Genomic DNA, 70,422 nt, shown 5'->3' with positions numbered 1-70,422 from the left:
AGTGCTGAAACGGAATAGGAGTCCCAGCCTGGCAGTCTGCAAGAAAGGACGTCTTCACCGAGGAGAGGCTGTGCTGTTCCTTCCCAGCAAGATGCGGGACGTTGTAGAGTTTCTTGTTCTTCCCTGAATGCACTTTACAGACTGTAGCCGAACAGTGGGCTAAGCGCCGAGAGACCTGCAACAGTAACCTTCTAACCTGTCGTTGGGACTTGGCTGGATCTTTGTGCTCCAAGGCTTAGTAGAAAAGCTCACCTCTTCTTCAAAACCAGAGAGCGGCAGGTCTCCTTCTCTGCGGTCCTACATGATATGCTGTCTCACGAGCTCAAAGCAAAGAAATCTTTGGCAACCGTTGCTTCTGGACAAGGCCCGTAACCCAAGCGGCTGATTAATGTTGTGCCTTACGTCCCAGTAATGTAACACTAGGGTTCCATTAGCAGACCTGGTGTCTCACTGTCCAGAAGTGCCACACTGACCCCCGAAAAGAGGCTATAAGCTTTTTCAAGCCGTGTGGAGCTCAGCGTCTCCCAGAGTCTCCGGATTTCCTGTAATGTATCGTAGCACACGGCAGGGTTGTTCTGGGGATGTGACCGTGTGCTGCCTCTTGGAAAGTTACTTTTTGGAGGGGGTCAGAGGCATTTCATCCTAGCCCTGTCAGTGTAGCATTAGTGCTTCTCGGCTCACGGCCCACTGAACGTGGTTCCATGCACTTGTAAAGGCAGTCTTTGTGTCGCTACCATCACATGGCAATCAATCGATGGGGTGTCAACGGGACTGGAAGGCACCAAATCTCAGGAGGCCTCACCACGCACGGGTCTCCAGAGGAATTGTTGCCTCTTGCTTCTTAGCATCAGAAAGGAGTTCTGGGCACCGCGTTGGTTCCTGGAGCGTAAGATACACTCGAGGTGTGGCTGCAGTTCCGTATACCGGGGCGGACGTCTGTTCAACTGCTTCTCCTACAGGCAGTTTCCAGCCTGCTCAGAGGGCATTGTGCTCCAAAAGAGTGGGGATGAAGGCCGTCCACACCACAGCAATGGCCTCTTTACCCTGAGTGAAGACGGAAGCGTTTGCTACACTCCAGTAACACTCGGTTTTCTGCAGAACGTTCAGGCAGGTGTGGCTATTGTCCGCACAATTTGGACAGGCGCTGAAAGGCAGGTGACACCTGCACACCTACTTTTCCTAGCTGTGCATGGAGGCAGCGGTGAGCGCTCTGCCCCACGGAGAAACGCTGAGCAGGGAGGGATTTCAGACTCCACGAAGAGGCCTGCTTTTCGTGCGGTAAGTGTGCGTGTTTCTCAGGAGCACGTTCTCTAGCTCTGATTTCTCCTCTTTTGGCGGTGCTTGGTGCCCGTCGATAGACTCTACACCCTTGAAAGCAAGAGCCTTTCACGGGGCCTTGGGAAATGGGATAGTCATAGACGGAGCAGGAGGCCACTGTTTCCTCCCATCAAGCTACAACTCCTTTGTGTTTCATAGGAGGCAAGAGGTAATGAATGGGGCTACGTGGAGTATATTCTCTAGGAGATGTGTCCGGCCTTGAGGGAAGGGGTTATTTCAGTCCTATGCCAAACTCGGGCTTCTGAAGAGGAATGGGAGCTCGAGCCAGGCAGGCTGCAAGAAAAGATTTCTTTACGAAGAGGAAATGTGCCCTTCCTGAACAACATGGTGCGGCAGGCTGCAGATTTTATGGTACTTCACTGAATGCACCGAGGAGACGGTAGCTGAGCAGGGGGCTGATGGCAGAGAGACCGTCAAGAGTACAGTTCTAAGTTATCATCGGGAGCTGACTGGATCTTTTTGTTCAAAGGCTCAAAGGCAGAGGAGTGAACCTCTCAAAACACGGGGAAAGGCTGGTCTCCTTCTCTGCGTTTCTGCATGATATGCTGTCTCACGAGCTCCTGGGAAAGAACTCTCTGGCAACTGTCGCTTCTGGCCAAGGCCATCCAGCTAAGCGGCTGGAAGCGGTTGTGCATCAAGTCCCCGAAACGTAACACTAGGTTTCCATGAGGAAACGTGGTGTCTCACGCTCCAGAAGTGCCACGCCGAGCCCTGAAGGGTCTAGAAGCTTTCTCAAGCCGCGTACAGCTCAGAGTCTCCCAGCGTCCGCAGGTTTCCTTTCATGTATTCTAGCACACAGCAGTAATGTTCCTCGGGACATGAAGCTGTGCTGGCTCTGGGCAGGTTATGTGTCGGCGGGGGGGGACAGAGGCAAATTCACTCTAACCCTGTCAAGGCAGCATCTGTGTTTTCTTCTCTCATGTCGCACTGAACGTGCGTGGTTCCATGAAGCTGAAATGCTCTCATTGTGTCGCTAACATAACGTGGCAATCAATCCCAGTGGTTTCGACGGGATTCGAGGGTCCACATCCTCAAGAGGCCTCGTCCCGCACGAGCCTCCTAGAAGAAATGTTGCGTCTTGTTGCTCACCATCAAGAGGAGTTCTGTGCACCGTGTTGGTGCCTGGAGCGTAGGAAAGGTACACTCGATGTGCGGATGTAGCACGTATACCAGGGCAGGCGTCTGTTCAAATGCTTCTCCGATAGGAACTATCCTGCCTGCCCAGAGAGCACTGCGCTCCCAGCGAGTGCCAGTGAAGGCCGTTCACACCACAGCAATGGCCTCTTCCCCCTCAGAGAACTGGCAAGCGTTTGCTACACTCCAGTCAAACTCGGTGCTCGGCAGGACGTTCGGGCAGGCTGTGGCTATTGTCCACTCAAGCTGAACAGGCGCTGAAAGGCGGGCGAGACTTGAAAACATTCCTTTCCTACCTCTCCTTTGAAGGCAGCGCTTAGCCCTGTGTTCCAGGGCCCTAAATCTGAGCTGGGGAGGCCTTCGGTCTCCACGAAGAGGCATGCTTTGGGGTCAGTATATGTACGAGAGTCTCAGGAGCAAGTTCTGCTTCTCTTCTTTCGCCTCCTTTAGCTGTGTTTGGCAGCCCTTGGTATGCCCTAGGCTCCCGAAAGCGAGAGATTTTCACGGGGCCTTTGGCACGGGATACTTATCCCTTAAGGACACTACGGCCACTGCCTCCTACCATCCAGCCACAGCTCTTCTGTGTTTCATAGGGGGCGAGATATAACGAATGGGCACACGGGGGTTATAGTCCTTAAGAGATGTGTAGGGCGTTGAGGGAAGGGGTCATTTCCGTGCTAGGCCAAACTCGGAGTGCTGAAACGGAATAGGAGTCCCAGCCTGGCAGTCTGCAAGAAAGGACGTCTTCACCGAGGAGAGGCTGTGTTGTTCCTTCCCAGCAAGATGCGGGACGTTGTAGAGTTTCTTGTTCTTCCCTGAATGCACTTTACAGACTGTAGCCGAACAGTGGGCTAAGCGCCGAGAGACCTGCAACAGTAACCTTCTAACCTGTCGTTGGGACTTGGCTGGATCTTTGTGCTCCAAGGCTTAGTAGAAAAGCTCACCTCTTCTTCAAAACCAGAGAGCGGCAGGTCTCCTTCTCTGCGGTCCTACATGATATGCTGTCTCACGAGCTCAAAGCAAAGAAATCTTTGGCAACCGTTGCTTCTGGACAAGGCCCGTAACCCAAGCGGCTGATTAATGTTGTGCCTTACGTCCCAGTAATGTAACACTAGGGTTCCATTAGCAGACCTGGTGTCTCACTGTCCAGAAGTGCCACACTGACCCCCGAAAAGAGGCTATAAGCTTTTTCAAGCCGTGTGGAGCTCAGCGTCTCCCAGAGTCTCCGGATTTCCTGTAATGTATCCTAGCACACGGCAGGGTTGTTCTGGGGATGTGACCGTGTGCTGCCTCTTGGAAAGTTACTTTTTGGAGGGGGTCAGAGGCATTTCATCCTAGCCCTGTCAGTGTAGCATTAGTGCTTCTCGGCTCACGGCCCACTGAACGTGGTTCCATGCACTTGTAAAGGCAGTCTTTGTGTCGCTACCATCACATGGCAATCAATCGATGGGGTGTCAACGGGACTGGAAGGCACCAAATCTCAGGAGGCCTCACCACGCACGGGTCTCCAGAGGAATTGTTGCCTCTTGCTTCTTAGCATCAGAAAGGAGTTCTGGGCACCGCGTTGGTTCCTGGAGCGTAAGATACACTCGAGGTGTGGCTGCAGTTCCGTATACCGGGGCGGACGTCTGTTCAACTGCTTCTCCTACAGGCAGTTTCCAGCCTGCTCAGAGGGCATTGTGCTCCAAAAGAGTGGGGATGAAGGCCGTCCACACCACAGCAATGGCCTCTTTACCCTGAGTGAAGACGGAAGCGTTTGCTACACTCCAGTAACACTCGGTTTTCTGCAGAACGTTCAGGCAGGTGTGGCTATTGTCCGCACAATTTGGACAGGCGCTGAAAGGCAGGTGACACCTGCACACCTACTTTTCCTAGCTGTGCATGGAGGCAGCGGTGAGCGCTCTGCCCCACGGAGAAACGCTGAGCAGGGAGGGATTTCAGACTCCACGAAGAGGCCTGCTTTTCGTGCGGTAAGTGTGCGTGTTTCTCAGGAGCACGTTCTCTAGCTCTGATTTCTCCTCTTTTGGCGGTGCTTGGTGCCCGTCGATAGACTCTACACCCTTGAAAGCAAGAGCCTTTCACGGGGCCTTGGGAAACGGGATAGTCATAGACGGAGCAGGAGGCCACTGTTTCCTCCCATCAAGCTACAACTCCTTTGTGTTTCATAGGAGGCAAGAGGTAATGAATGGGCCTACGTGGAGTATATTCTCTAGGAGATGTGTCCGGCCTTGAGGGAAGGGGTCATTTCAGTGCTATGCCAAACTCGGGCTTCTGAAGAGGAATAGGAGCTCGAGCCAGGCAGGCTGCAAGAAAAGATTTCTTTACGAAGAGGAAATGTGCCCTTCCTGAACAACATGGTGCGGCAGGCTGCAGATTTTATGGTACTTCACTGAATGCACCGAGGAGACGGTAGCTGAGCAGGGGGCTGATGGCAGAGAGACCGTCAAGAGTACAGTTCTAAGTTATCATCGGGAGCTGACTGGATCTTTGTGTTCAAAGGCTCAAAGGCAGAGGAGCGAACCTCTGAAATCACGGGGAAAGGCTGGTCTCCTTCTCTGCGTTTCTGCATGATATGCTGTCTCACGAGCTCCTGGGAAAGAACTCTCTGGCAACTGTCGCTTCTGGACAAGGCCATCCAGCTAAGCGGCTGGAGGCGGTTGTGCATCAAGTCCCCAAAACGTAACACTAGGTTTCCATGAGGAAACGTGGTGTCTCACGCTCCAGAAGTGCCACGCTGAGCCATGAAGGGTCTAGAAGCTTTCTCAAGCCGCGTACAGCTCAGAGTCTCCCAGCGTCTGCAGGTTTCCTTTCATGTATTCTAGCACACAGCAGTAATGTTCCTCGGGACGTGAAGCTGTGCTGGCTCTGGGCAGGTTATGTGTCGGCGGGGGGGGACAGAGGCAAATTCACTCTAACCCTGTCAAGGCAGCATCTGTGTTTTCTTCTCTCATGTCGCACTGAACGTGCGTGGTTCCATGAAGCTGAAATGCTCTCATTGTGTCGCTAACATAACGTGGCAATCAATCCCAGTGGTTTCGACGGGATTCGAGGGTCCACATCCTCAAGAGGCCTCGTCCCGCACGAGCCTCCTAGAAGAAATGTTGCGTCTTGTTGCTCACCATCAAGAGGAGTTCTGTGCACCGTGTTGGTGCCTGGAGCGTAGGAAAGGTACACTCGATGTGCGGATGTAGCACGTATACCAGGGCAGGCGTCTGTTCAAATGCTTCTCCGATAGGAACTATCCTGCCTGCCCAGAGAGCACTGCGCTCCCAGCGAGTGCCAGTGAAGGCCGTTCACACCACAGCAATGGCCTCTTCCCCCTCAGAGAACTGGCAAGCGTTTGCTACACTCCAGTCAAACTCGGTGCTCGGCAGGACGTTCGGGCAGGCTGTGGCTATTGTCCACTCAAGCTGAACAGGCGCTGAAAGGCGGGCGAGACTTGAAAACATTCCTCTCCTACCTCGCCTTTGAAGGCAGCGCTTAGCCCTGTGTTCCAGGGCCCTAAATCTGAGCTGGGGAGGCCTTCGGTCTCCACGAAGAGGCATGCTTTGGGGTCAGTATATGTACGAGAGTCTCAGGAGCAAGTTCTGCTTCTCTTCTTTCGCCTCCTTTAGCTGTATTTGGCAGCCCTTGGTATGCCCTAGGCTCCCGAAAGCGAGAGATTATCACGGGGCCTTTGGCACGGGATACTTATCCCTTAAGGACACTACGGCCACTGCCTCCTACCATCCAGCCACAGCTCTTCTGTGTTTCATAGGGGGCGAGATATAACGAATGGGCACACGGGGGTTATAGTCCTTAAGAGATGTGTAGGGCGTTGAGGGAAGGGGTCATTTCCGTGCTAGGCCAAACTCGGAGTGCTGAAACGGAATAGGAGTCCCAGCCTGGCAGTCTGCAAGAAAGGACGTCTTCACCGAGGAGAGGCTGTGTTGTTCCTTCCCAGCAAGATGCGGGACGTTGTAGAGTTTCTTGTTCTTCCCTGAATGTACTTTACAGACTGTAGCCGAACAGTGGGCTAAGCGCCGAGAGACCTGCAACAGTAACCTTCTAACCTGTCGTTGGGACTTGGCTGGATCTTTGTGCTCCAAGGCTTAGTAGAAAAGCTCACCTCTTCTTCAAAACCAGAGAGCGGCAGGTCTCCTTCTCTGCGGTCCTACATGATATGCTGTCTCACGAGCTCAAAGCAAAGAAATCTTTGGCAACCGTTGCTTCTGGACAAGGCCCGTAACCCAAGCGGCTGATTAATGTTGTGCCTTACGTCCCAGTAATGTAACACCAGGGTTCCATTAGGAGACCTGGTGTCTCACTGTCCAGAAGTGCCACACTGACCCCAGAAAAGAGGCTATAAGCTTTTTCAAGCCGTGTGGAGCTAGGCGTCTCCCAGAGTCTCCGGATTTCCTGTAATGTATCCTAGCACACGGCAGGGTTGTTCTGGGGATGTGACCATGTGCTGCCTCTTGGAAAGTTACTTTTTGGAGGGGGTCAGAGGCATTTCATCCTAGCCCTGTCAGTGTAGCATTACTGCTTCTCGGCTCACGGCCCACTGAACGTGGTTCCATGCACTTGTAAAGGCAGTCTTTGTGTCGCTACCATCACATGGCAATCAATCGATGGGGTGTCAACGGGACTGGAAGGCACCAAATCTCAGGAGGCCTCACCACACACGGGTCTCCAGAGGCATTGTTGCCTCTTGCTTCTTAGCATCAGAAAGGAGTTCTGGGCACCGCGTTGGTTCCTGGAGCGTAAGATACACTCGAGGTGTGGCTGCAGTTCCGTATACCGGGGCAGACGTCTCTTCAACTGCTTCTCCTACAGGCAGTTTCCAGCCTGCTCAGAGGGCATTGTGCTCCAAAAGAGTGGGGATGAAGGCCGTCCACACCACAGCAATGGCCTCTTTACCCTGAGTGAAGACGGAAGCGTTTGCTACACTCCAGTAACACTCGGTTTTCTGCAGAACGTTCAGGCAGGTGTGGCTATTGTCCGCACAATTTGGACAGGCGCTGAAAGGCAGGTGACACCTGCACACCTACTTTTCCTAGCTGTGCATGGAGGCAGCGGTGAGCGCTCTGCCCCACGGAGAAACGCTGAGCAGGGAGGGATTTCAGACTCCACGAAGAGGCCTGCTTTTCGTGCGGTAAGTGTGCGTGTTTCTCAGGAGCACGTTCTCTAGCTCTGATTTCTCCTCTTTTGGCGGTGCTTGCTGCCCGTCGATAGACTCTACACCCTTGAAAGCAAGAGCCTTTCACGGGGCCTTGGGAAACGGGATAGTCATAGACGGAGCAGGAGGCCACTGTTTCCTCCCATCAAGCTACAACTCCTTTGTGTTTCATAGGAGGCAAGAGGTAATGAATGGGGCTACGTGGAGTATATTCTCTAGGAGATGTGTCCGGCCTTGAGGGAAGGGGTCATTTCAGTGCTATGCCAAACTCGGGCTTCTGAAAAGGAATAGGAGCTCGAGCCAGGCAGGCTGCAAGAAAAGATTTCTTTACGAAGAGGAAATGTGCCCTTCCTGAACAACATGGTGCGGCAGGCTGCAGATTTTATGGTACTTCACTGAATGCACCGAGGAGACGGTAGCTGAGCAGGGGGCTGATGGCAGAGAGACCGTCAAGAGTACAGTTCTAAGTTATCATCGGGAGCTGACTGGATCTTTGTGTTCAAAGGCTCAAAGGCAGAGGAGCGAACCTCTGAAATCACGGGGAAAGGCTGGTCTCCTTCTCTGCGTTTCTGCATGATATGCTGTCTCACGAGCTCCTGGGAAAGAACTCTCTGGCAACTGTCGCTTCTGGACAAGGCCATCCAGCTAAGCGGCTGGAGGCGGTTGTGCATCAAGTCCCCGAAACGTAACACTAGGTTTCCATGAGGAAACGTGGTGTCTCACGCTCCAGAAGTGCCACGCTGAGCCCTGAAGGGTCTAGAAGCTTTCTCAAGCCGCGTACAGCTCAGAGTCTCCCAGCGTCTGCAGGTTTCCTTTCATGTATTCTAGCACACAGCAGTAATGTTCCTCGGGACGTGAAGCTGTGCTGGCTCTGGGCAGGTTATGTGTCGGCGGGGGGGGACAGAGGCAAATTCACTCTAACCCTGTCAAGGCAGCATCTGTGTTTTCTTCTCTCATGTCGCACTGAACGTGCGTGGTTCCATGAAGCTGAAATGCTCTCATTGTGTCGCTAACATAACGTGGCAATCAATCCCAGTGGTTTCGACGGGATTCGAGGGTCCACATCCTCAAGAGGCCTCGTCCCGCACGAGCCTCCTAGAAGAAATGTTGCGTCTTGTTGCTCACCATCAAGAGGAGTTCTGTGCACCGTGTTGGTGCCTGGAGCGTAGGAAAGGTACACTCGATGTGCGGATGTAGCACGTATACCAGGGCAGGCGTCTGTTCAAATGCTTCTCCGATAGGAACTATCCTGCCTGCCCAGAGAGCACTGCGCTCCCAGCAAGTGCCAGTGAAGGCCGTTCACACCACAGCAATGGCCTCTTCCCCCTCAGAGAACTGGCAAGCGTTTGCTACACTCCAGTCAAACTCGGTGCTCGGCAGGACGTTCCGGCAGGCTGTGGCTATTGTCCACTCAAGCTGAACAGGCGCTGAAAGGCGGGCGAGACTTGAAAACATTCCTCTCCTACCTCTCCTTTGAAGGCAGCGCTTAGCCCTGTGTTCCAGGGCCCTAAATCTGAGCTGGGGAGGCCTTCGGTCTCCACGAAGAGGCATGCTTTGGGGTCAGTATATGTACGAGAGTCTCAGGAGCAAGTTCTGCTTCTCTTCTTTCGCCTCCTTTAGCTGTATTTGGCAGCCCTTGGTATGCCCTAGGCTCCCGAAAGCGAGAGATTTTCACGGGGCCTTTGGCACGGGATACTTATCCCTTAAGGACACTACGGCCACTGCCTCCTACCATCCAGCCACAGCTCTTCTGTGTTTCATAGGGGGCGAGATATAACGAATGGGCACACGGGGGTTATAGTCCTTAAGAGATGTGTAGGGCGTTGAGGGAAGGGGTCATTTCCGTGCTAGGACAAACTCGGAGTGCTGAAACGGAATAGGAGTCCCAGCCTGGCAGTCTGCAAGAAAGGACGTCTTCACCGAGGAGAGGCTGTGTTGTTCCTTCCCAGCAAGATGCGGGACGTTGTAGAGTTTCTTGTTCTTCCCTGAATGCACTTTACAGACTGTAGCCGAACAGTGGGCTAAGCGCCGAGAGACCTGCAACAGTAACCTCCTAACCTGTCGTTGGGACTTGGCTGGATCTTTGTGCTCCAAGGCTTAGTAGAAAAGCTCACCTCTTCTTCAAAACCAGAGAGCGGCAGGTCTCCTTCTCTGCGGTCCTACATGATATGCTGTCTCACGAGCTCAAAGCAAAGAAATCTTTGGCAACCGTTGCTTCTGGACAAGGCCCGTAACCCAAGCGGCTGATTAATGTTGTGCCTTACGTCCCAGTAATGTAACACCAGGGTTCCATTAGGAGACCTGGTGTCTCACTGTCCAGAAGTGCCACACTGACCCCCGAAAAGAGGCTATAAGCTTTTTCAAGCCGTGTGGAGCTCAGCGTCTCCCAGAGTCTCCGGATTTCCTGTAATGTATCCTAGCACACGGCAGGGTTGTTCTGGGGATGTGACCGTGTGCTGCCTCTTGGAAAGTTACTTTTTGGAGGGGGTCAGAGGCATTTCATCCTAGCCCTGTCAGTGCAGCATTACTGCTTCTCGGCTCACGGCCCACTGAACGTGGTTCCATGCACTTGTAAAGGCAGTCTTTGTGTCGCTACCATCACATGGCAATCAATCGATGGGGTGTCAACGGGACTGGAAGGCACCAAATCTCAGGAGGCCTCACCACACACGGGTCTCCAGAGGAATTGTTGCCTCTTGCTTCTTAGCATCAGAAAGGAGTTCTGGGCACCGCGTTGGTTCCTGGAGCGTAAGATACACTCGAGGTGTGGCTGCAGTTCCGTATACCGGGGCAGACGTCTCTTCAACTGCTTCTCCTACAGGCAGTTTCCAGCCTGCTCAGAGGGCATTGTGCTCCAAAAGAGTGGGGATGAAGGCCGTCCACACCACAGCAATGGCCTCTTTACCCTGAGTGAAGACGGAAGCGTTTGCTACACTCCAGTAACACTCGGTTTTCTGCAGAACGTTCAGGCAGGTGTGGCTATTGTCCGCACAATTTGGACAGGCGCTGTAAGGCAGGTGACACCTGCACACCTACTTTTCCTAGCTGTGCATGGAGGCAGCGGTGAGCGCTCTGCCCCACGGAGAAACGCTGAGCAGGGAGGGATTTCAGACTCCACGAAGAGGCCTGCTTTTCGTGCGGTAAGTGTGCGTGTTTCTCAGGAGCACGTTCTCTAGCTCTGATTTCTCCTCTTTTGGCGGTGCTTGCTGCCCGTCGATAGACTCTACACCCTTGAAAGCAAGAGCCTTTCACGGGGCCTTGGGAAACGGGATAGTCATAGACGGAGCAGGAGGCCACTGTTTCCTCCCATCAAGCTACAACTCCTTTGTATTTCATAGGAGGCAAGAGGTAATGAATGGGGCTACGTGGAGTATATTCTCTAGGAGATGTGTCCGGCCTTGAGGGAAGGGGTTATTTCAGTCCTATGCCAAACTCGGGCTTCTGAAGAGGAATGGGAGCTCGAGCCAGGCAGGCTGCAAGAAAAGATTTCTTTACGAAGAGGAAATGTGCCCTTCCTGAACAACATGGTGCGGCAGGCTGCAGATTTTATGGTACTTCACTGAATGCACCGAGGAGACGGTAGCTGAGCAGGGGGCTGATGGCAGAGAGACCGTCAAGAGTACAGTTCTAAGTTATCATCGGGAGCTGACTGGATCTTTGTGTTCAAAGGCTCAAAGGCAGAGGAGTGAACCTCTCAAAACACGGGGAAAGGCTGGTCTCCTTCTCTGCGTTTCTGCATGATATGCTGTCTCACGAGCTCCTGGGAAAGAACTCTCTGGCAACTGTCGCTTCTGGACAAGGCCATCCAGCTAAGCGGCTGCAGGCGGTTGTGCATCAAGTCCCCGAAACGTAACACTAGGTTTCCATGAGGAAACGTGGTGTCTCACGCTCCAGAAGTGCCACGCCGAGCCCTGAAGGGTCTAGAAGCTTTCTCAAGCCGCGTACAGCTCAGAGTCTCCCAGCGTCCGCAGGTTTCCTTTCATGTATTCTAGCACACAGCAGTAATGTTCCTCGGGACGTGAAGCTGTGCTGGCTCTGGGCAGGTTATGTGTCGGCGGGGGGGGACAGAGGCAAATTCACTCTAACCCTGTCAAGGCAGCATCTGTGTTTTCTTCTCTCATGTCGCACTGAACGTGCGTGGTTCCATGAAGCTGAAATGCTCTCATTGTGTCGCTAACATAACGTGGCAATCAATCCCAGTGGTTTCGACGGGATTCGAGGGTCCACATCCTCAAGAGGCCTCGTCCCGCACGAGCCTCCTAGAAGAAATGTTGCGTCTTGTTGCTCACCATCAAGAGGAGTTCTGTGCACCGTGTTGGTGCCTGGAGCGTAGGAAAGGTACACTCGATGTGCGGATGTAGCACGTATACCAGGGCAGGCGTCTGTTCAAATGCTTCTCCGATAGGAACTATCCTGCCTGCCCAGAGAGCACTGCGCTCCCAGCGAGTGCCAGTGAAGGCCGTTCACACCACAGCAATGGCCTCTTCCCCCTCAGAGAACTGGCAAGCGTTTGCTACACTCCAGTCAAACTCGGTGCTCGGCAGGACGTTCGGGCAGGCTGTGGCTATTGTCCACTCAAGCTGAACAGGCGCTGAAAGGCGGGCGAGACTTGAAAACATTCCTTTCCTACCTCTCCTTTGAAGGCAGCGCTTAGCCCTGTGTTCCAGGGCCCTAAATCTGAGCTGGGGAGGCCTTCGGTCTCCACGAAGAGGCATGCTTTGGGGTCAGTATATGTACGAGAGTCTCAGGAGCAAGTTCTGCTTCTCTTCTTTCGCCTCCTTTAGCTGTGTTTGGCAGCCCTTGGTATGCCCTAGGCTCCCGAAAGCGAGAGATTTTCACGGGGCCTTTGGCACGGGATACTTATCCCTTAAGGACACTACGGCCACTGCCTCCTACCATCCAGCCACAGCTCTTCTGTGTTTCATAGGGGGCGAGATATAACGAATGGGCACACGGGGGTTATAGTCCTTAAGAGATGTGTAGGGCGTTGAGGGAAGGGGTCATTTCCGTGCTAGGCCAAACTCGGAGTGCTGAAACGGAATAGGAGTCCCAGCCTGGCAGTCTGCAAGAAAGGACGTCTTCACCGAGGAGAGGCTGTGTTGTTCCTTCCCAGCAAGATGCGGGACGTTGTAGAGTTTCTTGTTCTTCCCTGAATGCACTTTACAGACTGTAGCCGAACAGTGGGCTAAGCGCCGAGAGACCTGCAACAGTAACCTTCTAACCTGTCGTTGGGACTTGGCTGGATCTTTGTGCTCCAAGGCTTAGTAGAAAAGCTCACCTCTTCTTCAAAACCAGAGAGCGGCAGGTCTCCTTCTCTGCGGTCCTACATGATATGCTGTCTCACGAGCTCAAAGCAAAGAAATCTTTGGCAACCGTTGCTTCTGGACAAGGCCCGTAACCCAAGCGGCTGATTAATGTTGTGCCTTACGTCCCAGTAATGTAACACTAGGGTTCCATTAGCAGACCTGGTGTCTCACTGTCCAGAAGTGCCACACTGACCCCCGAAAAGAGGCTATAAGCTTTTTCAAGCCGTGTGGAGCTCAGCGTCTCCCAGAGTCTCCGGATTTCCTGTAATGTATCCTAGCACACGGCAGGGTTGTTCTGGGGATGTGACCGTGTGCTGCCTCTTGGAAAGTTACTTTTTGGAGGGGGTCAGAGGCATTTCATCCTAGCCCTGTCAGTGTAGCATTAGTGCTTCTCGGCTCACGGCCCACTGAACGTGGTTCCATGCACTTGTAAAGGCAGTCTTTGTGTCGCTACCATCACATGGCAATCAATCGATGGGGTGTCAACGGGACTGGAAGGCACCAAATCTCAGGAGGCCTCACCACGCACGGGTCTCCAGAGGAATTGTTGCCTCTTGCTTCTTAGCATCAGAAAGGAGTTCTGGGCACCGCGTTGGTTCCTGGAGCGTAAGATACACTCGAGGTGTGGCTGCAGTTCCGTATACCGGGGCGGACGTCTGTTCAACTGCTTCTCCTACAGGCAGTTTCCAGCCTGCTCAGAGGGCATTGTGCTCCAAAAGAGTGGGGATGAAGGCCGTCCACACCACAGCAATGGCCTCTTTACCCTGAGTGAAGACGGAAGTGTTTGCTACACTCCAGTAACACTCGGTTTTCTGCAGAACGTTCAGGCAGGTGTGGCTATTGTCCGCACAATTTGGACAGGCGCTGAAAGGCAGGTGACACCTGCACACCTACTTTTCCTAGCTGTGCATGGAGGCAGCGGTGAGCGCTCTGCCCCACGGAGAAACGCTGAGCAGGGAGGGATTTCAGACTCCACGAAGAGGCCTGCTTTTCGTGCGGTAAGTGTGCGTGTTTCTCAGGAGCACGTTCTCTAGCTCTGATTTCTCCTCTTTTGGCGGTGCTTGGTGCCCGTCGATAGACTCTACACCCTTGAAAGCAAGAGCCTTTCACGGGGCCTTGGGAAACGGGATAGTCATAGACGGAGCAGGAGGCCACTGTTTCCTCCCATCAAGCTACAACTCCTTTGTGTTTCATAGGAGGCAAGAGGTAATGAATGGGCCTACGTGGAGTATATTCTCTAGGAGATGTGTCCGGCCTTGAGGGAAGGGGTCATTTCAGTGCTATGCCAAACTCGGGCTTCTGAAGAGGAATAGGAGCTCGAGCCAGGCAGGCTGCAAGAAAAGATTTCTTTACGAAGAGGAAATGTGCCCTTCCTGAACAGCATGGTGCGGCAGGCTGCAGATTTTATGGTACTTCACTGAATGCACCGAGGAGACGGTAGCTGAGCAGGGGGCTGATGGCAGAGAGACCGTCAAGAGTACAGTTCTAAGTTATCATCGGGAGCTGACTGGATCTTTGTGTTCAAAGGCTCAAAGGCAGAGGAGCGAACCTCTGAAATCACGGGGAAAGGCTGGTCTCCTTCTCTGCGTTTCTGCATGATATGCTGTCTCACGAGCTCCTGGGAAAGAACTCTCTGGCAACTGTCGCTTCTGGACAAGGCCATCCAGCTAAGCGGCTGGAGGCGGTTGTGCATCAAGTCCCCAAAACGTAACACTAGGTTTCCATGAGGAAACGTGGTGTCTCACGCTCCAGAAGTGCCACGCTGAGCCCTGAAGGGTCTAGAAGCTTTCTCAAGCCGCGTACAGCTCAGAGTCTCCCAGCGTCTGCAGGTTTCCTTTCATGTATTCTAGCACACAGCAGTAATGTTCCTCGGGACGTGAAGCTGTGCTGGCTCTGGGCAGGTTATGTGTCGGCGGGGGGGGACAGAGGCAAATTCACTCTAACCCTGTCAAGGCAGCATCTGTGTTTTCTTCTCTCATGTCGCACTGAACGTGCGTGGTTCCATGAAGCTGAAATGCTCTCATTGTGTCACTAACATAACGTGGCAATCAATCCCAGTGGTTTCGACGGGATTCGAGGGTCCACATCCTCAAGAGGCCTCGTCCCGCACGAGCCTCCTAGAAGAAATGTTGCGTCTTGTTGCTCACCATCAAGAGGAGTTCTGTGCACCGTGTTGGTGCCTGGAGCGTAGGAAAGGTACACTCGATGTGCGGATGTAGCACGTATACCAGGGCAGGCGTCTGTTCAAATGCTTCTCCGATAGGAACTATCCTGCCTGCCCAGAGAGCACTGCGCTCCCAGCGAGTGCCAGTGAAGGCCGTTCACACCACAGCAATGGCCTCTTCCCCCTCAGAGAACTGGCAAGCGTTTGCTACACTCCAGTCAAACTCGGTGCTCGGCAGGACGTTCGGGCAGGCTGTGGCTATTGTCCACTCAAGCTGAACAGGCGCTGAAAGGCGGGCGAGACTTGAAAACATTCCTCTCCTACCTCGCCTTTGAAGGCAGCGCTTAGCCCTGTGTTCCAGGGCCCTAAATCTGAGCTGGGGAGGCCTTCAGTCTCCACGAAGAGGCATGCTTTGGGGTCAGTATATGTACGAGAGTCTCAGGAGCAAGTTCTGCTTCTCTTCTTTTGCCTCCTTTAGCTGTATTTGGCAGCCCTTGGTATGCCCTAGGCTCCCGAAAGCGAGAGATTTTCACGGGGCCTTTGGCACGGGATACTTATCCCTTAAGGACACTACGGCCACTGCCTCCTACCATCCAGCCACAGCTCTTCTGTGTTTCATAGGGGGCGAGATATAACGAATGGGCACACGGGGGTTATAGTCCTTAAGAGATGTGTAGGGCGTTGAGGGAAGGGGTCATTTCCGTGCTAGGCCAAACTCGGAGTGCTGAAACGGAATAGGAGTCCCAGCCTGGCAGTCTGCAAGAAAGGACGTCTTCACCGAGGAGAGGCTGTGTTGTTCCTTCCCAGCAAGATGCGGGACGTTGTAGAGTTTCTTGTTCTTCCCTGAATGTACTTTACAGACTGTAGCCGAACAGTGGGCTAAGCGCCGAGAGACCTGCAACAGTAACCTTCTAACCTGTCGTTGGGACTTGGCTGGATCTTTGTGCTCCAAGGCTTAGTAGAAAAGCTCACCTCTTCTTCAAAACCAGAGAGCGGCAGGTCTCCTTCTCTGCGGTCCTACATGATATGCTGTCTCACGAGCTCAAAGCAAAGAAATCTTTGGCAACCGTTGCTTCTGGACAAGGCCCGTAACCCAAGCGGCTGATTAATGTTGTGCCTTACGTCCCAGTAATGTAACACCAGGGTTCCATTAGGAGACCTGGTGTCTCACTGTCCAGAAGTGCCACACTGACCCCAGAAAAGAGGCTATAAGCTTTTTCAAGCCGTGTGGAGCTAGGCGTCTCCCAGAGTCTCCGGATTTCCTGTAATGTATCCTAGCACACGGCAGGGTTGTTCTGGGGATGTGACCATGTGCTGCCTCTTGGAAAGTTACTTTTTGGAGGGGGTCAGAGGCATTTCATCCTAGCCCTGTCAGTGTAGCATTACTGCTTCTCGGCTCACGGCCCACTGAACGTGGTTCCATGCACTTGTAAAGGCAGTCTTTGTGTCGCTACCATCACATGGCAATCAATCGATGGGGTGTCAACGGGACTGGAAGGCACCAAATCTCAGGAGGCCTCACCACACACGGGTCTCCAGAGGCATTGTTGCCTCTTGCTTCTTAGCATCAGAAAGGAGTTCTGGGCACCGCGTTGGTTCCTGGAGCGTAAGATACACTCGAGGTGTGGCTGCAGTTCCGTATACCGGGGCAGACGTCTCTTCAACTGCTTCTCCTACAGGCAGTTTCCAGCCTGCTCAGAGGGCATTGTGCTCCAAAAGAGTGGGGATGAAGGCCGTCCACACCACAGCAATGGCCTCTTTACCCTGAGTGAAGACGGAAGCGTTTGCTACACTCCAGTAACACTCGGTTTTCTGCAGAACGTTCAGGCAGGTGTGGCTATTGTCCGCACAATTTGGACAGGCGCTGAAAGGCAGGTGACACCTGCACACCTACTTTTCCTAGCTGTGCATGGAGGCAGCGGTGAGCGCTCTGCCCCACGGAGAAACGCTGAGCAGGGAGGGATTTCAGACTCCACGAAGAGGCCTGCTTTTCGTGCGGTAAGTGTGCGTGTTTCTCAGGAGCACGTTCTCTAGCTCTGATTTCTCCTCTTTTGGCGGTGCTTGCTGCCCGTCGATAGACTCTACACCCTTGAAAGCAAGAGCCTTTCACGGGGCCTTGGGAAACGGGATAGTCATAGACGGAGCAGGAGGCCACTGTTTCCTCCCATCAAGCTACAACTCCTTTGTGTTTCATAGGAGGCAAGAGGTAATGAATGGGGCTACGTGGAGTATATTCTCTAGGAGATGTGTCCGGCCTTGAGGGAAGGGGTCATTTCAGTGCTATGCCAAACTCGGGCTTCTGAAAAGGAATAGGAGCTCGAGCCAGGCAGGCTGCAAGAAAAGATTTCTTTACGAAGAGGAAATGTGCCCTTCCTGAACAACATGGTGCGGCAGGCTGCAGATTTTATGGTACTTCACTGAATGCACCGAGGAGACGGTAGCTGAGCAGGGGGCTGATGGCAGAGAGACCGTCAAGAGTACAGTTCTAAGTTATCATCGGGAGCTGACTGGATCTTTGTGTTCAAAGGCTCAAAGGCAGAGGAGCGAACCTCTGAAATCACGGGGAAAGGCTAGTCTCCTTCTCTGCGTTTCTGCATGATATGCTGTCTCACGAGCTCCTGGGAAAGAACTCTCTGGCAACTGTCGCTTCTGGACAAGGCCATCCAGCTAAGCGGCTGCAGGCGGTTGTGCATCAAGTCCCCGAAACGTAACACTAGGTTTCCATGAGGAAACGTGGTGTCTCACGCTCCAGAAGTGCCACGCCGAGCCCTGAAGGGTCTAGAAGCTTTCTCAAGCCGCGTACAGCTCAGAGTCTCCCAGCCTCCGCAGGTTTCCTTTCATGTATTCTAGCACACAGCAGTAATGTTCCTCGGGACGTGAAGCTGTGCTGGCTCTGGGCAGGTTATGTGTCGGCGGGGGGGGACAGAGGCAAATTCACTCTAACCCTGTCAAGGCAGCATCTGTGTTTTCTTCTCTCATGTCGCACTGAACGTGCGTGGTTCCATGAAGCTGAAATGCTCTCATTGTGTCGCTAACATAACGTGGCAATCAATCCCAGTGGTTTCGACGGGATTCGAGGGTCCACATCCTCAAGAGGCCTCGTCCCGCACGAGCCTCCTAGAAGAAATGTTGCGTCTTGTTGCTCACCATCAAGAGGAGTTCTGTGCACCGTGTTGGTGCCTGGAGCGTAGGAAAGGTACACTCGATGTGCGGATGTAGCACGTATACCAGGGCAGGCGTCTGTTCAAATGCTTCTCCGATAGGAACTATCCTGCCTGCCCAGAGAGCACTGCGCTCCCAGCGAGTGCCAGTGAAGGCCGTTCACACCACAGCAATGGCCTCTTCCCCCTCAGAGAACTGGCAAGCGTTTGCTACACTCCAGTCAAACTCGGTGCTCGGCAGGACGTTCGGGCAGGCTGTGGCTATTGTCCACTCAAGCTGAACAGGCGCTGAAAGGCGGGCGAGACTTGAAAACATTCCTTTCCTACCTCTCCTTTGAAGGCAGCGCTTAGCCCTGTGTTCCAGGGCCCTAAATCTGAGCTGGGGAGGCCTTCGGTCTCCACGAAGAGGCATGCTTTGGGGTCAGTATATGTACGAGAGTCTCAGGAGCAAGTTCTGCTTCTCTTCTTTCGCCTCCTTTAGCTGTGTTTGGCAGCCCTTGGTATGCCCTAGGCTCCCGAAAGCGAGAGATTTTCACGGGGCCTTTGGCACGGGATACTTATCCCTTAAGGACACTACGGCCACTGCCTCCTACCATCCAGCCACAGCTCTTCTGTGTTTCATAGGGGGCGAGATATAACGAATGGGCACACGGGGGTTATAGTCCTTAAGAGATGTGTAGGGCGTTGAGGGAAGGGGTCATTTCCGTGCTAGGACAAACTCGGAGTGCTGAAACGGAATAGGAGTCCCAGCCTGGCAGTCTGCAAGAAAGGACGTCTTCACCGAGGAGAGGCTGTGTTGTTCCTTCCCAGCAAGATGCGGGACGTTGTAGAGTTTCTTGTTCTTCCCTGAATGCACTTTACAGACTGTAGCCGAACAGTGGGCTAAGCGCCGAGAGACCTGCAACAGTAACCTTCTAACCTGTCGTTGGGACTTGGCTGGATCTTTGTGCTCCAAGGCTTAGTAGAAAAGCTCACCTCTTCTTCAAAACCAGAGAGCGGCAGGTCTCCTTCTCTGCGGTCCTACATGATATGCTGTCTCACGAGCTCAAAGCAAAGAAATCTTTGGCAACCGTTGCTTCTGGACAAGGCCCGTAACCCAAGCGGCTGATTAATGTTGTGCCTTACGTCCCAGTAATGTAACACTAGGGTTCCATTAGCAGACCTGGTGTCTCACTGTCCAGAAGTGCCACACTGACCCCCGAAAAGAGGCTATAAGCTTTTTCAAGCCGTGTGGAGCTCAGCGTCTCCCAGAGTCTCCGGATTTCCTGTAATGTATCCTAGCACACGGCAGGGTTGTTCTGGGGATGTGACCGTGTGCTGCCTCTTGGAAAGTTACTTTTTGGAGGGGGTCAGAGGCATTTCATCCTAGCCCTGTCAGTGTAGCATTAGTGCTTCTCGGCTCACGGCCCACTGAACGTGGTTCCATGCACTTGTAAAGGCAGTCTTTGTGTCGCTACCATCACATGGCAATCAATCGATGGGGTGTCAACGGGACTGGAAGGCACCAAATCTCAGGAGGCCTCACCACGCACGGGTCTCCAGAGGAATTGTTGCCTCTTGCTTCTTAGCATCAGAAAGGAGTTCTGGGCACCGCGTTGGTTCCTGGAGCGTAAGATACACTCGAGGTGTGGCTGCAGTTCCGTATACCGGGGCGGACGTCTGTTCAACTGCTTCTCCTACAGGCAGTTTCCAGCCTGCTCAGAGGGCATTGTGCTCCAAAAGAGTGGGGATGAAGGCCGTCCACACCACAGCAATGGCCTCTTTACCCTGAGTGAAGACGGAAGCGTTTGCTACACTCCAGTAACACTCGGTTTTCTGCAGAACGTTCAGGCAGGTGTGGCTATTGTCCGCACAATTTGGACAGGCGCTGAAAGGCAGGTGACACCTGCACACCTACTTTTCCTAGCTGTGCATGGAGGCAGCGGTGAGCGCTCTGCCCCACGGAGAAACGCTGAGCAGGGAGGGATTTCAGACTCCACGAAGAGGCCTGCTTTTCGTGCGGTAAGTGTGCGTGTTTCTCAGGAGCACGTTCTCTAGCTCTGATTTCTCCTCTTTTGGCGGTGCTTGGTGCCCGTCGATAGACTCTACACCCTTGAAAGCAAGAGCCTTTCACGGGGCCTTGGGAAACGGGATAGTCATAGACGGAGCAGGAGGCCACTGTTTCCTCCCATCAAGCTACAACTCCTTTGTGTTTCATAGGAGGCAAGAGGTAATGAATGGGGCTACGTGGAGTATATTCTCTAGGAGATGTGTCCGGCCTTGAGGGAAGGGGTTATTTCAGTCCTATGCCAAACTCGGGCTTCTGAAAAGGAATGGGAGCTCGAGCCAGGCAGGCTGCAAGTAAAGATTTCTTTACGAAGAGGAAATGTGCCCTTCCTGAACAACATGGTGCGGCAGGCTGCAGATTTTATGGTACTTCACTGAATGCACCGAGGAGACGGTAGCTGAGCAGGGGGCTGATGGCAGAGAGACCGTCAAGAATACAGTTCTAAGTTATCATCGGGAGCTGACTGGATCTTTGTGTTCAAAGGCTCAAAGGCAGAGGAGCGAACCTCTGAAAACACGGGGAAAGGCTGGTCTCCTTCTCTGCGTTTCTGCATGATATGCTGTCTCACGAGCTCCTGGGAAAGAACTCTCTGGCAACTGTCGCTTCTGGACAAGGCCATCCAGCTAAGCGGCTGGAGGCGGTTGTGCATCAAGTCCCCGAAACGTAACACTAGGTTTCCATGAGGAAACGTGGTGTGTCACGCTCCAGAAGTGCCACGCCGAACCCTGAAGGGTCTAGAAGCTTTCTCAAGCCATGTACAGCTCAGAGTCTCCCAGCGTCCGCAGGTTTCCTTTCATGTATTCTAGCACACAGCAGTAATGTTCCTCGGGACGTGAAGCTATGCTGGCACTGGGCAGGTTATGTTTCGGCGGGGGGGGGGGGGGCGGGGGGCGGGGGCGGACAGAGGCAAATTCAGTCTAACCCTGTCAAGGCAGCATCTGTGTTTTCTTCTCTCATGTCGCACTGAACGTGCGTGGTTCCATGAAGCTGAAATGCTCTCATTGTGTCGCTAACATAACGTGGCAATCAATCCCAGTGGTTTCGACGGGATTCGAGGGTCCACATCCTTAAGAGGCCTCGTCCCGCACGAGCCTCCTAGAAGAAATGTTGTGTCTTGTTGCTCACCATCAAGAGGAGTTCTGTGCACCGTGTTGGTGCCTGGAGCGTAGGAAAGGTACACTCGATGTGCGGATGTAGCACGTATACCAGGGCAGGCGTCTGTTCAAATGCTTCTCCGATAGGAACTATCCTGCCTGCCCAGAGAGCACTGCGCTCCCAGCGAGTGCCAGTGAAGGCCGTTCACACCACAGCAATGGCCTCTTCCCCCTCAGAGAACTGGCAAGCGTTTGCTACACTCCAGTCAAACTCGGTGCTCGGCAGGACGTTCGGGCAGGCTGTGGCTATTGTCCACTCAAGCTGAACAGTCGCTGAAAGGCAGGCGAGACTTCAAAACATTCCTTTCCTACCTCTCCTTTGAAGGCAGCGCTTAGCCCTGTGTTCCAGGGCCCTAAATCTGAGCTGGGGAGGCCTTCGGTCTCCACGAAGAGGCATGCTTTGGGGTCAGTATATGTACGAGAGTCTCAGGAGCAAGTTCTGCTTCTCTTCTTTCGCCTCCTTTAGCTGTGTTTGGCAGCCCTTGGTATGCCCTAGGCTCCCGAAAGCGAGAGATTATCACGGGGCCTTTGGCACGGGATACTTATCCCTTAAGGACACTACGGCCACTGCCTCCTACCATCCAGCCACAGCTCTTCTGTGTTTCATAGGGGGCGAGATATAACGAATGGGCACACGGGGGTTATAGTCCTTAAGAGATGTGTAGGGCGTTGAGGGAAGGGGTCATTTCCGTGCTAGGCCAAACTCGGAGTGCTGAAACGGAATAGGAGTCCCAGCCTGGCAGTCTGCAAGAAAGGACGTCTTCACCGAGGAGAGGCTGTGTTGTTCCTTCCCAGCAAGATGCGGGACGTTGTAGAGTTTCTTGTTCTTCCCTGAATGCACTTTACAGACTGTAGCCGAACAGTGGGCTAAGCGCCGAGAGACCTGCAACAGTAACCTTCTAACCTGTCGTTGGGACTTGGCTGGATCTTTGTGCTCCAAGGCTTAGTAGAAAAGCTCACCTCTTCTTCAAAACCAGAGAGCGGCAGGTCTCCTTCTCTGCGGTCCTACATGATATGCTGTCTCACGAGCTCAAAGCAAAGAAATCTTTGGCAACCGTTGCTTCTGGACAAGGCCCGTAACCCAAGCGGCTGATTAATGTTGTGCCTTACGTCCCAGTAATGTAACACCAGGGTTCCATTAGGAGACCTGGTGTCTCACTGTCCAGAAGTGCCACACTGACCGCCGAAAAGAGGCTATAAGCTTTTTCAAGCCGTGTGGAGCTCAGCGTCTCCCAGAGTCTCCGGATTTCCTGTAATGTATCCTAGCACACGGCAGGGTTGTTCTGGGGATGTGACCGTGTGCTGCCTCTTGGAAAGTTACTTTTTGGAGGGGGTCAGAGGCATTTCATCCTAGCCCTGTCAGTGTAGCATTAGTGCTTCTCGGCTCACGGCCCACTGAACGTGGTTCCATGCACTTGTAAAGGCAGTCTTTGTGTCGCTACCATCACATGGCAATCAATCGATGGGATGTCAACGGGACTGGAAGGCACCAAATCTCAGGAGGCCTCACCACGCACGGGTCTCCAGAGGAATTGTTGCCTCTTGCTTCTTAGCATCAGAAAGGAGTTCTGGGCACCGCGTTGGTTCCTGGAGCGTAAGATACACTCGAGGTGTGGCTGCAGTTCCGTATACCGGGGCGGACGTCTGTTCAACTGCTTCTCCTACAGGCAGTTTCCAGCCTGCTCAGAGGGCATTGTGCTCCAAAAGAGTGGGGATGAAGGCCGTCCACACCACAGCAATGGCCTCTTTACCCTGAGTGAAGACGGAAGCGTTTGCTACACTCCAGTAACACTCGGTTTTCTGCAGAACGTTCAGGCAGGTGTGGCTATTGTCCGCACAATTTGGACAGGCGCTGAAAGGCAGGTGACACCTGCACACCTACTTTTCCTAGCTGTGCATGGAGGCAGCGGTGAGTGCTCTGGCCCACGGAGAAACGCTGAGCAGGGAGGGATTTCAGACTCCACGAAGAGGCCTGCTTTTCGTGCGGTAAGTGTGCGTGTTTCTCAGGAGCACGTTCTCTAGCTCTGATTTCTCCTCTTTTGGCGGTGCTTGGTGCCCGTCGATAGACTCTACACCCTTGAAAGCAAGAGCCTTTCACGGGGCCTTGGGAAACGGGATAGTCATAGACGGAGCAGGAGGCCACTGTTTCCTCCCATCAAGCTACAACTCCTTTGTGTTTCATAGGAGGCAAGAGGTAATGAATGGGGCTACGTGGAGTATATTCTCTAGGAGATGTGTCCGGCCTTGAGGGAAGGGGTCATTTCAGTGCTATGCCAAACTCGGGCTTCTGAAAAGGAATAGGAGCTCGAGCCAGGCAGGCTGCAAGTAAAGATTTCTTTACGAAGAGGAAATGTGCCCTTCCTGAACAACATGGTGCGGCAGGCTGCAGATTTTATGGTACTTCACTGAATGCACCGAGGAGACGGTAGCTGAGCAGGGGGCTGATGGCAGAGAGACCGTCAAGAGTACAGTTCTAAGTTATCATCGGGAGCTGACTGGATCTTTGTGTTCAAAGGCTCAAAGGCAGAGGAGCGAACCTCTGAAATCACGGGGAAAGGCTGGTCTCCTTCTCTGCGTTTCTGCATGATATGCTGTCTCACGAGCTCCTGGGAAAGAACTCTCTGGCAACTGTCGCTTCTGGACAAGGCCATCCAGCTAAGCGGCTGGAGGCGGTTGTGCATCAAGTCCCCAAAACGTAACACTAGGTTTCCATGAGGAAACGTGGTGTCTCACGCTCCAGAAGTGCCACGCTGAGCCCTGAAGGGTCTAGAAGCTTTCTCAAGCCGCGTACAGCTCAGAGTCTCCCAGCGTCTGCAGGTTTCCTTTCATGTATTCTAGCACACAGCAGTAATGTTCCTCGGGACGTGAAGCTGTGCTGGCTCTGGGCAGGTTATGTGTCGGCGGGGGGGGACAGAGGCAAATTCACTCTAACCCTGTCAAGGCAGCATCTGTGTTTTCTTCTCTCATGTCGCACTGAACGTGCGTGGTTCCATGAAGCTGAAATGCTCTCATTGTGTCGCTAACATAACGTGGCAATCAATCCCAGTGGTTTCGACGGGATTCGAGGGTCCACATCCTCAAGAGGCCTCGTCCCGCACGAGCCTCCTAGAAGAAATGTTGCGTCTTGTTGCTCACCATCAAGAGGAGTTCTGTGCACCGTGTTGGTGCCTGGAGCGTAGGAAAGGTACACTCGATGTGCGGATGTAGCACGTATACCAGGGCAGGCGTCTGTTCAAATGCTTCTCCGATAGGAACTATCCTGCCTGCCCAGAGAGCACTGCGCTCCCAGCGAGTGCCAGTGAAGGCCGTTCACACCACAGCAATGGCCTCTTCCCCCTCAGAGAACTGGCAAGCGTTTGCTACACTCCAGTCAAACTCGGTGCTCGGCAGGACGTTCGGGCAGGCTGTGGCTATTGTCCACTCAAGCTGAACAGGCGCTGAAAGGCGGGCGAGACTTGAAAACATTCCTCTCCTACCTCGCCTTTGAAGGCAGTGCTTAGCCCTGTGTTCCAGGGCCCTAAATCTGAGCTGGGGAGGCCTTCGGTCTCCACGAAGAGGCATGCTTTGGGGTCAGTATATGTACGAGAGTCTCAGGAGCAAGTTCTGCTTCTCTTCTTTCGCCTCCTTTAGCTGTATTTGGCAGCCCTTGGTATGCCCTAGGCTCCCGAAAGCGAGAGATTATCACGGGGCCTTTGGCACGGGATACTTATCCCTTAAGGACACTACGGCCACTGCCTCCTACCATCCAGCCACAGCTCTTCTGTGTTTCATAGGGGGCGAGATATAACGAATGGGCACACGGGGGTTATAGTCCTTAAGAGATGTGTAGGGCGTTGAGGGAAGGGGTCATTTCCGTGCTAGGCCAAACTCGGAGTGCTGAAACGGAATAGGAGTCCCAGCCTGGCAGTCTGCAAGAAAGGACGTCTTCACCGAGGAGAGGCTGTGCTGTTCCTTCCCAGCAAGATGCGGGGCGTTGTAGAGTTTCTTGTTCTTCCCTGAATGCACTTTACAGACTGTAGCCGAACAGTGGGCTAAGCGCCGAGAGACCTGCAACAGTAACCTTCTAACCTGTCGTTGGGACTTGGCTGGATCTTTGTGCTCCAAGGCTTAGTAGAAAAGCTCACCTCTTCTTCAAAACCAGAGAGCGGCAGGTCTCCTTCTCTGCGGTCCTACATGATATGCTGTCTCACGAGCTCAAAGCAAAGAAATCTTTGGCAACCGTTGCTTCTGGACAAGGCCCGTAACCCAAGCGGCTGATTAATGTTGTGCCTTACGTCCCAGTAATGTAACACCAGGGTTCCATTAGGAGACCTGGTGTCTCACTGTCCAGAAGTGCCACACTGACCCCCGAAAAGAGGCTATAAGCTTTTTCAAGCCGTGTGGAGCTCAGCGTCTCCCAGAGTCTCCGGATTTCCTGTAATGTATCCTAGCACACGGCAGGGTTGTTCTGGGGATGTGACCGTGTGCTGCCTCTTGGAAAGTTACTTTTTGGAGGGGGTCAGAGGCATTTCATCCTAGCCCTGTCAGTGTAGCATTAGTGCTTCTCGGCTCACGGCCCACTGAACGTGGTTCCATGCACTTGTAAAGGCAGTCTTTGTGTCGCTACCATCACATGGCAATCAATCGATGGGGTGTCAACGGGACTGGAAGGCACCAAATCTCAGGAGGCCTCACCACACAGGGGTCTCCAGAGGAATTGTTGCCTCTTGCTTCTTAGCATCAGAAAGGAGTTCTGGGCACCGCGTTGGTTCCTGGAGCGTAAGATACACTCGAGGTGTGGCTGCAGTTCCGTATACTGGGGCAGACGTCTCTTCAACTGCTTCTCCTACAGGCAGTTTCCAGCCTGCTCAGAGGGCATTGTGCTCCAAAAGAGTGGGGATGAAGGCCGTCCACACCACAGCAATGGCCTCTTTACCCTGAGTGAAGACGGAAGCGTTTGCTACACTCCAGTAACACTCGGTTTTCTGCAGAACGTTCAGGCAGGTGTGGCTATTGTCCGCACAATTTGGACAGGCGCTGAAAGGCAGGTGACACCTGCACACCTACTTTTCCTAGCTGTGCATGGAGGCAGCGGTGAGCACTCTGCCCACGGAGAAACGCTGAGCAGGGAGGGATTTCAGACTCCACGAAGAGGCCTGCTTTTCGTGCGGTAAGTGTGCGTGTTTCTCAGGAGCACGTTCTCTAGCTCTGATTTCTCCTCTTTTGGCGGTGCTTGCTGCCCGTCGATAGACTCTACACCCTTGAAAGCAAGAGCCTTTCACGGGGCCTTGGGAAACGGGATAGTCATAGACGGAGGAGGAGGCCACTGTTTCCTCCCATCAAGCTACAACTCCTTTGTGTTTCATAGGAGGCAAGAGGTAATGAATGGGGCTACGTGGAGTATATTCTCTAGGAGATGTGTCCGGCCTTGAGGGAAGGGGTCATTTCAGTGCTATGCCAAACTCGGGCTTCTGAAAAGGAATAGGAGCTCGAGCCAGGCAGGCTGCAAGAAAAGATTTCTTTACGAAGAGGAAATGTGCCCTTCCTGAACAACATGGTGCGGCAGGCTGCAGATTTTATGGTACTTCACTGAATGCACCGAGGAGACGGTAGCTGAGCAGGGGGCTGATGGCAGAGAGACCGTCAAGAGTACAGTTCTAAGTTATCATTGGGAGTTGACTGAATCTTTGTGTTCAAAGGCTCAAAGGCAGAGGAGCGAACCTCTCAAAACACGGGGAAAGGCTGGTCTCCTTCTCTGCGTTTCTGCATGATATGCTGTCTCACGAGCTCCTGGGAAAGAACTCTCTGGCAACTGTCGCTTCTGGACAAGGCCATCCAGCTAAGCGGCTGGAGGCGGTTGTGCATCAAGTCCGCGAAACGTAACACTAGGTTTCCATGAGGAAACGTGGTGTCTCACGCTCCAGAAGTGCCACGCCGAGCCCTGAAGGGTCTAGAAGCTTTCTCAAGCCGCGTACAGCTCAGAGTCTCCAAGCGTCCGCAGGTTTCCTTTCATGTATTCTAGCACACAGCAGTAATGTTCCTCGGGACGTGAAGCTGTGCTGGCTCTGGGCAGGTTATGTGTCGGCGGGGGGGGACAGAGGCAAATTCACTCTAACCCTGTCAAGGCAGCATCTGTGTTTTCTTCTCTCATGTCGCACTGAACGTGCGTGGTTCCATGAAGCTGAAATGCTCTCATTGTGTCGCTAACATAACGTGGCAATCAATCCCAGTGGTTTCGACGGGATTCGAGGGTCCACATCCTCAAGAGGCCTCGTCCCGCACGAGCCTCCTAGAAGAAATGTTGCGTCTTGTTGCTCACCATCAAGAGGAGTTCTGTGCACCGTGTTGGTGCCTGGAGCGTAGGAAAGGTACACTCGATGTGCGGATGTAGCACGTATACCAGGGCAGGCGTCTCTTCAAATGCTTCTCCGATAGGAACTATCCTGCCTGCCCAGAGAGCACTGCGCTCCCAGCGAGTGCCAGTGAAGGCCGTTCACACCACAGCAATGGCCTCTTCCCCCTCAGAGAACTGGCAAGCGTTTGCTACACTCCAGTCAAACTCGGTGCTCGGCAGGACGTTCGGGCAGGCTGTGGCTATTGTCCACTCAAGCTGAACAGGCGCTGAAAGGCGGGCGAGACTTGAAAACATTCCTTTCCTACCTCTCCTTTGAAGGCAGCGCTTAGCCCTGTGTTCCAGGGCCCTAAATCTGAGCTGGGGAGGCCTTCGGTCTCCACGAAGAGGCATGCTTTGGGGTCAGTATATGTACGAGAGTCTCAGGAGCAAGTTCTGCTTCTCTTCTTTCGCCTCCTTTAGCTGTGTTTGGCAGCCCTTGGTATGCCCTAGGCTCCCGAAAGCGAGAGATTTTCACGGGGCCTTTGGCACGGGATACTTATCCCTTAAGGACACTACGGCCACTGCCTCCTACCATCCAGCCACAGCTCTTCTGTGTTTCATAGGGGGCGAGATATAACGAATGGGCACACGGGGGTTATAGTCCTTAAGAGATGTGTAGGGCGTTGAGGGAAGGGGTCATTTCCGTGCTAGGCCAAACTCGGAGTGCTGAAACGGAATAGGAGTCCCAGCCTGGCAGTCTGCAAGAAAGGACGTCTTCACCGAGGAGAGGCTGTGCTGTTCCTTCCCAGCAAGATGCGGGACGTTGTAGAGTTTCTTGTTCTTCCCTGAATGCACTTTACAGACTGTAGCTGAACAGTGGGCTAAGCGCCGAGAGACCTGCAACAGTAACCTTCTAACATGTCGTTGGGACTTGGCTGGATCTTTGTGCTCCAAGGCTTAGTAGAAAAGCTCACCTCTTCTTCAAAACCAGAGAGCGGCAGGTCTCCTTCTCTGCGGTCCTACATGATATGCTGTCTCACGAGCTCAAAGCAAAGAAATCTTTGGCAACCGTTGCTTCTGGACTAGGCCCGTAACCCAAGCGGCTGATTAATGTTGTGCCTTACGTCCCAGTAATGTAACACCAGGGTTCCATTAGGAGACCTGGTGTCTCACTGTCCAGAAGTGCCACACTGACCCCCGAAAAGAGGCTATAAGCTTTTTCAAGCCGTGTGGAGCTCAGCGTCTCCCAGAGTCTCCGGATTTCCTGTAATGTATCCTAGCACACGGCAGGGTTGTTCTGGGGATGCGACCGTGTGCTGCCTCTTGGAAAGTTACTTTTTGGAGGGGGTCAGAGGCATTTCATCCTAGCCCTGTCAGTGTAGCATTAGTGCTTCTCGGCTCACGGCCCACTGAACGTGGTTCCATGCACTTGTAAAGGCAGTCTTTGTGTCGCTACCATCACATGGCAATCAATCGATGGGGTGTCAATGGGACTGGAAGGCACCAAATCTCAGGAGGCCTCACCACGCACGGGTCTCCAGAGGAATTGTTGCCTCTTGCTTCTTAGCATCAGAAAGGAGTTCTGGGCACCGCGTTGGTTCCTGGAGCGTAAGATACACTCGAGGTGTGGCTGCAGTTCCGTATACCGGGGCGGACGTCTGTTCAACTGCTTCTCCTACAGGCAGTTTCCAGCCTGCTCAGAGGGCATTGTGCTCCAAAAGAGTGGGGATGAAGGCCGTCCACACCACAGCAATGGCCTCTTTACCCTGAGTGAAGACGGAAGCGTTTGCTACACTCCAGTAACACTCGGTTTTCTGCAGAACGTTCAGGCAGGTGTGGCTATTGTCCGCACAATTTGGACAGGCGCTGAAAGGCAGGTGACACCTGCACACCTACTTTTCCTAGCTGTGCATGGAGGCAGTGGTGAGCGCTCTGCCCCATGGAGAAACGCTGAGCAGGGAGGGATTTCAGACTCCACGAAGAGGCCTGCTTTTCGTGCGGTAAGTGTGCGTGTTTCTCAGGAGCACGTTCTCTAGCTCTGATTTCTCCTCTTTTGGCGGTGCTTGGTGCCCGTCGATAGACTCTACACCCTTGAAAGCAAGAGCCTTTCACGGGGCCTTGGGAAACGGGATAGTCATAGACGGAGCAGGAGGCCACTGTTTCCTCCCATCAAGCTACAACTCCTTTGTGTTTCATAGGAGGCAAAGGTAATGAATGGGCCTACGTGGAGTATATTCTCTAGGAGACGTGTCCGGCCTTGAGGGAAGGGGTCATTTCAGTGCTATGCCAAATTCGGGCTTCTGAAAAGGAATAGGAGCTCGAGCCAGGCAAGCTGCAAGAAAAGATTTCTTTACGAAGAGGAAATGTGCCCTTCCTGAACAACATGGTGCGGCAGGCTGCAGATTTTATGGTACTTCACTGAATGCACCGAGGAGACGGTAGCTGAGCAGGGGGCTGATGGCAGAGAGACCGTCAAGAGTACAGTTCTAAGTTATCATCGGGAGCTGACTGGATCTTTGTGTTCAAAGGCTCAAAGGCAGAGGAGCGAACCTCTCAAAACACGGGGAAAGGCTGGTCTCCTTCTCTGCGTTTCTGCATGATATGCTGTCTCACGAGCTCCTGGGAAAGAACTCTCTGGCAACTGTCGCTTCTGGACAAGGCCATCCAGCTAAGCGGCTGGAGGCGGTTGTGCATCAAGTCCCCGAAACGTAACACTAGGTTTCCATGAGGAAACGTGGTGTCTCACGCTCCAGAAGTGCCACGCCGAGCCCTGAAGGGTCTAGAAGCTTTCTCAAGCCGCGTACAGCTCAGAGTCTCCCAGCGTCCACAGGTTTCCTTTCATGTATTCTAGCACACAGCAGTAATGTTCCTCGGGACGTGAAGCTGTGCTGGCTCTGGGCAGGTTATGTGTCGGCGGGGGGGGACAGAGGCAAATTCACTCTAACCCTGTCAAGGCAGCATCTGTGTTTTCTTCTCTCATGTCGCACTGAACGTGCGTGGTTCCATGAAGCTGAAATGCTCTCATTGTGTCGCTAACATAACGTGGCAATCAATCCCAGTGGTTTCGACGGGATTCGAGGGTCCACATCCTCAAGAGGCCTCGTCCCGCACGAGCCTCCTAGAAGAAATGTTGCGTCTTGTTGCTCACCATCAAGAGGAGTTCTGTGCACCGTGTTGTTGCCTGGAGCGTAGGAAAGGTACACTCGATGTGCGGATGTAGCACGTATACCAGGGCAGGCGTCTGTTCAAATGCTTCTCCGATAGGAACTATCCTGCCTGCCCAGAGAGCACTGCGCTCCCAGCGAGTGCCAGTGAAGGCCGTTCACACCACAGCAATGGCCTCTTCCCCCTCAGAGAACTGGCAAGCGTTTGCTACACTCCAGTCAAACTCGGTGCTCGGCAGGACGTTCGGGCAGGCTGTGGCTATTGTCCACTCAAGCTGAACAGGCGCTGAAAGGCGGGCGAGACTTGATAACATTCCTTTCCTACCTCTCCTTTGAAGGCAGCGCTTAGCCCTGTGTTCCAGGGCCCTAAATCTGAGCTGGGGAGGCCTTCGGTCTCCACGAAGAGGCATGCTTTGGGGTCAGTATATGTACGAGAGTCTCAGGAGCAAGTTCTGCTTCTCTTCTTTCGCCTCCTTTAGCTGTGTTTGGCAGCCCTTGGTATGCCCTAGGCTCCCGAAAGCGAGAGATTATCACGGGGCCTTTGGCACGGGATACTTATGCCTTAAGGACACTACGGCCACTGCCTCCTACCATCCAGCCACAGCTCTTCTGTGTTTCATAGGGGGCGAGATATAACGAATGGGCACACGGGGGTTATAGTCCTTAAGAGATGTGTAGGGCGTTGAGGGAAGGGGTCATTTCCGTGCTAGGCCAAACTCGGAGTGCTGAAACGGAATAGGAGTCCCAGCCTGGCAGTCTGCAAGAAAGGACGTCTTCACTGAGGAGAGGCTGTGCTGTTCCTTCCCAGCAAGATGCGGGGCGTTGTAGAGTTTCTTGTTCTTCCCTGAATGCACTTTACAGACTGTAGCCGAACAGTGGGCTAAGCGCCGAGAGACCTGCAACAGTAACCTTCTAACCTGTCGTTGGGACTTGGCTGGATCTTTGTGCTCCAAGGCTTAGTAGAAAAGCTCACCTCTTCTTCAAAACCAGAGAGCGGCAGGTCTCCTTCTCTGCGGTCCTACATGATATGCTGTCTCACGAGCTCAAAGCAAAGAAATCTTTGGCAACCGTTGCTTCTGGACAAGGCCCGTAACCCAAGCGGCTGATTAATGTTGTGCCTTACGTCCCAGTAATGTAACACCAGGGTTCAGGAAGTGCCACACTGACCCCCGAAAAGAGGCTATAAGCTTTTTCAAGCCGTGTGGAGCTAGGCGTCTCCCAGAGTCTCCGGATTTCCTGTAATGTATCCTAGCACACGGCAGGGTTGTTCTGGGGATGTGACCGTGTGCTGCCTCTTGGAAAGTTACTTTTTGGAGGGGGTCAGAGGCATTTCATCCTAGCCCTGTCAGTGTAGCATTAGTGCTTCTCGGCTCACGGCCCACTGAACGTGGTTCCATGCACTTGTAAAGGCAGTCTTTGTGTCGCTACCATCACATGGCAATCAATCGATGGGGTGTCAATGGGACTGGAAGGCACCAAATCTCAGGAGGCCTCACCACGCACGGGTCTCCAGAGGAATTGTTGCCTCTTGCTTCTTAGCATCAGAAAGGAGTTCTGGGCACCGCGTTGGTTCCTGGAGCGTAAGATACACTCGAGGTGTGGCTGCAGTTCCGTATACCGGGGCGGACGTCTGTTCAACTGCTTCTCCTACAGGCAGTTTCCAGCCTGCTCAGAGGGCATTGTGCTCCAAAAGAGTGGGGATGAAGGCCGTCCACACCACAGCAATGGCCTCTTTACCCTGAGTGAAGACGGAAGCGTTTGCTACACTCCAGTAACACTCGGTTTTCTGCAGAACGTTCAGGCAGGTGTGGCTATTGTCCGCACAATTTGGACAGGCGCTGAAAGGCAGGTGACACCTGCACACCTACTTTTCCTAGCTGTGCATGGAGGCAGCGGTGAGCGCTCTGCCCCACGGAGAAACGCTGAGCAGGGAGGGATTTCAGACTCCACGAAGAGGCCTGCTTTTCGTGCGGTAAGTGTGCGTGTTTCTCAGGAGCATGTTCTCTAGCTCTGATTTCTCCTCTTTTGGCGGTGCTTGGTGCCCGTCGATAGACTCTACACCCTTGAAAGCAAGAGCCTTTCACGGGGCCTTGGGAAACGGGAGAGTCATAGACGGAGCAGGAGGCCACTGTTTCCTCCCATCAAGCTACAACTCCTTTGTGTTTCATAGGAGGCAAGAGGTAATGAATGGGGCTACGTGGAGTATATTCTCTAGGAGATGTGTCCGGCCTTGAGGGAAGGGGTCATTTCAGTGCTATGCCAAACTCGGGCTTCTGAAAAGGAATAGGAGCTCGAGCCAGGCAGGCTGCAAGAAAAGATTTCTTTACGAAGAGGAAATGTGCCCTTCCTGAACAACATGGTGCGGCAGGCTGCAGATTTTATGGTACTTCACTGAATGCACCGAGGAGACGGTAGCTGAGCAGGGGGCTGATGGCAGAGAGACCGTCAAGAGTACAGTTCTAAGTTATCATCGGGAGTTGACTGAATCTTTGTGTTCAAAGGCTCAAAGGCAGAGGAGCGAACCTCTCAAAACACGGGGAAAGGCTGGTCTCCTTCTCTGCGTTTCTGCATGATATGCTGTCTCACGAGCTCCTGGGAAAGAACTCTCTGGCAACTGTCGCTTCTGGACAAGGCCATCCAGCTAAGCGGCTGGAGGCGGTTGTGCATCAAGTCCGCGAAACGTAACACTAGGTTTCCATGAGGAAACGTGGTGTCTCACGCTCCAGAAGTGCCACGCCGAGCCCTGAAGGGTCTAGAAGCTTTCTCAAGCCGCGTACAGCTCAGAGTCTCCCAGCGTCCGCAGGTTTCCTTTCATGTATTCTAGCACACAGCAGTAATGTTCCTCGGGACGTGAAGCTGTGCTGGCTCTGGGCAGGTTATGTGTCGGCGGGGGGGGACAGAGGCAAATTCACTCTAACCCTGTCAAGGCAGCATCTGTGTTTTCTTCTCTCATGTCGCACTGAACGTGCGTGGTTCCATGAAGCTGAAATGCTCTCATTGTGTCGCTAACATAACGTGGCAATCAATCCCAGTGGTTTCGACGGGATTCGAGGGTCCACATCCTCAAGAGGCCTCGTCCCGCACGAGCCTCCTAGAAGAAATGTTGCGTCTTGTTGCTCACCATCAAGAGGAGTTCTGTGCACCGTGTTGGTGCCTGGAGCGTAGGAAAGGTACACTCGATGTGCGGATGTAGCACGTATACCAGGGCAGGCGTCTGTTCAAATGCTTCTCCGATAGGAACTATCCTGCCTGCCCAGAGAGCACTGCGCTCCCAGCGAGTGCCAGTGAAGGCCGTTCACACCACAGCAATGGCCTCTTCCCCCTCAGAGAACTGGCAAGCGTTTGCTACACTCCAGTCAAACTCGGTGCTCGGCAGGACGTTCGGGCAGGCTGTGGCTATTGTCCACTCAAGCTGAACAGGCGCTGAAAGGCGGGCGAGACTTGAAAACATTCCTTTCCTACCTCTCCTTTGAAGGCAGCACTTAGCCCTGTGTTCCAGGGCCCTAAATCTGAGCTGGGGAGGCCTTCGGTCTCCACGAAGAGGCATGCTTTGGGGTCAGTATATGTACGAGAGTCTCAGGAGCAAGTTCTGCTTCTCTTCTTTCGCCTCCTTTAGCTGTGTTTGGCAGCCCTTGGTATGCCCTAGGCTCCCGAAAGCGAGAGATTATCACGGGGCCTTTGGCACGGGATACTTATGCCTTAAGGACACTACGGCCACTGCCTCCTACCATCCAGCCACAGCTCTTCTGTGTTTCATAGGGGGCGAGATATAACGAATGGGCACACGGGGGTTATAGTCCTTAAGAGATGTGTAGGGCGTTGAGGGAAGGGGTCATTTCCGTGCTAGGCCAAACTCGGAGTGCTGAAACGGAATAGGAGTCCCAGCCTGGCAGTCTGCAAGAAAGGACGTCTTCACCGAGGAGAGGCTGTGCTGTTCCTTCCCAGCAAGATGCGGGGCGTTGTAGAGTTTCTTGTTCTTCCCTGAATGCACTTTACAGACTGTAGCCGAACAGTGGGCTAAGCGCCGAGAGACCTGCAACAGTAACCTTCTAACCTGTCGTTGGGACTTGGCTGGATCTTTGTGCTCCAAGGCTTAGTAGAAAAGCTCACCTCTTCTTCAAAACCAGAGAGCGGCAGGTCTCCTTCTCTGCGGTCCTACATGATATGCTGTCTCACGAGCTCAAAGCAAAGAAATCTTTGGCAACCGTTGCTTCTGGACAAGGCCCGTAACCCAAGCGGCTGATTAATGTTGTGCCTTACGTCCCAGTAATGTAACACCAGGGTTCAGGAAGTGCCACACTGACCCCCGAAAAGAGGCTATAAGCTTTTTCAAGCCGTGTGGAGCTAGGCGTCTCCCAGAGTCTCCGGATTTCCTGTAATGTATCCTAGCACACGGCAGGGTTGTTCTGGGGATGTGACCGTGTGCTGCCTCTTGGAAAGTTACTTTTTGGAGGGGGTCAGAGGCATTTCATCCTAGCCCTGTCAGTGTAGCATTAGTGCTTCTCGGCTCATGGCCCACTGAACGTGGTTCCATGCACTTGTAAAGGCAGTCTTTGTGTCGCTACCATCACATGGCAATCAATCGATGGGGTGTCAACGGGACTGGAAGGCACCAAATCTCAGGAGGCCTCACCACGCACGGGTCTCCAGAGGAATTGTTGCCTCTTGCTTCTTAGCATCAGAAAGGAGTTCTGGGCACCGCGTTGGTTCCTGGAGCGTAAGATACACTCGAGGTGTGGCTGCAGTTCCGTATACCGGGGCGGACGTCTGTTCAACTGCTTCTCCTACAGGCAGTTTCCAGCCTGCTCAGAGGGCATTGTGCTCCAAAAGAGTGGGGATGAAGGCCGTCCACACCACAGCAATGGCCTCTTTACCCTGAGTGAAGACGGAAGCGTTTGCTACACTCCAGTAACACTCGGTTTTCTGCAGAACGTTCAGGCAGGTGTGGCTATTGTCCGCACAATTTGGACAGGCGCTGAAAGGCAGGTGACACCTGCACACCTACTTTTCCTAGCTGTGCATGGAGGCAGTGGTGAGCGCTCTGCCCCACGGAGAAACGCTGAGCAGGGAGGGATTTCAGACTCCACGAAGAGGCCTGCTTTTCATGCGGTAAGTGTGCGTGTTTCTCAGGAGCACGTTCTCTAGCTCTGATTTCTCCTCTTTTGGCGGTGCTTGGTGCCCGTCGATAGACTCTACACCCTTGAAAGCAAGAGCCTTTCACGGGGCCTTGGGAAACGGGATAGTCATAGACGGAGCAGGAGGCCACTGTTTCCTCCCATCAAGCTACAACTCCTTTGTGTTTCATAGGAGGCAAAGGTAATGAATGGACCTACGTGGAGTATATTCTCTAGGAGATGTGTCCGGCCTTGAGGGAAGGGGTCATTTCAGTGCTATGCCAAATTCGGGCTTCTGAAAAGGAATAGGAGCTCGAGCCAGGCAAGCTGCAAGAAAAGATTTCTTTACGAAGAGGAAATGTGCCCTTCCTGAACAACATGGTGCGGCAGGCTGCAGATTTTATGGTACTTCACTGAATGCACCGAGGAGACGGTAGCTGAGCAGGGGGCTGATGGCAGAGAGACCGTCAAGAGTACAGTTCTAAGTTATCATCGGGAGCTGACTGGATCTTTGTGTTCAAAGGCTCAAAGGCAGAGGAGCGAACCTCTCAAAACACGGGGAAAGGCTGGTCTCCTTCTCTGCGTTTCTGCATGATATGCTGTCTCACGAGCTCCTGGGAAAGAACTCTCTGGCAACTGTCGCTTCTGGACAAGGCCATCCAGCTAAGCGGCTGGAGGCGGTTGTGCATCAAGTCCCCGAAACGTAACACTAGGTTTCCATGAGGAAACGTGGTGTCTCACGCTCCAGAAGTGCCACGCCGAGCCCTGAAGGGTCTAGAAGCTTTCTCAAGCCGCGTACAGCTCAGAGTCTCCCAGCGTCCACAGGTTTCCTTTCATGTATTCTAGCACACAGCAGTAATGTTCCTCGGGACGTGAAGCTGTGCTGGCTCTGGGCAGGTTATGTGTCGGCGGGGGGGGACAGAGGCAAATTCACTCTAACCCTGTCAAGGCAGCATCTGTGTTTTCTTCTCTCATGTCGCACTGAACGTGCGTGGTTCCATGAAGCTGAAATGCTCTCATTGTGTCGCTAACATAACGTGGCAATCAATCCCAGTGGTTTCGACGGGATTCGAGGGTCCACATCCTCAAGAGGCCTCGTCCCGCACGAGCCTCCTAGAAGAAATGTTGCGTCTTGTTGCTCACCATCAAGAGGAGTTCTGTGCACCGTGTTGTTGCCTGGAGCGTAGGAAAGGTACACTCGATGTGCGGATGTAGCACGTATACCAGGGCAGGCGTCTGTTCAAATGCTTCTCCGATAGGAACTATCCTGCCTGCCCAGAGAGCACTGCGCTCCCAGCGAGTGCCAGTGAAGGCCGTTCACACCACAGCAATGGCCTCTTCCCCCTCAGAGAACTGGCAAGCGTTTGCTACACTCCAGTCAAACTCGGTGCTCGGCAGGACGTTCGGGCAGGCTGTGGCTATTGTCCACTCAAGCTGAACAGGCGCTGAAAGGCGGGCGAGACTTGATAACATTCCTTTCCTACCTCTCCTTTGAAGGCAGCGCTTAGCCCTGTGTTCCAGGGCCCTAAATCTGATCTGGGGAGGCCTTCGGTCTCCACGAAGAGGCATGCTTTGGGGTCAGTATATGTACGAGAGTCTCAGGAGCAAGTTCTGCTTCTCTTCTTTCGCCTCCTTTAGCTGTGTTTGGCAGCCCTTGGTATGCCCTAGGCTCCCGAAAGCGAGAGATTATCACGGGGCCTTTGGCACGGGATACTTATGCCTTAAGGACACTACGGCCACTGCCTCCTACCATCCAGCCACAGCTCTTCTGTGTTTCATAGGGGGCGAGATATAACGAATGGGCACACGGGGGTTATAGTCCTTAAGAGATGTGTAGGGCGTTGAGGGAAGGGGTCATTTCCGTGCTAGGCCAAACTCGGAGTGCTGAAACGGAATAGGAGTCCCAGCCTGGCAGTCTGCAAGAAAGGACGTCTTCACCGAGGAGAGGCTGTGCTGTTCCTTCCCAGCAAGATGCGGGGCGTTGTAGAGTTTCTTGTTCTTCCCTGAATGCACTTTACAGACTGTAGCCGAACAGTGGGCTAAGCGCCGAGAGACCTGCAACAGTAACCTTCTAACCTGTCGTTGGGACTTGGCTGGATCTTTGTGCTCCAAGGCTTAGTAGAAAAGCTCACCTCTTCTTCAAAACCAGAGAGCGGCAGGTCTCCTTCTCTGCGGTCCTACATGATATGCTGTCTCACGAGCTCAAAGCAAAGAAATCTTTGGCAACCGTTGCTTCTGGACAAGGCCCGTAACCCAAGCGGCTGATTAATGTTGTGCCTTACGTCCCAGTAATGTAACACCAGGGTTCCATTAGGAGACCTGGTGTCTCACTGTCCAGAAGTGCCACACTGACCCCCGAAAAGAGGCTATAAGCTTTTTCAAGCCGTGTGGAGCTCAGCGTCTCCCAGAGTCTCCGGATTTCCTGTAATGTATCCTAGCACACGGCAGGGTTGTTCTGGGGATGTGACCGTGTGCTGCCTCTTGGAAAGTTACTTTTTGGAGGGGGTCAGAGGCATTTCATCCTAGCCCTGTCAGTGTAGCATTAGTGCTTCTCGGCTCACGGCCCACTGAACGTGGTTCCATGCACTTGTAAAGGCAGTCTTTGTGTCGCTACCATCACATGGCAATCAATCGATGGGGTGTCAACGGGACTGGAAGGCACCAAATCTCAGGAGGCCTCACCACGCACGGGTCTCCAGAGGAATTGTTGCCTCTTGCTTCTTAGCATCAGAAAGGAGTTCTGGGCACCGCGTTGGTTCCTGGAGCGTAAGATACACTCGAGGTGTGGCTGCAGTTCCGTATACTGGGGCGGACGTCTGTTCAACTGCTTCTCCTACAGGCAGTTTCCAGCCTGCTCAGAGGGCACTGTGCTCCAAAAGAGTGGGGATGAAGGCCGTCCACACCACAGCAATGGCCTCTTTACCCTGAGTGAAGACGGAAGCGTTTGCTACACTCCAGTAACACTCGGTTTTCTGCAGAACGTTCAGGCAGGTGTGGCTATTGTCCGCACAATTTGGACAGGCGCTGAAAGGCAGGTGACACCTGCACACCTACTTTTCCTAGCTGTGCATGGAGGCAGCGGTGAGTGCTCTGCCCCACGGAGAAACGCTGAGCAGGGAGGGATTTCAGACTCCACGAAGAGGCCTGCTTTTCGTGCGGTAAGTGTGCGTGTTTCTCAGGAGCACGTTCTCTAGCTCTGATTTCTCCTCTTTTGGTGGTGCTTGGTGCCCGTCGATAGACTCTACACCCTTGAAAGCAAGAGCCTTTCACGGGGCCTTGGGAAACGGGATAGTCATAGACGGAGCAGGAGGCCACTGTTTCCTCCCATCAAGCTACAACTCCTTTGTGTTTCATAGGAGGCAAGAGGTAATGAATGGGGCTACGTGGAGTATATTCTCTAGGAGATGTGTCCGGCCTTGAGGGAAGGGGTCATTTCAGTGCTATGCCAAACTCGGGCTTCTGAAGAGGAATAGGAGCTCGAGCCAGGCAGGCTGCAAGAAAAGATTTCTTTACGAAGAGGAAATGTGCCCTTCCTGAACAACATGGTGCGGCAGGCTGCAGATTTTATGGTACTTCACTGAATGCACCGAGGAGACGGTAGCTGAGCAGGGGGCTGATGGCAGAGAGACCGTCAAGAGTACAGTTCTAAGTTATCATCGGGAGCTGACTGGATCTTTGTGTTCAAAGGCTCAAAGGCAGAGGAGCGAACCTCTGAAAACACGGAGAAAGGCTGGTCTCCTTCTCTGCGTTTCTGCATGATATGCTGTCTCACGAGCTCCTGGGAAAGAACTCTCTGGCAACTGTCGCTTCTGGACAAGGCCATCCAGCTAAGCGGCTGGGGGCGGTTGTGCATCAAGTCCCCGAAACGTAACACTAGGTTTCCATGAGGAAACGTGGTGTCTCATGCTCCAGAGGTGCCACGCCGAGCCCTGAAGGGTCTAGAAGCTTTCTCAAGCCGCGTACAGCTCAGAGTCTCCCAGCGTCCGCAGGTTTCCTTTCATGTATTCTAGCACACAGCAGTAATGTTCCTCGGGACGTGAAGCTGTGCTGGCTCTGGGCAGGTTATGTGTCGGCGGGGCGGGTGGGGGGCGGGGAGGGACAGAGGCAAATTCACTCTAACCCTGTCAAGGCAGCATCTGTGTTTTCTTCTCTCATGTCGCACTGAACGTGCGTGGTTCCATGAAGCTGAAATGCTCTCATTGTGTCGCTAACATAACGTGGCAATCAATCCCAGTGGTTTCGACGGGATTCGAGGGTCCACATCCTCAAGAGGCCTCGTCCCGCACGAGCCTCCTAGAAGAAATGTTGCGTCTTGTTGCTCACCATCAAGAGGAGTTCTGTGCACCGTGTTGGTGCCTGGAGCGTAGGAAAGGTACACTCGATGTGCGGATGTAGCACGTATACCAGGGCAGGCGTCTGTTCAAATGCTTCTCCGATAGGAACTATCCTGCCTGCCCAGAGAGCACTGCGCTCCCAGCGAGTGCCAGTGAAGGCCGTTCACACCACAGCAATGGCCTCTTCCCCCTCAGAGAACTGGCAAGCGTTTGCTACACTCCAGTCAAACTCGGTGCTCGGCAGGACGTTCGGGCAGGCTGTGGCTATTGTCCACTCAAGCTGAACAGGCGCTGAAAGGCGGGCGAGACTTGAAAACATTCCTTTCCTACCTCTCCTTTGAAGGCAGCACTTAGCCCTGTGTTCCAGGGCCCTAAATCTGAGCTGGGGAGGCCTTCGGTCTCCACGAAGAGGCATGCTTTGGGGTCAGTATATGTACGAGAGTCTCAGGAGCAAGTTCTGCTTCTCTTCTTTCGCCTCCTTTAGCTGTGTTTGGCAGCCCTTGGTATGCCCTAGGCTCCCGAAAGCGAGAGATTATCACGGGGCCTTTGGCACGGGATACTTATCCCTTAAGGACACTACGGCCACTGCCTCCTACCATCCAGCCACAGCTCTTCTGTGTTTCATAGGGGGCGAGATATAACGAATGGGCACACGGGGGTTATAGTCCTTAAGAGATGTGTAGGGCGTTGAGGGAAGGGGTCATTTCCGTGCTAGGCCAAACTCGGAGTGCTGAAACGGAATAGGAGTCCCAGCCTGGCAGTCTGCAAGAAAGGACGTGTTCACCGAGGAGAGGCTGTGCTGTTCCTTCCCAGCAAGATGCAGGACGTTGTAGAGTTTCTTGTTCTTCCCTGAATGCACTTTACAGACTGTAGCCGAACAGTGGGCTAAGCGCCGAGAGACCTGCAACAGTAACCTTCTAACCTGTCGTTGGGACTTGGCTGGATCTTTGTGCTCCAAGGCTTAGTAGAAAAGCTCACCTCTTCTTCAAAACCAGAGAGCGGCAGGTCTCCTTCTCTGCGGTCCTACATGATATGCTGTCTCACGAGCTCAAAGCAAAGAAATCTTTGGCAACCGTTGCTTCTGGACAAGGCCCGTAACCCAAGCGGCTCATTAATGTTGTGCCTTACGTCCCAGTAATGTAACACCAGGGTTCCATTAGGAGACCTGGTGTCTCACTGTCCAGAAGTGCCACACTGACCCCCGAAAAGAGGCTATAAGCTTTTTCAAGCCGTGTGGAGCTCAGCGTCTCCCAGAGTCTCCGGATTTCCTGTAATGTATCCTAGCACACGGCAGGGTTGTTCTGGGGATGTGACCGTGTGCTGCCTCTTGGAAAGTTACTTTTTGGAGGGGGTCAGAGGCATTTCATCCTAGCCCTGTCAGTGTAGCATTAGTGCTTCTCGGCTCACGGCCCACTGAACGTGGTTCCATGCACTTGTAAAGGCAGTCTTTGTGTCGCTACCATCACATGGCAATCAATCGATGGGGTGTCAACGGGACTGGAAGGCACCAAATCTCAGGAGGCCTCACCACGCACGGGTCTCCAGAGGAATTGTTGCCTCTTGCTTCTTAGCATCAGAAAGGAGTTCTGGGCACCGCGTTGGTTCCTGGAGCGTAAGATACACTCGAGGTGTGGCTGCAGTTCCGTATACCGGGGCGGACGTCTGTTCAACTGCTTCTCCTACAGGCAGTTTCCAGCCTGCTCAGAGGGCACTGTGCTCCAAAAGAGTGGGGATGAAGGCCGTCCACACCACAGCAATGGCCTCTTTACCCTGAGTGAAGACGGAAGCGTTTGCTACACTCCAGTAACACTCGGTTTTCTGCAGAACGTTCAGGCAGGTGTGGCTATTGTCCGCACAATTTGGACAGGCGCTGAAAGGCAGGTGACACCTGCACACCTACTTTTCCTAGCTGTGCATGGAGGCAGCGGTGAGCGCTCTGCCCCACGGAGAAACGCTGAGCAGGGAGGGATTTCAGACTCCACGAAGAGGCCTGCTTTTCGTGCGGTAAGTGTGCGTGTTTCTCAGGAGCACGTTCTCTAGCTCTGATTTCTCCTCTTTTGGCGGTGCTTGGTGCCCGTCGATAGACTCTACACCCTTGAAAGCAAGAGCCTTTCACGGGGCCTTGGGAAACGGGATAGTCATAGACGGAGCAGGAGGCCACTGTTTCCTCCCATCAAGCTACAACTCCTTTGTGTTTCATAGGAGGCAAGAGGTAATGAATGGGCCTACGTGGAGTATATTCTCTAGGAGATGTGTCCGGCCTTGAGGGAAGGGGTCATTTCAGTGCTATGCCAAACTCGGGCTTCTGAAGAGGAATAGGAGCTCGAGCCAGGCAGGCTGCAAGAAAAGATTTCTTTACGAAGAGGAAATGTGCCCTTCCTGAACAACATGGTGCGGCAGGCTGCAGATTTTATGGTACTTCACTGAATGCACCGAGGAGACGGTAGCTGAGCAGGGGGCTGATGGCAGAGAGACCGTCAAGAGTACAGTTCTAAGTTATCATCGGGAGCTGACTGGATCTTTGTGTTCAAAGGCTCAAAGGCAGAGGAGCGAACCTCTCAAAACACGGGGAAAGGCTGGTCTCCTTCTCTGCGTTTCTGCATGATATGCTGTCTCACGAGCTCCTGGGAAAGAACTCTCTGGCAACTGTCGCTTCTGGACAAGGCCATCCAGCTAAGCGGCTGCGGGCGGTTGTGCATCAAGTCCCCGAAACGTAACACTAGGTTTCCATGAGGAAACGTGGTGTCTCACGCTCCAGAGGTGCCACGCCGAGCCCTGAAGGGTCTAGAAGCTTTCTCAAGCCGCGTACAGCTCAGAGTCTCCCAGCGTCCGCAGGTTTCCTTTCATGTATTCTAGCACACAGCAGTAATGTTCCTCGGGACGTGAAGCTGTGCTGGCTCTGGGCAGGTTATGTGTCGGCGGGGGGGGGTGGGGGGCGGGGAGGGACAGAGGCAAATTCACTCTAACCCTGTCAAGGCAGCATCTGTGTTTTCTTCTCTCATGTCGCACTGAACGTGCGTGGTTCCATGAAGCTGAAATGCTCTCATTGTGTCGCTAACATAACGTGGCAATCAATCCCAGTGGTTTCGACGGGATTCGAGGGTCCACATCCTCAAGAGGCCTCGTCCCGCACGAGCCTCCTAGAAGAAATGTTGCGTCTTGTTGCTCACCATCAAGAGGAGTTCTGTGCACCGTGTTGGTGCCTGGAGCGTAGGAAAGGTACACTCGATGTGCGGATGTAGCACGTATACCAGGGCAGGCGTCTGTTCAAATGCTTCTCCGATAGGAACTATCCTGCCTGCCCAGAGAGCACTGCGCTCCCCGCGAGTGCCAGTGAAGGCCGTTCACACCACAGCAATGGCCTCTTCCCCCTCAGAGAACTGGCAAGCGTTTGCTACACTCCAGTCAAACTCGGTGCTCGGCAGGACGTTCGGGCAGGCTGTGGCTATTGTCCACTCAAGCTGAACAGGCGCTGAAAGGCGGGCGAGACTTGAAAACATTCCTTTCCTACCTCTCCTTTGAAGGCAGCGCTTAGCCCTGTGTTCCAGGGCCCTAAATCTGAGCTGGGGAGGCCTTCGGTCTCCACGAAGAGGCATGCTTTGGGGTCAGTATATGTACGAGAGTCTCAGGAGCAAGTTCTGCTTCTCTTCTTTCGCCTCCTTTAGCTGTGTTTGGCAGCCCTTGGTATGCCCTAGGCTCCCGAAAGCGAGAGATTTTCACGGGGCCTTTGGCACGGGATACTTATCCCTTAAGGACACTACGGCCACTGCCTCCTACCATCCAGCCACAGCTCTTCTGTGTTTCATAGGGGGCGAGATATAACGAATGGGCACACGGGGGTTATAGTCCTTAAGAGATGTGTAGGGCGTTGAGGGAAGGGGTCATTTCCGTGCTAGGCCAAACTCGGAGTGCTGAAACGGAATAGGAGTCCCAGCCTGGCAGTCTGCAAGAAAGGACGTCTTCACCGAGGAGAGGCTGTGCTGTTCCTTCCCAGCAAGATGCGGGACGTTGTAGAGTTTCTTGTTCTTCCCTGAATGCACTTTACAGACTGTAGCCGAACAGTGGGCTAAGCGCCGAGAGACCTGCAACAGTAACCTTCTAACCTGTCGTTGGGACTTGGCTGGATCTTTGTGCTCCAAGGCTTAGTAGAAAAGCTCACCTCTTCTTCAAAACCAGAGAGCGGCAGGTCTCCTTCTCTGCGGTCCTACATGATATGCTGTCTCACGAGCTCAAAGCAAAGAAATCTTTGGCAACCGTTGCTTCTGGACAAGGCCCGTAACCCAAGCGGCTGATTAATGTTGTGCCTTACGTCCCAGTAATGTAACACCAGGGTTCCATTAGGAGACCTGGTGTCTCACTGTCCAGAAGTGCCACACTGACCCCCGAAAAGAGGCTATAAGCTTTTTCAAGCCGTGTGGAGCTCAGCGTCTCCCAGAGTCTCCGGATTTCCTGTAATGTATCCTAGCACACGGCAGGGTTGTTCTGGGGATGTGACCGTGTGCTGCCTCTTGGAAAGTTACTTTTTGGAGGGGGTCAGAGGCATTTCATCCTAGCCCTGTCAGTGTAGCATTAGTGCTTCTCGGCTCACGGCCCACTGAACGTGGTTCCATGCACTTGTAAAGGCAGTCTTTGTGTCGCTACCATCACATGGCAATCAATCGATGGGGTGTCAACGGGACTGGAAGGCACCAAATCTCAGGAGGCCTCACCACGCACGGGTCTCCAGAGGAATTGTTGCCTCTTGCTTCTTAGCATCAGAAAGGAGTTCTGGGCACCGCGTTGGTTCCTGGAGCGTAAGATACACTCGAGGTGTGGCTGCAGTTCCGTATACCGGGGCGGACGTCTGTTCAACTGCTTCTCCTACAGGCAGTTTCCAGCCTGCTCAGAGGGCACTGTGCTCCAAAAGAGTGGGGATGAAGGCCGTCCACACCACAGCAATGGCCTCTTTACCCTGAGTGAAGACGGAAGCGTTTGCTACACTCCAGTAACACTCGGTTTTCTGCAGAACGTTCAGGCAGGTGTGGCTATTGTCCGCACAATTTGGACAGGCGCTGAAAGGCAGGTGACACCTGCACACCTACTTTTCCTAGCTGTGCATGGAGGCAGCGGTGAGCGCTCTGCCCCATGGAGAAACGCTGAGCAGGGAGGGATTTCAGACTCCACGAAGAGGCCTGCTTTTCGTGCGGTAAGTGTGCGTGTTTCTCAGGAGCACGTTCTCTAGCTCTGATTTCTCCTCTTTTGGCGGTGCTTGGTGCCCGTCGATAGACTCTACACCCTTGAAAGCAAGAGCCTTTCACGGGGCCTTGGGAAACGGGATAGTCATAGACGGAGCAGGAGGCCACTGTTTCCTCCCATCAAGCTACAACTCCTTTGTGTTTCATAGGAGGCAAGAGGTAATGAATGGGCCTACGTGGAGTATATTCTCTAGGAGATGTGTCCGGCCTTGAGGGAAGGGGTTATTTCAGTCCTATGCCAAACTCGGGCTTCTGAAAAGGAGTGGGAGCTCGAGCCAGGCAGGCTGCAAGAAAAGATTTCTTTACGAAGAGGAAATGTGCCCTTCCTGAACAACATGGTGCGGCAGGCTGCAGATTTTATGGTACTTCACTGAATGCACCGAGGAGACGGTAGCTGAGCAGGGGGCTGATGGCAGAGAGACCGTCAAGAGTACAGTTCTAAGTTATCATCGGGAGCTGACTGGATCTTTGTGTTCAAAGGCTCAAAGGCAGAGGAGCGAACCTCTCAAAACACGGGGAAAGGCTGGTCTCCTTCTCTGCGTTTCTGCATGATATGCTGTCTCACGAGCTCCTGGGAAAGAACTCTCTGGCAACTGTCGCTTCTGGACAAGGCCATCCAGCTAAGCGGCTGCAGGCGGTTGTGCATCAAGTCCCCGAAACGTAACACTAGGTTTCCATGAGGAAACGTGGTGTCTCACGCTCCAGAGGTGCCACGCCGAGCCCTGAAGGGTCTAGAAGCTTTCTCAAGCCGCGTACAGCTCAGAGTCTCCCAGCGTCCGCAGGTTTCCTTTCATGTATTCTAGCACACAGCAGTAATGTTCCTCGGGACGTGAAGCTGTGCTGGCTCTGGGCAGGTTATGTGTCGGCGGGGGGGGTGGGGGGGCGGGGAGGGACAGAGGCAAATTCACTCTAACCCTGTCAAGGCAGCATCTGTGTTTTCTTCTCTCATGTCGCACTGAACGTGCGTGGTTCCATGAAGCTGAAATGCTCTCATTGTGTCGCTAACATAACGTGGCAATCAATCCCAGTGGTTTCGACGGGATTCGAGGGTCCACATCCTCAAGAGGCCTCGTCCCGCACGAGCCTCCTAGAAGAAATGTTGCGTCTTGTTGCTCACCATCAAGAGGAGTTCTGTGCACCGTGTTGGTGCCTGGAGCGTAGGAAAGGTACACTCGATGTGCGGATGTAGCACGTATACCAGGGCAGGCGTCTGTTCAAATGCTTCTCCGATAGGAACTATCCTGCCTGCCCAGAGAGCACTGCGCTCCCAGCGAGTGCCAGTGAAGGCCGTTCACACCACAGCAATGGCCTCTTCCCCCTCAGAGAACTGGCAAGCGTTTGCTACACTCCAGTCAAACTCGGTGCTCGGCAGGACGTTCGGGCAGGCTGTGGCTATTGTCCACTCAAGCTGAACAGGCGCTGAAAGGCGGGCGAGACTTGAAAACATTCCTTTCCTACCTCTCCTTTGAAGGCAGCGCTTAGCCCTGTGTTCCAGGGCCCTAAATCTGAGCTGGGGAGGCCTTCGGTCTCCACGAAGAGGCATGCTTTGGGGTCAGTATATGTACGAGAGTCTCAGGAGCAAGTTCTGCTTCTCTTCTTTCGCCTCCTTTAGCTGTGTTTGGCAGCCCTTGGTATGCCCTAGGCTCCCGAAAGCGAGAGATTATCACGGGGCCTTTGGCACGGGATACTTATCCCTTAAGGACACTACGGCCACTGCCTCCTACCATCCAGCCACAGCTCTTCTGTGTTTCATAGGGGGCGAGATATAACGAATGGGCACACGGGGGTTATAGTCCTTAAGAGATGTGTAGGGCGTTGAGGGAAGGGGTCATTTCCGTGCTAGGCCAAACTCGGAGTGCTGAAACGGAATAGGAGTCCCAGCCTGGCAGTCTGCAAGAAAGGACGTCTTCACCGAGGAGAGGCTGTGCTGTTCCTTCCCAGCAAGATGCGGGACGTTGTAGAGTTTCTTGTTCTTCCCTGAATGCACTTTACAGACTGTAGCCGAACAGTGGGCTAAGCGCCGAGAGACCTGCAACAGTAACCTTCTAACCTGTCGTTGGGACTTGGCTGGATCTTTGTGCTCCAAGGCTTAGTAGAAAAGCTCACCTCTTCTTCAAAACCAGAGAGCGGCAGGTCTCCTTCTCTGCGGTCCTACATGATATGCTGTCTCACGAGCTCAAAGCAAAGAAATCTTTGGCAACCGTTGCTTCTGGACAAGGCCCGTAACCCAAGCGGCTGATTAATGTTGTGCCTTACGTCCCAGTAATGTAACACCAGGGTTCCATTAGGAGACCTGGTGTCTCACTGTCCAGAAGTGCCACACTGACCCCCGAAAAGAGGCTATAAGCTTTTTCAAGCCGTGTGGAGCTCAGCGTCTCCCAGAGTCTCCGGATTTCCTGTAATGTATCCTAGCACACGGCAGGGTTGTTCTGGGGATGTGACCGTGTGCTGCCTCTTGGAAAGTTACTTTTTGGAGGGGGTCAGAGGCATTTCATCCTAGCCCTGTCAGTGTAGCATTAGTGCTTCTCGGCTCACGGCCCACTGAACGTGGTTCCATGCACTTGTAAAGGCAGTCTTTGTGTCGCTACCATCACATGGCAATCAATCGATGGGGTGTCAACGGGACTGGAAGGCACCAAATCTCAGGAGGCCTCACCACGCACGGGTCTCCAGAGGAATTGTTGCCTCTTGCTTCTTAGCATCAGAAAGGAGTTCTGGGCACCGCGTTGGTTCCTGGAGCGTAAGATACACTCGAGGTGTGGCTGCAGTTCCGTATACCGGGGCGGACGTCTGTTCAACTGCTTCTCCTACAGGCAGTTTCCAGCCTGCTCAGAGGGCACTGTGCTCCAAAAGAGTGGGGATGAAGGCCGTCCACACCACAGCAATGGCCTCTTTACCCTGAGTGAAGACGGAAGCGTTTGCTACACTCCAGTAACACTCGGTTTGCTGCAGAACGTTCAGGCAGGTGTGGCTATTGTCCGCACAATTTGGACAGGCGCTGAAAGGCAGGTGACACCTGCACACCTACTTTTCCTAGCTGTGCATGGAGGCAGCGGTGAGCGCTCTGCCCCACGGAGAAACGCTGAGCAGGGAGGGATTTCAGACTCCACGAAGAGGCCTGCTTTTCGTGCGGTAAGTGTGCGTGTTTCTCAGGAGCACGTTCTCTAGCTCTGATTTCTCCTCTTTTGGCGGTGCTTGCTGCCCGTCGATAGACTCTACACCCTTGAAAGCAAGAGCCTTTCACGGGGCCTTGGGAAACGGGATAGTCATAGACGGAGCAGGAGGCCACTGTTTCCTCCCATCAAGCTACAACTCCTTTGTGTTTCATAGGAGGCAAGAGGTAATGAATGGGCCTACGTGGAGTATATTCTCTAGGAGATGTGTCCGGCCTTGAGGGAAGGGGTCATTTCAGTGCTATGCCAAACTCGGGCTTCTGAAAAGGAATAGGAGCTCGAGCCAGGCAGGCTGCAAGAAAAGATTTCTTTACGAAGAGGAAATGTGCCCTTCCTGAACAACATGGTGCGGCAGGCTGCAGATTTTATGGTACTTCACTGAATGCACCGAGGAGACGGTAGCTGAGCAGGGGGCTGATGGCAGAGAGACCGTCAAGAGTACAGTTCTAAGTTATCATCGGGAGCTGACTGGATCTTTGTGTTCAAAGGCTCAAAGGCAGAGGAGCGAACCTCTCAAAACACGGGGAAAGGCTGGTCTCCTTCTCTGCGTTTCTGCATGATATGCTGTCTCACGAGCTCCTGGGAAAGAACTCTCTGGCAACTGTCGCTTCTGGACAAGGCCATCCAGCTAAGCGGCTGCAGGCGGTTGTGCATCAAGTCCCCGAAACGTAACACTAGGTTTCCATGAGGAAACGTGGTGTCTCACGCTCCAGAGGTGCCACGCCGAGCCCTGAAGGGTCTAGAAGCTTTCTCAAGCCGCGTACAGCTCAGAGTCTCCCAGCGTCCGCAGGTTTCCTTTCATGTATTCTAGCACACAGCAGTAATGTTCCTCGGGACGTGAAGCTGTGCTGGCTCTGGGCAGGTTATGTGTCGGCGGGGGGGGGTGGGGGGCGGGGAGGGACAGAGGCAAATTCACTCTAACCCTGTCAAGGCAGCATCTGTGTTTTCTTCTCTCATGTCGCACTGAACGTGCGTGGTTCCATGAAGCTGAAATGCTCTCATTGTGTCGCTAACATAACGTGGCAATCAATCCCAGTGGTTTCGACGGGATTCGAGGGTCCACATCCTCAAGAGGCCTCGTCCCGCACGAGCCTCCTAGAAGAAATGTTGCGTCTTGTTGCTCACCATCAAGAGGAGTTCTGTGCACCGTGTTGGTGCCTGGAGCGTAGGAAAGGTACACTCGATGTGCGGATGTAGCACGTATACCAGGGCAGGCGTCTGTTCAAATGCTTCTCCGATAGGAACTATCCTGCCTGCCCAGAGAGCACTGCGCTCCCAGCGAGTGCCAGTGAAGGCCGTTCACACCACAGCAATGGCCTCTTCCCCCTCAGAGAACTGGCAAGCGTTTGCTACACTCCAGTCAAACTCGGTGCTCGGCAGGACGTTCGGGCAGGCTGTGGCTATTGTCCACTCAAGCTGAACAGGCGCTGAAAGGCGGGCGAGACTTGAAAACATTCCTTTCCTACCTCTCCTTTGAAGGCAGCGCTTAGCCCTGTGTTCCAGGGCCCTAAATCTGAGCTGGGGAGGCCTTCGGTCTCCACGAAGAGGCATGCTTTGGGGTCAGTATATGTACGAGAGTCTCAGGAGCAAGTTCTGCTTCTCTTCTTTCGCCTCCTTTAGCTGTGTTTGGCAGCCCTTGGTATGCCCTAGGCTCCCGAAAGCGAGAGATTATCACGGGGCCTTTGGCACGGGATACTTATCCCTTAAGGACACTACGGCCACTGCCTCCTACCATCCAGCCACAGCTCTTCTGTGTTTCATAGGGGGCGAGATATAACGAATGGGCACACGGGGGTTATAGTCCTTAAGAGATGTGTAGGGCGTTGAGGGAAGGGGTCATTTCCGTGCTAGGCCAAACTCGGAGTGCTGAAACGGAATAGGAGTCCCAGCCTGGCAGTCTGCAAGAAAGGACGTCTTCACCGAGGAGAGGCTGTGCTGTTCCTTCCCAGCAAGATGCGGGACGTTGTAGAGTTTCTTGTTCTTCCCTGAATGCACTTTACAGACTGTAGCCGAACAGTGGGCTAAGCGCCGAGAGACCTGCAACAGTAACCTTCTAACCTGTCGTTGGGACTTGGCTGGATCTTTGTGCTCCAAGGCTTAGTAGAAAAGCTCACCTCTTCTTCAAAACCAGAGAGCGGCAGGTCTCCTTCTCTGCGGTCCTACATGATATGCTGTCTCACGAGCTCAAAGCAAAGAAATCTTTGGCAACCGTTGCTTCTGGACAAGGCCCGTAACCCAAGCGGCTGATTAATGTTGTGCCTTACGTCCCAGTAATGTAACACCAGGGTTCCATTAGGAGACCTGGTGTCTCACTGTCCAGAAGTGCCACACTGACCCCCGAAAAGAGGCTATAAGCTTTTTCAAGCCGTGTGGAGCTCAGCGTCTCCCAGAGTCTCCGGATTTCCTGTAATGTATCCTAGCACACGGCAGGGTTGTTCTGGGGATGTGACCGTGTGCTGCCTCTTGGAAAGTTACTTTTTGGAGGGGGTCAGAGGCATTTCATCCTAGCCCTGTCAGTGTAGCATTAGTGCTTCTCGGCTCACGGCCCACTGAACGTGGTTCCATGCACTTGTAAAGGCAGTCTTTGTGTCGCTACCATCACATGGCAATCAATCGATGGGGTGTCAACGGGACTGGAAGGCACCAAATCTCAGGAGGCCTCACCATGCACGGGTCTCCAGAGGAATTGTTGCCTCTTGCTTTTTAGCATCAGAAAGGAGTTCTGGGCACCGCGTTGGTTCCTGGAGCGTAAGATACACTCGAGGTGTGGCTGCAGTTCCGTATACCGGGGCGGACGTCTGTTCAACTGCTTCTCCTACAGGCAGTTTCCAGCCTGCTCAGAGGGCACTGTGCTCCAAAAGAGTGGGGATGAAGGCCGTCCACACCACAGCAATGGCCTCTTTACCCTGAGTGAAGACGGAAGCGTTTGCTACACTCCAGTAACACTCGGTTTTCTGCAGAACGTTCAGGCAGCTGTGGCTATTGTCCGCACAATTTGGACAGGCGCTGAAAGGCAGGTGACACCTGCACACCTACTTTTCCTAGCTGTGCATGGAGGCAGCGGTGAGCGCTCTGCCCCACGGAGAAACGCTGAGCAGGGAGGGATTTCAGACTCCATGAAGAGGCCTGCTTTTCGTGCGGTAAGTGTGCGTGTTTCTCAGGAGCACGTTCTCTAGCTCTGATTTCTCCTCTTTTGGCGGTGCTTGGTGCCCGTCGATAGACTCTACACCCTTGAAAGCAAGAGCCTTTCACGGGGCCTTGGGAAACGGGATAGTCATAGACGGAGCAGGAGGCCACTGTTTCCTCCCATCAAGCTACAACTCCTTTGTGTTTCATAGGAGGCAAGAGGTAATGAATGGGGCTACGTGGAGTATATTCTCTAGGAGATGTGTCCGGCCTTGAGGGAAGGGGTTATTTCAGTCCTATGCCAAACTCGGGCTTCTGAAAAGGAATAGGAGCTCGAGCCAGGCAGGCTGCAAGAAAAGATTTCTTTACGAAGAGGAAATGTGCCCTTCCTGAACAACATGGTGCGGCAGGCTGCAGATTTTATGGTACTTCACTGAATGCACCGAGGAGACGGTAGCTGAGCAGGGGGCTGATGGCAGAGAGACCGTCAAGAGTACAGTTCTAAGTTATCATCGGGAGCTGACTGGATCTTTGTGTTCAAAGGCTCAAAGGCAGAGGAGCGAACCTCTCAAAACACGGGGAAAGGCTGGTCTCCTTCTCTGCGTTTCTGCATGATATGCTGTCTCACGAGCTCCTGGGAAAGAACTCTCTGGCAACTGTCGCTTCTGGACAAGGCCATCCAGCTAAGCGGCTGCAGGCGGTTGTGCATCAAGTCCCCGAAACGTAACACTAGGTTTCCATGAGGAAACGTGGTGTCTCACGCTCCAGAGGTGCCACGCCGAGCCCTGAAGGGTCTAGAAGCTTTCTCAAGCCGCGTACAGCTCAGAGTCTCCCAGCGTCCGCAGGTTTCCTTTCATGTATTCTAGCACACAGCAGTAATGTTCCTCGGGACGTGAAGCTGTGCTGGCTCTGGGCAGGTTATGTGTCGGCGGGGGGGGGTGGGGGGGCGGGGAGGGACAGAGGCAAATTCAGTCTAACCCTGTCAAGGCAGCATCTGTGTTTTCTTCTCTCATGTCGCACTGAACGTGCGTGGTTCCATGAAGCTGAAATGCTCTCATTGTGTCGCTAACATAACGTGGCAATCAATCCCAGTGGTTTCGACGGGATTCGAGGGTCCACATCCTCAAGAGGCCTCGTCCCGCACGAGCCTCCTAGAAGAAATGTTGCGTCTTGTTGCTCACCATCAAGAGGAGTTCTGTGCACCGTGTTGGTGCCTGGAGCGTAGGAAAGGTACACTCGATGTGCGGATGTAGCACGTATACCAGGGCAGGCGTCTGTTCAAATGCTTCTCCGATAGGAACTATCCTGCCTGCCCAGAGAGCACTGCGCTCCCAGCGAGTGCCAGTGAAGGCCGTTCACACCACAGCAATGGCCTCTTCCCCCTCAGAGAACTGGCAAGCGTTTGCTACACTCCAGTCAAACTCGGTGCTCGGCAGGACGTTCGGGCAGGCTGTGGCTATTGTCCACTCAAGCTGAACAGGCGCTGAAAGGCGGGCGAGACTTGAAAACATTCCTCTCCTACCTCTCCTTTGAAGGCAGCGCTTAGCCCTGTGTTCCAGGGCCCTAAATCTGAGCTGGGGAGGCCTTCGGTCTCCACGAAGAGGCATGCTTTGGGGTCAGTATATGTACGAGAGTCTCAGGAGCAAGTTCTGCTTCTCTTCTTTCGCCTCCTTTAGCTGTATTTGGCAGCCCTTGGTATGCCCTAGGCTCCCGAAAGCGAGAGATTATCACGGGGCCTTTGGCACGGGATACTTATCCCTTAAGGACACTACGGCCACTGCCTCCTACCATCCAGCCACAGCTCTTCTGTGTTTCATAGGGGGCGAGATATAACGAATGGGCACACGGGGGTTATAGTCCTTAAGAGATGTGTAGGGCGTTGAGGGAAGGGGTCATTTCCGTGCTAGGCCAAACTCGGAGTGCTGAAACGGAATAGGAGTCCCAGCCTGGCAGTCTGCAAGAAAGGACGTCTTCACCGAGGAGAGGCTGTGCTGTTCCTTCCCAGCAAGATGCGGGACGTTGTAGAGTTTCTTGTTCTTCCCTGAATGCACTTTACAGACTGTAGCCGAACAGTGGGCTAAGCGCCGAGAGACCTGCAACAGTAACCTTCTAACCTGTCGTTGGGACTTGGCTGGATCTTTGTGCTCCAAGGCTTAGTAGAAAAGCTCACCTCTTCTTCAAAACCAGAGAGCGGCAGGTCTCCTTCTCTGCGGTCCTACATGATATGCTGTCTCACGAGCTCAAAGCAAAGAAATCTTTGGCAACCGTTGCTTCTGGACAAGGCCCGTAACCCAAGCGGCTGATTAATGTTGTGCCTTACGTCCCAGTAATGTAACACCAGGGTTCCATTAGGAGACCTGGTGTCTCACTGTCCAGAAGTGCCACACTGACCCCCGAAAAGAGGCTATAAGCTTTTTCAAGCCGTGTGGAGCTCAGCGTCTCCCAGAGTCTCCGGATTTCCTGTAATGTATCCTAGCACACGGCAGGGTTGTTCTGGGGATGTGACCGTGTGCTGCCTCTTGGAAAGTTACTTTTTGGAGGGGGTCAGAGGCATTTCATCCTAGCCCTGTCAGTGTAGCATTAGTGCTTCTCGGCTCACGGCCCACTGAACGTGGTTCCATGCACTTGTAAAGGCAGTCTTTGTGTCGCTACCATCACATGGCAATCAATCGATGGGGTGTCAACGGGACTGGAAGGCACCAAATCTCAGGAGGCCTCACCACGCACGGGTCTCCAGAGGAATTGTTGCCTCTTGCTTCTTAGCATCAGAAAGGAGTTCTGGGCACCGCGTTGGTTCCTGGAGCGTAAGATACACTCGAGGTGTGGCTGCAGTTCCGTATACCGGGGCGGACGTCTGTTCAACTGCTTCTCCTACAGGCAGTTTCCAGCCTGCTCAGAGGGCACTGTGCTCCAAAAGAGTGGGGATGAAGGCCGTCCACACCACAGCAATGGCCTCTTTACCCTGAGTGAAGACGGAAGCGTTTGCTACACTCCAGTAACACTCGGTTTTCTGCAGAACGTTCAGGCAGGTGTGGCTATTGTCTGCACAATTTGGACAGGCGCTGAAAGGCAGGTGACACATGCACACCTACTTTTCCTAGCTGTGCATGGAGGCAGCGGTGAGCGCTCTGCCCCACGGAGAAACGCTGAGCAGGGAGGGATTTCAGACTCCACGAAGAGGCCTGCTTTTCGTGCGGTAAGTGTGCGTGTTTCTCAGGAGCACGTTCTCTAGCTCTGATTTCTCCTCTTTTGGCGGTGCTTGCTGCCCATCGATAGACTCTACACCCTTGAAAGCAAGAGCCTTTCACGGGGCCTTGGGAAACGGGATAGTCATAGACGGAGCAGGAGGCCACTGTTTCCTCCCATCAAGCTACAACTCCTTTGTGTTTCATAGGAGGCAAGAGGTAATGAATGGGGCTACGTGGAGTATATTCTCTAGGAGATGTGTCCGGTCTTGAGGGAAGGGGTTATTTCAGTCCTATGCCAAACTCGGGCTTCTGAAAAGGAATGGGAGCTCGAGCCAGGCAGGCTGCAAGAAAAGATTTCTTTACGAAGAGGAAATGTGCCCTTCCTGAACAACATGGTGCGGCAGGCTGCAGATTTTATGGTACTTCACTGAATGCACCGAGGAGACGGTAGCTGAGCAGGGGGCTGATGGCAGAGAGACCGTCAAGAGTACAGTTCTAAGTTATCATCGGGAGCTGACTGGATCTTTGTGTTCAAAGGCTCAAAGGCAGAGGAGCGAACCTCTGAAAACACGGGGAAAGGCTGGTCTCCTTCTCTGCGTTTCTGCATGATATGCTGTCTCACGAGCTCCTGGGAAAGAACTCTCTGGCAACTGTCGCTTCTGGACAAGGCCATCCAGCTAAGCGGCTGGAGGCGGTTGTGCATCAAGTCCCCGAAACGTAACACTAGGTTTCCATGAGGAAACGTGGTGTCTCACGCTCCAGATGTGCCACGCCGAGCCCTGAAGGGTCTAGAAGCTTTCTCAAGCCGCGTACAGCTCAGAGTCTCCCAGCGTCCGCAGGTTTCCTTTCATGTATTCTAGCACACAGCAGTAATGTTCCTCGGGACGTGAAGCTGTGCTGGCTCTGGGCAGGTTATGTGTCGGCGGGGGGGGTGGGGGGCGGGGAGGGACAGAGGCAAATTCACTCTAACCCTGTCAAGGCAGCATCTGTGTTTTCTTCTCTCATGTCGCACTGAACGTGCGTGGTTCCATGAAGCTGAAATGCTCTCATTGTGTCGCTAACATAACGTGGCAATCAATCCCAGTGGTTTCGACGGGATTCGAGGGTCCACATCCTCAAGAGGCCTCGTCCCGCACGAGCCTCCTAGAAGAAATGTTGCGTCTTGTTGCTCACCATCAAGAGGAGTTCTGTGCACCGTGTTGGTGCCTGGAGCGTAGGAAAGGTACACTCGATGTGCGGATGTAGCACGTATACCAGGGCAGGCGTCTGTTCAAATGCTTCTCCGATAGGAACTATCCTGCCTGCCCAGAGAGCACTGCGCTCCCCGCGAGTGCCAGTGAAGGCCGTTCACACCACAGCAATGGCCTCTTCCCCCTCAGAGAACTGGCAAGCGTTTGCTACACTCCAGTCAAACTCGGTGCTCGGCAGGACGTTCGGGCAGGCTGTGGCTATTGTCCACTCAAGCTGAACAGGCGCTGAAAGGCGGGCGAGACTTGAAAACATTCCTTTCCTACCTCTCCTTTGAAGGCAGCGCTTAGCCCTGTGTTCCAGGGCCCTAAATCTGAGCTGGGGAGGCCTTCGGTCTCCACGAAGAGGCATGCTTTGGGGTCAGTATATGTACGAGAGTCTCAGGAGCAAGTTCTGCTTCTCTTCTTTCGCCTCCTTTAGCTGTGTTTGGCAGCCCTTGGTATGCCCTAGGCTCCCGAAAGCGAGAGATTATCACGGGGCCTTTGGCACGGGATACTTATCCCTTAAGGACACTACGGCCACTGCCTCCTACCATCCAGCCACAGCTCTTCTGTGTTTCATAGGGGGCGAGATATAACGAATGGGCACACGGGGGTTATAGTCCTTAAGAGATGTGTAGGGCGTTGAGGGAAGGGGTCATTTCCGTGCTAGGCCAAACTCGGAGTGCTGAAACGGAATAGGAGTCCCAGCCTGGCAGTCTGCAAGAAAGGACGTGTTCACCGAGGAGAGGCTGTGCTGTTCCTTCCCAGCAAGATGCGGGACGTTGTAGAGTTTCTTGTTCTTCCCTGAATGCACTTTACAGACTGTAGCCGAACAGTGGGCTAAGCGCCGAGAGACCTGCAACAGTAACCTTCTAACCTGTCGTTGGGACTTGGCTGGATCTTTGTGCTCCAAGGCTTAGTAGAAAAGCTCACCTCTTCTTCAAAACCAGAGAGCGGCAGGTCTCCTTCTCTGCGGTCCTACATGATATGCTGTCTCACGAGCTCAAAGCAAAGAAATCTTTGGCAACCGTTGCTTCTGGACAAGGCCCGTAACCCAAGCGGCTGATTAATGTTGTGCCTTACGTCCCAGTAATGTAACACCAGGGTTCCATTAGGAGACCTGGTGTCTCACTGTCCAGAAGTGCCACACTGACCCCCGAAAAGAGGCTATAAGCTTTTTCAAGCCGTGTGGAGCTCAGCGTCTCCCAGAGTCTCCGGATTTCCTGTAATGTATCCTAGCACACGGCAGGGTTGTTCTGGGGATGTGACCGTGTGCTGCCTCTTGGAAAGTTACTTTTTGGAGGGGGTCAGAGGCATTTCATCCTAGCCCTGTCAGTGTAGCATTAGTGCTTCTCGGCTCACGGCCCACTGAACGTGGTTCCATGCACTTGTAAAGGCAGTCTTTGTGTCGCTACCATCACATGGCAATCAATCGATGGGGTGTCAACGGGACTGGAAGGCACCAAATCTCAGGAGGCCTCACCACGCACGGGTCTCCAGAGGAATTGTTGCCTCTTGCTTCTTAGCATCAGAAAGGAGTTCTGGGCACCGCGTTGGTTCCTGGAGCGTAAGATACACTCGAGGTGTGGCTGCAGTTCCGTATACCGGGGCGGACGTCTGTTCAACTGCTTCTCCTACAGGCAGTTTCCAGCCTGCTCAGAGGGCACTGTGCTCCAAAAGAGTGGGGATGAAGGCCGTCCACACCACAGCAATGGCCTCTTTACCCTGAGTGAAGACGGAAGCGTTTGCTACACTCCAGTAACACTCGGTTTTCTGCAGAACGTTCAGGCAGGTGTGGCTATTGTCCGCACAATTTGGACAGGCGCTGAAAGGCAGGTGACACCTGCACACCTACTTTTCCTAGCTGTGCATGGAGGCAGCGGTGAGCGCTCTGCCCCACGGAGAAACGCTGAGCAGGGAGGGATTTCAGACTCCACGAAGAGGCCTGCTTTTCGTGCGGTAAGTGTGCGTGTTTCTCAGGAGCACGTTCTCTAGCTCTGATTTCTCCTCTTTTGGCGGTGCTTGCTGCCCGTCGATAGACTCTACACCCTTGAAAGCAAGAGCCTTTCACGGGGCCTTGGGAAACGGGATAGTCATAGACGGAGCAGGAGGCCACTGTTTCCTCCCATCAAGCTACAACTCCTTTGTGTTTCATAGGAGGCAAGAGGTAATGAATGGGGCTACGTGGAGTATATTCTCTAGGAGATGTGTCCGGCCTTGAGGGAAGGGGTTATTTCAGTCCTATGCCAAACTCGGGCTTCTGAAAAGGAATGGGAGCTCGAGCCAGGCAGGCTGCAAGAAAAGATTTCTTTACGAAGAGGAAATGTGCCCTTCCTGAACAACATGGTGCGGCAGGCTGCAGATTTTATGGTACTTCACTGAATGCACCGAGGAGACGGTAGCTGAGCAGGGGGCTGATGGCAGAGAGACCGTCAAGAGTACAGTTCTAAGTTATCATCGGGAGCTGACTGGATCTTTGTGTTCAAAGGCTCAAAGGCAGAGGAGCGAACCTCTCAAAACACGGGGAAAGGCTGGTCTCCTTCTCTGCGTTTCTGCATGATATGCTGTCTCACGAGCTCCTGGGAAAGAACTCTCTGGCAACTGTCGCTTCTGGACAAGGCCATCCAGCTAAGCGGCTGGGGGCGGTTGTGCATCAAGTCCCCGAAACGTAACACTAGGTTTCCATGAGGAAACGTGGTGTCTCATGCTCCAGAGGTGCCACGCCGAGCCCTGAAGGGTCTAGAAGCTTTCTCAAGCCGTGTACAGCTCAGAGTCTCCCAGCGTCCGCAGGTTTCCTTTCATGTATTCTAGCACACAGCAGTAATGTTCCTCGGGACGTGAAGCTGTGCTGGCTCTGGGCAGGTTATGTGTCGGCGGGGGGGGTGGGGGGCGGGGAGGGACAGAGGCAAATTCACTCTAACCCTGTCAAGGCAGCATCTGTGTTTTCTTCTCTCATGTCGCACTGAACGTGCGTGGTTCCATGAAGCTGAAATGCTCTCATTGTGTCGCTAACATAACGTGGCAATCAATCCCAGTGGTTTCGACGGGATTCGAGGGTCCACATCCTCAAGAGGCCTCGTCCCGCACGAGCCTCCTAGAAGAAATGTTGCGTCTTGTTGCTCACCATCAAGAGGAGTTCTGTGCACCGTGTTGGTGCCTGGAGCGTAGGAAAGGTACACTCGATGTGCGGATGTAGCACGTATACCAGGGCAGGCGTCTGTTCAAATGCTTCTCCGATAGGAACTATCCTGCCTGCCCAGAGAGCACTGCGCTCCCAGCGAGTGCCAGTGAAGGCCGTTCACACCACAGCAATGGCCTCTTCCCCCTCAGAGAACTGGCAAGCGTTTGCTACACTCCAGTCAAACTCGGTGCTCGGCAGGACGTTCGGGCAGGCTGTGGCTATTGTCCACTCAAGCTGAACAGGCGCTGAAAGGCGGGCGAGACTTGAAAACATTCCTTTCCTACCTCTCCTTTGAAGGCAGCGCTTAGCCCTGTGTTCCAGGGCCCTAAATCTGAGCTGGGGAGGCCTTCGGTCTCCACGAAGAGGCATGCTTTGGGGTCAGTATATGTACGAGAGTCTCAGGAGCAAGTTCTGCTTCTCTTCTTTCGCCTCCTTTAGCTGTGTTTGGCAGCCCTTGGTATGCCCTAGGCTCCCGAAAGCGAGAGATTATCACGGGGCCTTTGGCACGGGATACTTATCCCTTAAGGACACTACGGCCACTGCCTCCTACCATCCAGCCACAGCTCTTCTGTGTTTCATAGGGGGCGAGATATAACGAATGGGCACACGGGGGTTATAGTCCTTAAGAGATGTGTAGGGCGTTGAGGGAAGGGGTCATTTCCGTGCTAGGCCAAACTCGGAGTGCTGAAACGGAATAGGAGTCCCAGCCTGGCAGTCTGCAAGAAAGGACGTGTTCACCGAGGAGAGGCTGTGCTGTTCCTTCCCAGCAAGATGCGGGACGTTGTAGAGTTTCTTGTTCTTCCCTGAATGCACTTTACAGACTGTAGCCGAACAGTGGGCTAAGCGCCGAGAGACCTGCAACAGTAACCTTCTAACCTGTCGTTGGGACTTGGCTGGATCTTTGTGCTCCAAGGCTTAGTAGAAAAGCTCACCTCTTCTTCAAAACCAGAGAGCGGCAGGTCTCCTTCTCTGCGGTCCTACATGATATGCTGTCTCACGAGCTCAAAGCAAAGAAATCTTTGGCAACCGTTGCTTCTGGACAAGGCCCGTAACCCAAGCGGCTGATTAATGTTGTGCCTTACGTCCCAGTAATGTAACACCAGGGTTCCATTAGGAGACCTGGTGTCTCACTGTCCAGAAGTGCCACACTGACCCCCGAAAAGAGGCTATAAGCTTTTTCAAGCCGTGTGGAGCTCAGCGTCTCCCAGAGTCTCCGGATTTCCTGTAATGTATCCTAGCACACGGCAGGGTTGTTCTGGGGATGTGACCGTGTGCTGCCTCTTGGAAAGTTACTTTTTGGAGGGGGTCAGAGGCATTTCATCCTAGCCCTGTCAGTGTAGCATTAGTGCTTCTCGGCTCACGGCCCACTGAACGTGGTTCCATGCACTTGTAAAGGCAGTCTTTGTGTCGCTACCATCACATGGCAATCAATCGATGGGGTGTCAACGGGACTGGAAGGCACCAAATCTCAGGAGGCCTCACCACGCACGGGTCTCCAGAGGAATTGTTGCCTCTTGCTTCTTAGCATCAGAAAGGAGTTCTGGGCACCGCGTTGGTTCCTGGAGCGTAAGATACACTCGAGGTGTGGCTGCAGTTCCGTATACCGGGGCGGACGTCTGTTCAACTGCTTCTCCTACAGGCAGTTTCCAGCCTGCTCAGAGGGCACTGTGCTCCAAAAGAGTGGGGATGAAGGCCGTCCACACCACAGCAATGGCCTCTTTACCCTGAGTGAAGACGGAAGCGTTTGCTACACTCCAGTAACACTCGGTTTTCTGCAGAACGTTCAGGCAGGTGTGGCTATTGTCCGCACAATTTGGACAGGCGCTGAAAGGCAGGTGACACCTGCACACCTACTTTTCCTAGCTGTGCATGGAGGCAGCGGTGAGCGCTCTGCCCCACGGAGAAACGCTGAGCAGGGAGGGATTTCAGACTCCACGAAGAGGCCTGCTTTTCGTGCGGTAAGTGTGCGTGTTTCTCAGGAGCACGTTCTCTAGCTCTGATTTCTCCTCTTTTGGCGGTGCTTGCTGCCCGTCGATAGACTCTACACCCTTGAAAGCAAGAGCCTTTCACGGGGCCTTGGGAAACGGGATAGTCATAGACGGAGCAGGAGGCCACTGTTTCCTCCCATCAAGCTACAACTCCTTTGTGTTTCATAGGAGGCAAGAGGTAATGAATGGGGCTACGTGGAGTATATTCTCTAGGAGATGTGTCCGGCCTTGAGGGAAGGGGTTATTTCAGTCCTATGCCGAACTCGGGCTTCTGAAAAGGAATAGGAGCTCGAGCCAGGCAGGCTGCAAGAAAAGATTTCTTTACGAAGAGGAAATGTGCCCTTCCTGAACAACATGGTGCGGCAGGCTGCAGATTTTATGGTACTTCACTGAATGCACCGAGGAGACGGTAGCTGAGCAGGGGGCTGATGGCAGAGAGACCGTCAAGAGTACAGTTCTAAGTTATCATCGGGAGCTGACTGGATCTTTGTGTTCAAAGGCTCAAAGGCAGAGGAGCGAACCTCTCAAAACACGGGGAAAGGCTGGTCTCCTTCTCTGCGTTTCTGCATGATATGCTGTCTCACGAGCTCCTGGGAAAGAACTCTCTGGCAACTGTCGCTTCTGGACAAGGCCATCCAGCTAAGCGGCTGCAGGCGGTTGTGCATCAAGTCCCCGAAACGTAACACTAGGTTTCCATGAGGAAACGTGGTGTCTCACGCTCCAGAGGTGCCACGCCGAGCCCTGAAGGGTCTAGAAGCTTTCTCAAGCTGCGTACAGCTCAGAGTCTCCCAGCGTCCGCAGGTTTCCTTTCATGTATTCTAGCACACAGCAGTAATGTTCCTCGGGACGTGAAGCTGTGCTGGCTCTGGGCAGGTTATGTGTCGGCGGGGGGGGGTGGGGGGGCGGGGAGGGACAGAGGCAAATTCACTCTAACCCTGTCAAGGCAGCATCTGTGTTTTCTTCTCTCATGTCGCACTGAACGTGCGTGGTTCCATGAAGCTGAAATGCTCTCATTGTGTCGCTAACATAACGTGGCAATCAATCCCAGTGGTTTCGACGGGATTCGAGGGTCCACATCCTCAAGAGGCCTCGTCCCGCACGAGCCTCCTAGAAGAAATGTTGCGTCTTGTTGCTCACCATCAAGAGGAGTTCTGTGCACCGTGTTGGTGCCTGGAGCGTAGGAAAGGTACACTCGATGTGCGGATGTAGCACGTATACCAGGGCAGGCGTCTGTTCAAATGCTTCTCCGATAGGAACTATCCTGCCTGCCCAGAGAGCACTGCGCTCCCCGCGAGTGCCAGTGAAGGCCGTTCACACCACAGCAATGGCCTCTTCCCCCTCAGAGAACTGGCAAGCGTTTGCTACACTCCAGTCAAACTCGGTGCTCGGCAGGACGTTCGGGCAGGCTGTGGCTATTGTCCACTCAAGCTGAACAGGCGCTGAAAGGCGGGCGAGACTTGAAAACATTCCTCTCCTACCTCTCCTTTGAAGGCAGCGCTTAGCCCTGTGTTCCAGGGCCCTAAATCTGAGCTGGGGAGGCCTTCGGTCTCCACGAAGAGGCATGCTTTGGGGTCAGTATATGTACGAGAGTCTCAGAAGCAAGTTCTGCTTCTCTTCTTTCGCCTCCTTTAGCTGTATTTGGCAGCCCTTGGTATGCCCTAGGCTCCCGAAAGCGAGAGATTATCACGGGGCCTTTGGCACGGGATACTTATCCCTTAAGGACACTACGGCCACTGCCTCCTACCATCCAGCCACAGCTCTTCTGTGTTTCATAGGGGGCGAGATATAACGAATGGGCACACGGGGGTTATAGTCCTTAAGAGATGTGTAGGGCGTTGAGGGAAGGGGTCATTTCCGTGCTAGGCCAAACTCGGAGTGCTGAAACGGAATAGGAGTCCCAGCCTGGCAGTCTGCAAGAAAGGACGTCTTCACCGAGGAGAGGCTGTGCTGTTCCTTCCCAGCAAGATGCGGGACGTTGTAGAGTTTCTTGTTCTTCCCTGAATGCACTTTACAGACTGTAGCCGAACAGTGGGCTAAGCGCCGAGAGACCTGCAACAGTAACCTTCTAACCTGTCGTTGGGACTTGGCTGGATCTTTGTGCTCCAAGACTTAGTAGAAAAGCTCACCTCTTCTTCAAAACCAGAGAGCGGCAGGTCTCCTTCTCTGCGGTCCTACATGATATGCTGTCTCACGAGCTCAAAGCAAAGAAATCTTTGGCAACCGTTGCTTCTGGACAAGGCCCGTAACCCAAGCGGCTGATTAATGTTGTGCCTTACGTCCCAGTAATGTAACACCAGGGTTCCATTAGGAGACCTGGTGTCTCACTGTCCAGAAGTGCCACACTGACCCCCGAAAAGAGGCTATAAGCTTTTTCAAGCCGTGTGGAGCTCAGCGTCTCCCAGAGTCTCCGGATTTCCTGTAATGTATCCTAGCACACGGCAGGGTTGTTCTGGGGATGTGACCGTGTGCTGCCTCTTGGAAAGTTACTTTTTGGAGGGGGTCAGAGGCATTTCATCCTAGCCCTGTCAGTGTAGCATTAGTGCTTCTCGGCTCACGGCCCACTGAACGTGGTTCCATGCACTTGTAAAGGCAGTCTTTGTGTCGCTACCATCACATGGCAATCAATCGATGGGGTGTCAACGGGACTGGAAGGCACCAAATCTCAGGAGGCCTCACCACGCACGGGTCTCCAGAGGAATTGTTGCCTCTTGCTTCTTAGCATCAGAAAGGAGTTCTGGGCACCGCGTTGGTTCCTGGAGCGTAAGATACACTCGAGGTGTGGCTGCAGTTCCGTATACCGGGGCGGACGTCTGTTCAACTGCTTCTCCTACAGGCAGTTTCCAGCCTGCTCAGAGGGCATTGTGCTCCAAAAGAGTGGGGATGAAGGCCGTCCACACCACAGCAATGGCCTCTTTACCCTGAGTGAAGACGGAAGCGTTTGCTACACTCCAGTAACACTCGGTTTTCTGCAGAACGTTCAGGCAGGTGTGGCTATTGTCCGCACAATTTGGACAGGCGCTGAAAGGCAGGTGACACCTGCACACCTACTTTTCCTAGCTGTGCATGGAGGCAGCGGTGAGCGCTCTGCCCCACGGAGAAACGCTGAGCAGGGAGGGATTTCAGACTCCACGAAGAGGCCTGCTTTTCGTGCGGTAAGTGTGCGTGTTTCTCAGGAGCACGTTCTCTAGCTCTGATTTCTCCTCTTTTGGCGGTGCTTGGTGCCCGTCGATAGACTCTACACCCTTGAAAGCAAGAGCCTTTCACGGGGCCTTGGGAAACGGGATAGTCATAGACGGAGCAGGAGGCCACTGTTTCCTCCCATCAAGCTACAACTCCTTTGTGTTTCATAGGAGGCAAGAGGTAATGAATGGGGCTACGTGGAGTATATTCTCTAGGAGATGTGTCCGGCCTTGAGGGAAGGGGTCATTTCAGTGCTATGCCAAACTCGGGCTTCTGAAAAGGAATAGGAGCTCGAGCCAGGCAGGCTGCAAGAAAAGATTTCTTTACGAAGAGGAAATGTGCCCTTCCTGAACAACATGGTGCGGCAGGCTGCAGATTTTATGGTACTTCACTGAATGCACCGAGGAGACGGTAGCTGAGCAGGGGGCTGATGGCAGAGAGACCGTCAAGAGTACAGTTCTAAGTTATCATCGGGAGTTGACTGAATCTTTGTGTTCAAAGGCACAAAGGCAGAGGAGCGAACCTCTCAAAACACGGGGAAAGGCTGGTCTCCTTCTCTGCGTTTCTGCATGATATGCTGTCTCACGAGCTCCTGGGAAAGAACTCTCTGGCAACTGTCGCTTCTGGACAAGGCCATCCAGCTAAGCGGCTGGAAGCGGTTGTGCATCAAGTCCCCGAAACGTAACACTAGGTTTCCATGAGGAAACGTGGTGTCTCACGCTCCAGAAGTGCCACGCCGAGCCCTGAAGGGTCTAGAAGCTTTCTCAAGCCGCGTACAGCTCAGAGTCTCCCAGCGTCCGCAGGTTTCCTTTCATGTATTCTAGCACACAGCAGTAATGTTCCTCGGGACGTGAAGCTGTGCTGGCTCTGGGCAGGTTATGTGTCGGCGGGGGGGGACAGAGGCAAATTCACTCTAACCCTGTCAAGGCAGCATCTGTGTTTTCTTCTCTCATGTCGCACTGAACGTGCGTGGTTCCATGAAGCTGAAATGCTCTCATTGTGTCGCTAACATAACGTGGCAATCAATCCCAGTGGTTTCGACGGGATTCGAGGGTCCACATCCTCAAGAGGCCTCGTCCCGCACGAGCCTCCTAGAAGAAATGTTGCGTCTTGTTGCTCACCATCAAGAGGAGTTCTGTGCACCGTGTTGGTGCCTGGAGCGTAGGAAAGGTACACTCGATGTGCGGATGTAGCACGTATACCAGGGCAGGCGTCTGTTCAAATGCTTCTCCGATAGGAACTATCCTGCCTGCCCAGAGAGCACTGCGCTCCCAGCGAGTGCCAGTGAAGGCCGTTCACACCACAGCAATGGCCTCTTCCCCCTCAGAGAACTGGCAAGCGTTTGCTACACTCCAGTCAAACTCGGTGCTCGGCAGGACGTTCGGGCAGGCTGTGGCTATTGTCCACTCAAGCTGAACAGGCGCTGAAAGGCGGGCGAGACTTGAAAACATTCCTCTCCTACCTCTCCTTTGAAGGCAGCGCTTAGCCCTGTGTTCCAGGGCCCTAAATCTGAGCTGGGGAGGCCTTCGGTCTCCACGAAGAGGCATGCTTTGGGGTCAGTATATGTACGAGAGTCTCAGGAGCAAGTTCTGCTTCTCTTCTTTCGCCTCCTTTAGCTGTATTTGGCAGCCCTTGGTATGCCCTAGGCTCCCGAAAGCGAGAGATTTTCACGGGGCCTTTGGCACGGGATACTTATCCCTTAAGGACACTACGGCCACTGCCTCCTACCATCCAGCCACAGCTCTTCTGTGTTTCATAGGGGGCGAGATATAACGAATGGGCACACGGGGGTTATAGTCCTTAAGAGATGTGTAGTGCGTTGAGGGAAGGGGTCATTTCCGTGCTAGGCCAAACTCGGAGTGCTGAAACGGAATAGGAGTCCCAGCCTGGCAGTCTGCAAGAAAGGACGTCTTCACCGAGGAGAGGCTGTGCTGTTCCTTCCCAGCAAGATGCGGGACGTTGTAGAGTTTCTTGTTCTTCCCTGAATGCACTTTACAGACTGTAGCCGAACAGTGGGCTAAGCGCCGAGAGACCTGCAACAGTAACCTTCTAACCTGTCGTTGGGACTTGGCTGGATCTTTGTGCTCCAAGGCTTAGTAGAAAAGCTCACCTCTTCTTCAAAACCAGAGAGCGGCAGGTCTCCTTCTCTGCGGTCCTACATGATATGCTGTCTCACGAGCTCAAAGCAAAGAAATCTTTGGCAACCGTTGCTTCTGGACAAGGCCCGTAACCCAAGCGGCTGATTAATGTTGTGCCTTACGTCCCAGTAATGTAACACCAGGGTTCCATTAGGAGACCTGGTGTCTCACTGTCCAGAAGTGCCACACTGACCCCCGAAAAGAGGCTATAAGCTTTTTCAAGCCGTGTGGAGCTCAGCGTCTCCCAGAGTCTCCGGATTTCCTGTAATGTATCCTAGCACACGGCAGGGTTGTTCTGGGGATGTGACCGTGTGCTGCCTCTTGGAAAGTTACTTTTTGGAGGGGGTCAGAGGCATTTCATCCTAGCCCTGTCAGTGTAGCATTAGTGCTTCTCGGCTCACGGCCCACTGAACGTGGTTCCATGCACTTGTAAAGGCAGTCTTTGTGTCGCTACCATCACATGGCAATCAATCGATGGGGTGTCAACGGGACTGGAAGGCACCAAATCTCAGGAGGCCTCACCACACACGGGTCTCCAGAGGAATTGTTGCCTCTTGCTTCTTAGCATCAGAAAGGAGTTCTGGGCACCGCGTTGGTTCCTGGAGCGTAAGATACACTCGAGGTGTGGCTGCAGTTCCGTATACCGGGGCAGACGTCTCTTCAACTGCTTCTCCTACAGGCAGTTTCCAGCCTGCTCAGAGGGCATTGTGCTCCAAAAGAGTGGGGATGAAGGCCGTCCACACCACAGCAATGGCCTCTTTACCCTGAGTGAAGACGGAAGCGTTTGCTACACTCCAGTAACACTCGGTTTTCTGCAGAACGTTCAGGCAGGTGTGGCTATTGTCCGCACAATTTGGACAGGCGCTGAAAGGCAGGTGACACCTGCACACCTACTTTTCCTAGCTGTGCATGGAGGCAGCGGTGAGCGCTCTGCCCCACGGAGAAACGCTGAGCAGGGAGGGATTTCAGACTCCACGAAGAGCCCTGCTTTTCGTGCGGTAAGTGTGCATGTTTCTCAGGAGCACGTTCTCTAGCTCTGATTTCTCCTCTTTTGGCGGTGCTTGGTGCCCGTCGATAGACTCTACACCCTTGAAAGCAAGAGCCTTTCACGGGGCCTTGGGAAACGGGATAGTCATAGACGGAGCAGGAGGCCACTGTTTCCTCCCATCAAGCTACAACTCCTTTGTGTTTCATAGGAGGCAAGAGGTAATGAATGGGGCTACGTGGAGTATATTCTCTAGGAGATGTGTCCGGCCTTGAGGGAAGGGGTCATTTCAGTGCTATGCCAAACTCGGGCTTCTGAAAAGGAATAGGAGCTCGAGCCAGGCAGGCTGCAAGAAAAGATTTCTTTACGAAGAGGAAATGTGCCCTTCCTGAACAACATGGTGCGGCAGGCTGCAGATTTTATGGTACTTCACTGAATGCACCGAGGAGACGGTAGCTGAGCAGGGGGCTGATGGCAGAGAGACCGTCAAGAGTACAGTTCTAAGTTATCATCGGGAGCTGACTGGATCTTTGTGTTCAAAGGCTCAAAGGCAGAGGAGCGAACCTCTCAAAACACGGGGAAAGGCTGGTCTCCTTCTCTGCGTTTCTGCATGATATGCTGTCTCACGAGCTCCTGGGAAAGAACTCTCTGGCAACTGTCGCTTCTGGACAAGGCCATCCAGCTAAGCGGCTGGAAGCGGTTGTGCATCAAGTCCCCGAAACGTAACACTAGGTTTCCATGAGGAAACGTGGTGTCTCACGCTCCAGAAGTGCCACGCCGAGCCCTGAAGGGTCTAGAAGCTTTCTCAAGCCGCGTACAGCTCAGAGTCTCCCAGCGTCCGCAGGTTTCCTTTCATGTATTCTAGCACACAGCAGTAATGTTCCTCGGGACGTGAAGCTGTGCTGGCTCTGGGCAGGTTATGTGTCGGCGGGGGGGGACAGAGGCAAATTCACTCTAACCCTGTCAAGGCAGCATCTGTGTTTTCTTCTCTCATATCGCACTGAACGTGTGTGGTTCCATGAAGCTGAAATGCTCTCATTGTGTCGCTAACATAACGTGGCAATCAATCCCAGTGGTTTCGACGGGATTCGAGGGTCCACATCCTCAAGAGGCCTCGTCCCGCACGAGCCTCCTAGAAGAAATGTTGCGTCTTGTTGCTCACCATCAAGAGGAGTTCTGTGCACCGTGTTGGTGCCTGGAGCGTAGGAAAGGTACACTCGATGTGCGGATGTAGCACGTATACCAGGGCAGGCGTCTGTTCAAATGCTTCTCCGATAGGAACTATCCTGCCTGCCCAGAGAGCACTGCGCTCCCAGCGAGTGCCAGTGAAGGCCGTTCACACCACAGCAATGGCCTCTTCCCCCTCAGAGAACTGGCAAGCGTTTGCTACACTCCAGTCAAACTCGATGCTCGGCAGGACGTTCGGGCAGGCTGTGGCTATTGTCCACTCAAGCTGAACAGGCGCTGAAAGGCGGGCGAGACTTGAAAACATTCCTCTCCTACCTCTCCTTTGAAGGCAGCGCTTAGCCCTGTGTTCCAGGGCCCTAAATCTGAGCTGGGGAGGCCTTCGGTCTCCACGAAGAGGCATGCTTTGGGGTCAGTATATGTACGAGAGTCTCAGGAGCAAGTTCTGCTTCTCTTCTTTCGCCTCCTTTAGCTGTATTTGGCAGCCCTTGGTATGCCCTAGGCTCCCGAAAGCGAGAGATTTTCACGGGGCCTTTGGCACGGGATACTTATCCCTTAAGGACACTACGGCCACTGCCTCCTACCATCCAGCCACAGCTCTTCTGTGTTTCATAGGGGGCGAGATATAACGAATGGGCACACGGGGGTTATAGTCCTTAAGAGATGTGTAGGGCGTTGAGGGAAGGGGTCATTTCCGTGCTAGGCCAAACTCGGAGTGCTGAAACGGAATAGGAGTCCCAGCCTGGCAGTCTGCAAGAAAGGACGTGTTCACCGAGGAGAGGCTGTGCTGTTCCTTCCCAGCAAGATGCGGGACGTTGTAGAGTTTCTTGTTCTTCCCTGAATGCACTTTACAGACTGTAGCCGAACAGTGGGCTAAGCGCCGAGAGACCTGCAACAGTAACCTTCTAACCTGTCGTTGGGACTTGGCTGGATCTTTGTGCTCCAAGGCTTAGTAGAAAAGCTCACCTCTTCTTCAAAACCAGAGAGTGGCAGGTCTCCTTCTCTGCGGTCCTACATGATATGCTGTCTCACGAGCTCAAAGCAAAGAAATCTTTGGCAACCGTTGCTTCTGGACAAGGCCCGTAACCCAAGCGGCTGATTAATGTTGTGCCTTACGTCCCAGTAATGTAACACCAGGGTTCCATTAGGAGACCTGGTGTCTCACTGTCCAGAAGTGCCACACTGACCCCCGAAAAGAGGCTATAAGCTTTTTCAAGCCGTGTGGAGCTCAGCGTCTCCCAGAGTCTCCGGATTTCCTGTAATGTATCCTAGCACACGGCAGGGTTGTTCTGGGGATGTGACCGTGTGCTGCCTCTTGGAAAGTTACTTTTTGGAGGGGGTCAGAGGCATTTCATCCTAGCCCTGTCAGTGTAGCATTAGTGCTTCTCGGCTCACGGCCCACTGAACGTGGTTCCATGCACTTGTAAA

This window comes from Eubalaena glacialis, chromosome 10, assembly GCF_028564815.1.
Source record: "Eubalaena glacialis isolate mEubGla1 chromosome 10, mEubGla1.1.hap2.+ XY, whole genome shotgun sequence".
NCBI classification, from domain to species: Eukaryota; Metazoa; Chordata; class Mammalia; order Artiodactyla; family Balaenidae; genus Eubalaena; species Eubalaena glacialis.
The sequence above is the reverse complement of the archived record's forward strand: the minus strand, read 5'-3'. Positions refer to the sequence as shown.